This window comes from Helianthus annuus, chromosome 8 (assembly GCF_002127325.2).
Source record: "Helianthus annuus cultivar XRQ/B chromosome 8, HanXRQr2.0-SUNRISE, whole genome shotgun sequence".
Taxonomy (NCBI): Eukaryota; Viridiplantae; Streptophyta; class Magnoliopsida; order Asterales; family Asteraceae; genus Helianthus; species Helianthus annuus.
The window spans coordinates 29,764,570-29,836,658 of record NC_035440.2 but is presented as its reverse complement, the minus strand read 5'-3'; the positions used below and the strand labels follow the sequence as shown (position 1 = coordinate 29,836,658).

Sequence of the window (72,089 nt, the reverse complement as noted above, 5' to 3'; positions counted from 1 at the left end):
TTCCTCAGCTATCACAACATTTATTTCCGGTTCAGGCTCATTTGCTTCATCTGCTAGAGCAGGAAATCTACCATACTTCTGTAACAGATACTTCCCCAAAAACTTCTTTGCAGTCGTTCGAACTTGAGTGACCGCAGTGGAACAATTCGGACCCATTAGCTTCAAATCTAAAAAATGTACCCTTAACCAGCTCAGGATATTTCACATCCAAGATAATTTGCAAAACTGAGGATACAACAAAAACATATCTTTCTTGCGAGCGTCATCCAGGTTCTTCTTCATATTGTCAAAGACAAAAGCTGAGAAATTATAATCCCAGTCTTCTATCAGGGCCATGAATGCACAAGTCCGCACCTGGTTTAACTGATCCAGTCCTCCTTTATTCTCAGCAATACATTGTAAGAACATATGCATTAGCAGTGAAGCGTTTTCTTTAACAATATGGGATAAGTTCCTTCATAGCTCAGCTTCGGCAACACCCCTAGTATAACATTCTTTGAGAATGAAGTGGGATCGGTTGATTTATCACCAAAAACACTGGTGAGTGCATTCTGTTGTAAAAAAAAACATATTGTTATCATTACAACATTAAGAGTTTTACATTTGTTTATATCTCACAATAATAATATTGGCTATCTCGTCATTCAATAGCAAAGAGACCACTTTAATGGTATTTGTCACTCGACCGGATTCTGTGATTGTGGTCGTATTACTATTGGCTATCTCGTCGTCCAATAGTAGCGCTAGACAAGTAATGTACACAAAACCTCACATACCGACAGTACTTTCCTAGTAAGAATACAAAGACTTAATCATTATAATATAACTAGGAAACATTTAGGGTTTTGAAAGCATTTGATAAAAAAAGAATGACTCACATTGCAGATTTAAGGTATCTGTATTAGTCTGCTGGTTTAAAGCTTGTATTCCTAATTAAACACACAATGCACGCGTATTAGTGTATTAACTCAATTCAACTTTAACGATAATCACGAGATCAAAACCCACAACAAATGATAAGTATAGCTGTATACAGGCAGCACCTAAACATCCGATGGATCGGTTTCAATCGATCGGGCAAAGTATCGTACCAGTGATTAGAGTTATTACCCTGATAACGGGCAGAGGTTTGGTACTCCGAGTATTTTGTAGGTATAATACATGAGCAGTATCGAAAGAGAAAGAAAATAATTCTAAGCCAATTGGAATGCAGCATGAACGCTTAATTTATAGCAGGATCAGAAGAGCCTCGCGCCCCGCGATACCTTAGGGGTAGGCTATCGCGACCCGCGAGATCCCCCTAGCTAGGGCATAGTTGGACAGAGTCATCTAGTAGGCTTTACACGTGGACGACACATGTCAAACGCATGTCTGAGGCAGTTTAATAGGGTCTCGCGACCTGCTAGACTATGGGGTGAGGCTGTCACACCCCGCGACAGCCATAAAAGCATAATTTTATTCATTTTTCATGTCGGGTCTCATCGTACGCGTTTAGGGTTTCACTTATGGGTTGTTGTGGGACCTATTTGAGGGCTGTTACATCCTCCCCACCTTGTTTTAAATCTCGTCCTCGAGATTCATTAAAATAGGTAAGGATATTTTCGTTTCATTTCCGACTCTAATTTCCATGTGTATTCTAGTCCTTTTTTCGAATCCCATTTCACTTTGACCAGAACTAACCTCTTGTGTTTAAGATTCTTAATCGTGCTATCTTCAATTTGCAGAGGTTTCTCAACAAACTTCAACTTTTCATTTACCTCTATGTCTTGAAGAGGTACTATTAATGATTCATCAGCTAAACACTTCTTAAGGTTACATACATTAAATGCATCATGTACGCCTGCCATTTCTTCTAGTAGTTGTAGCTGATAAGCGACTTGACCTATTTGCTAGATGACTTTAAATGGTCCAACATACTGGAGTTCGACACTTTCGTCCATAAAGTGCTTCAAATGGGGCAGCATTAATGCTTGTATGATAACTATTGTTATAGGATAATTCTATTAATGGTAAGTGATCGTCTCAACTTCCTCCAAAATCTATTACACATGCCCTTAGCATGTCTTCTAAGGTTTGGATAGTCCTTTCACTTTGTCCATCTGTTTGAGGGTGATAAGCTGTACTTAAGTTTAATCGTGTTCCTATAGCTTTTTGGAAACTTTTCCCAAAATGAGAAGTGAAATGACTATCCCTATCAGACACAATATGTTATTAAACTTGTGTACTCACCTTTACACTTTGTGTATTGACTTTATTTTAACGTATGTGACAGGTGTTTAGGATGCTATGCTATGCTTTGCTTGATGAACGAAGTAGGTGGTCTAGAAACATCATTCAATAAAATTTGAGTTGTCGGAACAATTATTTGTCTTTGAGAACAATGTCTGTAATAACAATTTATGCTTTATATGTTTATGGTATGGGGCATGAACGTTAAATATATTGTCACTAATAGTGTTATGGATACTCTTGGACAATTTGTTTCGCTCAGTGCCTCACCCCGATGTTTCCGCCATCAGTTGGGGTGTGACAGATTGGTATCAGAGCTATAACTATAGGGAATTAGGCAAGACTCGACCTAGTCCGGGTCGATGTCTTAGAAATGATCTAGTCTATAGTCTAAGTACCACTTTCCATCCCCAGACCGATGGTCAGACTGAACGCACGATTCGCACCCTTGAAGACATGCTTCGTTCGTGTGTTATAGATTTTGGTGGTAATTGGGATTCGCATTTACCTTTAGTCGAATTCTCGTACAACAACAGTTATCACTCTAGCATTCAAATGGCACCATTTGAGGCATTATATGGAAGAAAATGTCGATCGCCGTATGGCACGAGATCGGAGATGCGCAAATTACCGGTCCTGATATACTGCGAGAAATGACTGACAAGATCCTCCAGATACGAGACAATCTCTTGAAAGCTCGGAGTCGTAAAGAGTTACGCCGTTAAACGCCGCAAGCCCCTTGAGTTCGAAGTTGGCGATCACGTACTCCTAAAGGTTTCACCTTGGAAAGGGGTGATCCGATTCGGCAAGAAAGGAAAGCTAGCGCCTCGATACGTTGGACCCTTTAAGATTCTGGAAAGAATTGGCAAAGTGCCCTACAGACTCGAGTTACCGGAAGAACTCAGCAACGTACACCCGAATTTCCGCGTTTCGAACCTCAAAAAGTGTCTAGCCGAGCAGAATTTACATGTACCTCTTGAGGATTTACAAGTGGACGAAACATTACACTTCGTGGAAAAGCCAGCCGAGATCATGGACCGAGAGACCAAGAAACTCTGACGCTCACGCGTTCCTATAGTGAAGGTTCAGATCTGTCTTTTCTTGCTTAACTATTGTCTTGTACTCTCATAATTTGATAATCGATACTTTGGCTAACGCTATTTTATACTACGAATGCGATAAACGCAATTAAACGCTATTATTTCTAAACGATGTCACATCGCTATCGCATCGCTAACTCAAATTGCAATGATTGGTATTGTTCTGTGTGTGTGTTATTATGTGCTTTACTTGTGCATGCTTGTATATGTATTGGGATGTTATTCGCAAATGCAAACACAACTCTACCATATCGCAATCTCAACGCAAACTCTAAACGCAGATTTATTAACTTTTATAATGTTATGTGTTAGTTATGCTATTTGTGTAACTATTGGTTAATACTATCGCATCGCTTACTCGCAACCTGCTTAAACGCAACGCGACGCTCAACGCACGAAACAAAAGTCGGAAAACCAACTCGCACGAGCCAACCGATCGAACGAGCATTCGATCGAATGGACATCCGATCAAACGGTCGTCCGACCCACTTAACCTACACCGCTTTTCTCCCTTTCACCTATAAATACCCCTCCTGTCACATCAACTGTTCATTGATGTGACAGCTTCGTCCGACCCACGCATTCTCAAGCTCTTTTCTCTCGATTCCTCGCAATTCTTGTAAGTTTTCTTCCTAAATCTTGTACTTCCATCTTCATTGCACACTTTCTCATCATCTTCTCCATCAAATCTCACATTTTCACCGTGAAATCATCTGATTTGGAGCTGTTCTATGGTGACGTCAACATGGGTTCTCATGAACACTGAAGTGTGACCTCATCTCATCAAGAACGGTTCAGATCTAAGGGATTTCTACATGTTTTTACACTAATTTTGACTAGATCTAAACATTTTCAAACTGTTTCAAACTTTCTTCAACATCTTTCACTTTTCACTCAAAACCGTTAGAATCTGGACTCGTTCAGGCTCTCTGCTCATTCTCTAGTGGAGAACCGGTCTGAGAATGGATTTCTATCGGAGAGACGACCGATTCACGGGTTGAATATGAAACTCCGTCAAGAACAGTTGAGTCTGATCGAACGGGGTGATTCCCGTCTGATCGAACGAGTTGGACTTGATGTAATTTCCGTTGTTTAATACGCCGTCATACCGTCTCGGTTAAACCGCAAGACTTTTTAACTTAACTAATTTTACAAGTTTTCCAAACAGAAGGTTGCTCAATCGAATAGCCGTCCGATCGGACGACCATCCGATCAAACGACTATTCGACCAGGTAACTTGATTTTATAAGCTCAACACTTAAACTCTTGCAAGATTTCAAAGAATATCAGTTTTCAATCGAATAGCCATCCGATCGAACGGCCATCCGTCCGGATGACCCTCCGATCGAATGACTTTATTTATACTAAAACGAAAACTTCAAAAGTTCAAACACTTTACAGATATACTCCCTCAATCGAATGACCAACCGACTGAACGGTCATCCGATCAAACCAACATCCGATCGTTCATCACATATGACGCACTGTTACATTTTGTTCAACGCTTACACTATCGTTCTCTGATCAGGCTAATCTCTCAAGCGCTCCCTTCAATCCAAGACTGTGTTTAATTACTAAACACGCTCTGTGAGTATACTCGATCCCTTTTTGCTTAACGCACTTTTGGGTGTTACATACGTTACCTATATAAAATCATACCGATACACAACGCAAACACTTTCTGTACACTAACCGCTCTGCATGTTATACGTGTTTTCGATGAATGCTTGTATGTTATGTTTACACAGTGATTGTTGCCTGACACCTTAGCAACGATAGAACTATAGTTTGGATTCAGCACCTGTCATGGACAGGGGTTGTTAAGGGTTTTACTTCACATGGTCACAGTGGTGATAATGTGTTACACTATCGTTCTCTGATCAGGCTAATCTCTCAAGCGCTCCCTTCAATCCAAGACTGTGTTTAATTACTAAACACGCTCTGTGAGTATACTCGATCCCTTTTTGCTTAACGCACTTTTGGGTGTTACATACATTACCTATATCAAATCACACCGACACACAACGCAAACACTTTCTATACACTAACCACTCTGCATGTTATACGTGTTTTCGATGAATGCTTGTATGTTATGTTTACACAGTGATTGTTGCCTGACACCTTAGCAATGATAGTACTATAGTTTGGATTCAGCACCTGTCGTGGACAGGGGTTGTTAAGGGTTTTACTTCACATGGTCACAGTGGTGATAATGTGTTACGCATTCTACAACTCGCAGTCATGTCGGTTGCATATTTCATTGTCGATAGCTTACTTGCTTCACATTTCTACGTGTTACATGCTGGTTATGCGTAAATCACTTTTCGCTACTATATGCTATTAAACTTGTGTACTCACCTTTACACTTTGTGTATTGACTTTATTTTAATGTATGTGACAGGTGTTTAGGATGTTATGCTATGCTTTGCTTGATGAACGAAGTAGGTGGTCTAGAAACATCATTCAATAAAATTTGAGTTGTCGGAACAATTATTTGTCTTTGAGAACAATGTCAACTATTTATGCTTTATATGTTTATGGTATGGGACTGAACGTTAGATATATTGTTACTAATAGTGTTATGGATACTCTTGGACAATATGTTTCGCTCAGTGCCTCACCCCGATGTTTCCGCCATTGGTTGGGGTGTGACAGTATATGATCTCAGTGATCATTAATACTAGAGGCAAAGAACTGAAGGAAATTTCGGTAGTATCGGAATACCCCGATGACGTCTATACTTGTATTCACATTTATACATTTACGTTTATACTTATATTCATATTCATATTCAAACATTACACGTTTATACACATTTATCCTTATACATTTATGTTTACTCTTATATTCGTGTTCATATTTATACTCATACAGTTTATGTTTATACTTACATTTATACTCATACACTTATGTTTACACTTATATTCATATTCACATTTATACTCATGCAATTTACGTTTATACTTACATTTGTACTCATGCAATTTACGTTTATACTTACATTTATACTCATACACTTATGTTTACACTTATATTCATATTCACATTTATACCCATGCAATTTACGTTTATACTTACATTTATACTCATACACTTATGTTTACACTTATATTCATATTCATATTTATACTCATGCAATTTATGTTTACACTTATATTTATGCTCATACCCTTATGTTTATACTTAGATTCATATTCATATTCACACTCATGCTTATGCATTTACGTTTATACTTATATGCATTTTTACACATTTATGTTTATACTTATATATATACTCGTACTCATGCTCACACATTTTATGTTTAAACTTATACTCATATTTATACTCATAAATACAACGATACGTTTCATGTTTATACTTATACTTATATTTATACTCATACTCACCCAATACGCTTTATGCTTACACTTGTACTCATATTTATACTCGCCTTCATACACTTTATGACTATACTCGTATTTATGCTCATAGTCATGCGGTTTATGCTCATATTTTTACTCATACTGGTACTCTTATTCATATGTTTTATGTTTATACTTACATGCGTATTCATACTTAAATTATACTATGTTCATGCTCTTATTCATACTCAAAATTTATACATTCGCACTTGTGCGCGAGCGAAACCCGAGGGATTCGCTTACGTGGGTCTCATGCTTATTTGAACGCAAGCATGCTTATATACTACATTTTGGCACGCACGCAATCTTATTTTCAGAATTTATGTATACCTAAATTCATAAGCGACTAGTACAAGCTATGCGGATCATGCGACGATCAGTATAATCGCGGGTGCACACGGGATTATAGTGATAAGCGCATGAGAACCATAGAGTGTACTACTGTGTATGGTAAGACATGGAATGTAACATTGCACCGAATAACAAAACAGACGCAACATGGTCAAAACATGGTGGATACGCCGCTGGTACTTCGTATATATAAGTGTTTTCACCATGTTACCAAAATTTCGTAAAACGTGCCATGAGAAATTCAGTGTTTTGCAGACGTTTTGGACTTGATACAAACTTTAAACAACTCACAAACGCATTATATCCGATTATCCACGACGAGACTTCATTCTTAACACACCACTTTCGTCTGTCCAATACACATATCATCCTTATACTCCCATTTATGGTTGGAGCAATCAAATCACTCTTATACCTCCATCATTCCCCAATCTTGTCATTTTATACAAACCTCGTTTACAATAAATCGGTTTAAACGTTCGAATCCTAACCTACCTCCTTACTTTTAAAACTACATTTCTATTCTTTATTCATGTGTAACCACCCGTAGTTGGTCGTTACCTCCAAAACAGTTTTATGTGAAACGTCAAACCTTCTCGTTCCTCTCAATAAAACAATTTTCTACAAATATGCGATTTGGTACTATCCTTTAAACTTTCCATGCAAACTACCTCACTTTTCATACAAAATTTTCCTTCTTAAATACGACACTATTTTTATACATCTCAAATTGGAATTATTCGAAACTGTTTAAGCTCACCTTGCTTATACCCACACATACACGTTTTTACTTATGTTTAATATTTCAATTCATTTTCAGTCAAACAAACTTCTTTTTACAAACCTATCTTTTCGTTCCTCATACGTTTCAAAGCGTCTCAAACACCAAAGTCTCAATTCTAAACAATCATCTTTTTACCAAAATCCTTTTCAAGTCTTCCTCTTGAATAAATTTTGGGACGAAATTACCTAAAGGAGGGGAGACTGTAACGCTCCGCTTTTTAGTAACTTTCCTAATTTAGAAATCGTGTCTTGTCAATCTATTTTTGGAAGCTTGTCTCTTTCGAAATCGTAATTCGTTGTATCGTCACAAATCCAAGACTTTAATCGTTGTAAAATCCGATATTTGGAACATTCGAATTGCCTTACATTCACGTTATGCACCTTTTATACAAGTTCATACGTTCGATTTTATTAAACATATGACACTTTATTCACAATTTGTGCAAAATGCGTCAAACTTGTAAACTTGTGACTTATATGCTCAATTTACGCAAATTCGATACTTAAACTCGACAAACATACTTGTTTATATGTGTTTTATATTTGGTTTATGATTAAATTACATAACATACCCTTAAGTATGGTTATTTATACTTAAAACACCCTAATTTACACTTAAAACATGCATATATGAAAGTCTAGGGGGCATAATTGTCAAAAATTAAACAAAGACCACCAAGGGGGCGGCTCACCGGCCACGACCTACTCCCTCTACCCGCTCGCGGCCTGCGAGGCGGCTGGATCCGCAGAAAAAGCACAGCAGCTACGGGATTGGGCAGAATGTGTGTTTTTGTTGAGTTTTGTTTGTGTTTTCTCCATTAAATGCATCCAACCACTTAACCTAACTCTTCCCTTATCACAACCCAACCGATGGCGGAATCATCGGGGCATGGCACTGAGCGAAATAGATTGTCCAGAAGTTTCCACAACAACTATCATTACTATTCAGTTTAAATAATACGTCCCATATCGTATCCCAAATAGTAAAACAAATTATTACAGATAACAACTAGTCAAATGTTCTGTTCCGACAACTCAGATTTTAAATATCAATATAAAAATAATATTGTTCAAATGCTTCTAGAGACTCGATCTGCAAGATCTACAGAAATCTATGCTCTAGACGCTTATTCTAAGCTCGCCTTCCTAGCAGATAAGCATCCTAATTGCCTGTCACATACGTTAAAATAAAGTCAATACATAAAATGTAAAGGTGAGCATACAAGTTTGTATCGCATCAGAGAGTTTCCAAAAGTGGAAAGAATGACAATGACAGGGCTATTTATAGGCTTCCAAAAGAGGAAAGGGCTGGCCGACCGGCCAGGCATCCTGATCGGACAGCCTGCTCGATCAGACAGCCCGTCCGATCGGCTGGGCTGTTCGATCGGCTAGGAGCCGGATCGATCAACAGCCTATTTCGAGCGTTCGGTGCGACGATTTCTTATATTTCAATTTCGACTGAGGATGATAGAGTTTCCTATTCAAATTACTTTTAATCCCAACCACTATATCTACATAGAAGCATCTATATCTTGCACTGTCTCTTCTCCACTAACTATCATGATTCGGTTTCGATTGAGTTTGATTGAGTTTCGATTGCGTTTCGATTGTTTCGAGTCTCGATTGATTACCATACATAACATAAAGTAAACATGCACAAGTAACACATAAGGCACACACACACGTATAATACAACCAAAGTTCGCGTAATTCAAGTTTCGAGTTTGATGATGATTCGATTAGCTTGATTATTGATTGATTGACTTTTTCGCATTGTTACTTCCTATAATTCACAGTCGTTTAGCGTTTCGCGTTAATAAACATTCGATTCATTCGATTTTCTTTGATTAACAACACTTACTCCGCATAATACAACTAACGGAAACGCACACCTAGAGTAGACTAACTATAGTCAAAGAAGTCAATCTTGACTTTGACTTTGACATTCGGTAACACGGGGTGTTACTGCCTCCCCTTGTTTAGGGAATTTCGTCCCGAAATTAGGCTGAAAGCTACACAGCACCGTGATTCACGTTAAATTGTACGTTCTTGTGTTCGGTCTCGTACGTTCACGGATTCCTCATGACGCATGGTCATTTCGCAATCGCTTCGAAGTTGAAAATCGGATCTAACAAAACCTTCATTTGAACAGCTGCGGGTACTTCTCCTTCATGTCGCTTTCGAGTTGCCAAGTGAACTCTGCGCCTCGTTTTCCTTCCCATCAGACTTTCACAATAGGAATGCACGAGCACCTGAGTTGCTTAGTTTGGCTATCCATGACTTCGACAGGCTTCTCCACGAAATGTAGCGTTTCGTTGACTTGAAGGTCATCGAGAGGTACAATCAGATCATGGTCAGCCAGGCATTTTTGGAGGTTTGACACGTGGAAAGTCGGGTGGACGTTACTGAGTTCTTCCGGTAGTTCGAGTCTGTAGGCGACTTTTCCGATCCTTTCCAGAATCTTAAAAGGTCCAACATATCGAGGCGCTAGTTTCCCTTTCTTGCCGAATCTGACCACACCCTTCCAAGGTGATACCTTTAGGAGTACGTAGTCACCAACGTCAAATTCAAGGGGCTTGCGTCTTCTATCGGCGTAACTTTTCTGTCTATCCCGGGCTTTCGACAAGTTGTCTCAAATCTGGAGGATTTTGTCAGTCGTTTCTTGTAATAGTTCCAGACCGGTTAATTGCGAGTGACCGATCTCGTGCCATACATTAGGCGATCGACATCTTATTCCATATAAGGCCTCGAATGGTGCCATTTGTATGCTGGCATGGTAACTGTTGTTGTACGAGAATGACTAACGGTAGGTATTTCTTCCAACTACCACCGAAGTCTATGACACACGCGCGGAGCATGTCTTCAAGTGTACGGATCGTTCTTTCAGTCTGTCCGTTGGTTTGAGGATGGAATGCGGTACTTAGGTTAAGCGACGTACCGAGAGCTGCTTGAAACGTTTCCCACAATATGTAAACCGAGCATCACGGTCAGAGATGATGTCGCGAGGCGTACCATGATTACAAATGATCTCATCGGTGTAGATTTGGGCTAGTCGTTCTACCTTGTAGTCTTCTCGTATGGGCAAAAAGTGGGCTGATTTGGTCAAACGATCAACTATAACCCAAATGCTGTCGTGACCTGATGGCGTGGGCGGAAGTTTGGTTATGAAATCCATAGCTATACTCTCCCACTTCCATATCGGAATTGGCGGTTGTTCGAGTAAGCCAGAAGGTCGTTGATGTTCAGCCTTAACTCTCGCACAAGTCAGGCAACTTCCAACATAGAGAGCGATATCCCGTTTCATGCCCGGCCACCAGTACTTGTAGCGAAGGTCCTGGTACATTTTGTCGGCACCGGGATGAATTGAATACCGAGATTTGTGGGCTTCATCCATTAGAATCTTTCTCAAATCGGTCCGCTTAGGGATCCAAATTCGGTCTAGAAAATAGAAGATCCCATTTGATTTGCTTACAAGCTGAGCTCCATCGTGATAAATTCTCTCCTTCTTCAAGGTGCGTTCATTGAAACAAGCATGTTGGGCTTCGCGGATAAGGGTTTCGAGGTCATGTTGGGCTTGAGTATTGCAAATACTGAGCAAATAACTCCGTCTGCTGAGCGCGTCGGCAACAACATTTGCCTTGCCTGGGTGATAACGGATCTCACAGTCATAATCGTTAAGAAGTTCTACCCATCGGCGTTGACGCATGTTAAGTTCTTTTTTATTAAAGATGTGTTGTAAAATCCTGTGATCGGTGAAGATCGTACACTTGGTACCATACAGGTAGTGTCGCCAAATCTTCAATGCAAAAATAACTGCGCCTAGCTCGAGATCATGGGTTGTATAGTTCTTCTCGTGGATTTTGAGCTGACGAGATGCGTAAGCTATAACCTAGTCCCGCTGCATGAGAACGCAACCAAGACCAAGGTTGGAAGCATCGCAATAGACAATGAAATCGTTGTTTCCGTCGGGTAACGTGAGAACAGGAGCATTGCATAGCATATGTTTGAGGGTTTGAAAGGCAGACTCTTGTTCAGTTCCCCAAACAAAAGGCTTGTCTTTATGAGTAAGGGCGGTAAGCGGAACAGCGATTTTAGAGAATCCTTCGATAAATCGTCGATAATAGCCCGCTAGTCCGAGGAAAGAACGGACTTCAAATGGGTTCTTAGGCGTAATCCAGCTCTTAGCTGCTTTGATCTTCGCGGGATCGACATGAATACCTTGACTATTAATGATGTGACCCAAAAACTGAACCTCCTCCAACCAGAATTCACACTTGGAGAACTTGGCATAGAGTTGATTTCCCTGGAGTAGCTCGAGAACCAAACGTAGATGTTGCGCGTGTTCGGCTTTCGATTTGGAATAGATCAAGACATCGTCGATGAACACGATGACGAAACGGTCAAGATAAGGTTTACACACGCGATTCATCAGATCCATGAAAACCGCGGGTGCGTTGGTTAAACCAAAACGCATAACAACGAACTCATAGTGGCCGTAACGAGTGCGGAAAGCGGTCTTGGGGATGTCTTCTTCCTGAATGCGCATTTGATGATAGCCTGAACGTAGATCGATCTTCGAGAAACACTTAGCACCTTGTAGCTGATCGAACAAATCGTCGATGCGAGGTAGGGGGTAACGGTTCTTGATGGTTAACTTATTCAATTCCCGATAGTCGATGCACATCCTGAACGACCCATCCTTCTTTTTAACGAAAAGGACTGGTGCGCCCCAAGGAGAGGTGCTCGGCCGAATAAAGCCTTTCTCAAGCAATTCCTGGAGTTGGTTTGAGAGTTCCCTCATTTCGAATGGCGCGAGTCGATAAGGGGCTTTGGCAACAGGGTTAGCTCCAGGAATGAGGTCGATACGAAAGTCGATATCACGACTTGGCGGTAGTCCAGGAAGATCATCAGGGAACACCTGAGGAAATTCACGGACCACTGGGACATCCTTGACTTCGGCCTTCTTTTTTCTTTTCCTTCTCCGCTACTACAATGTTGGCCAAGTAAGCTCTGTATTCCTTGCGGAGATACTTGCTAGCTTGGACACACGACATGAGCTTGAGGCCTTTCGAAGCAGTTTCACCGTACACACATAGTAAATCACCATTCGCGAGCGAGAATCGAATCATTTTATCGAAGCACACAACTTCAGCATGGTTTTTCGCGTAGAAAGTCCATGCCTACTATGATGTCGAAGCTTCCGAGCTGCATCGGAATAAGGTCGATTGGAAAGATGTGATTGTTGAGCTCGAGAATACAATCACGGAGAACAGAATTAACGGCGACAGTTCTTCCCATAGCGATTTCAACTTCGAATGACGAGGGGAGATAAGAGCGCTTACGACTAAGAAGCTTCTCGAATTCAAATGACACAAAGCTGTTATCGGCTCCAGTATCAAACAAACATGATGCATAAATACCATTCACAAGGAATGTACCATTAACCACATTGTTGTCAGCCTGCGCTTGACGAGCGTTGATATTGAAGGTTCTGGCACGGGCTGCTTGTTGCCGCTGCTGAGGCTGTTGCTGCTGTTGCTGCTGGGGCTCTTGTTTCACAACCCTGTTCGGGCACATGTTTGCAAAGTGGTTAGGGTCACCACATGCAAAGCAGACTCGAGCATTGATCGCAGGTGCTTGAGCTGCGTGTTGGCCTTGCGGGGCTGGGAGTAGAGCTTGATGAGCAGTGGCTTGAACTGGGGCTTGACGAGGACTATAGCGACAATTGGCGGTAAAATGGCCGTACAAATTGCAATGAGCACAGAAACGACAGGCAAGCCCCACCGGATGATGCTATGAGCATGTCGGGCAGAGCGGGTGGGGACCTGTGTAAGCACGCTTTGCTGGCGGCGCTTGAGTGTTTGGTGCTGGTCGTGGGTGAGACTGTTGCTGAGCCAATACGGCTTGCAGAGGAGCAACAGTGGTAGTGACAGCACAGTTCTTGTTGCTGGAGCTGTTGTTGTTGTGCTTCTTCTTGCGGCGTGATGACTTGAATGGTTGAGCGGTGGTGGTGTCGGCGGTTGGTGCGGTAGTAGCTTGATGCAGAGACTTAGAGGGCTTATCCCAGAAGCCAGCTTTTACTCGCTTGTCATTGATCTCGGCGGTAAGCAAGTAAGTTTCCACGATCGATGAGGTTTTCACGGCGTGAACAAAGTCGGCAACACAATCGGGTAGAGCTCGAATGTACTTCTTGATGGCCATGTCTGGCATCTTGACTTGATTGGGACAGATAATGCTAAGCTGCTTGAAACGAGAAGTCAAGGCAGCGTTGTCTCCATCCTTCTGCTTGATGTTCCAAAACTCGTCCTCCAGCTTTTGGCGTTCATGGGGAGGGCAGAATTCGTCCATCATGATAGCTTTCAGCTCTTCCCAAGTCAGCTCATAAGCTGCATCATTCCGCGTTAGTTTCGTTCGGTCGTCCACCAATCTAGAGCTCGGGACTGGAAGACACCGGTTGCGTTTAGGGTACGGAGATTTGCAGGACAGCCGCTTTGGCGCAGAGTGACTTCGATAGAATCGAACCATTGAAACATAGCCGTTGGGCCATCTTCTCCGGTGAATTCTTTTGGTCGGCATGCCTTGACCTGTTTGAAGCTAAAGACAGTCTTGCTGGCATCTTTAGGAGCTTCAGTTCGCGACTCCTCAAAAGATTTGCTGACGTTTTCATACACATCGCTCACAGCTTTTGCCACTTGCTTGGCGATGATTGCAGCAAGACGACGGTCTCTCTTTTCTTGGCGGGTAAGAGGGGTTCGGTGTCCAGATGACGACATGGTCTGCAACAGACATCGTCGTAGGTCTTAGACACATCAAAATCGAATCTCACCTCACACGTCTACTACTTACTAACGCTCAGGAACACGTCGAAACATGTATCACATAAACTCATAAGCACATAGTCACAGATTCACGTAGTCACAGAAGCACATAAGCACGTAAAGCACAGAGACACGTAAACATAGAAGAACATTCCTATTTAATCACAGAGGTAGTCAGAATACAGAAACCTATCATTCAAGTTCGCGTGTCGTTCGTGCATAGTGATCGCGTATAGCATATCGAGTGGTATAGTATAGTCGTATAGCATGCCGAGTATAGCATAATGTCGTTTAGATTCGTAGCGACTTGTTAGCGTATTGAGATAGAATAGCAATGCGAGTCGTGTGTGTCGATTGAAGTGATAGCAAGAATCGAAAAACTCTTCCAAAATTTAAACACATAGACAGGTATGTACATATAAAACATATAAAATCGACGAATTATCAGAGTTAGTAGTTGCGGGCTCAGAATCAAAACACATGAAAATCAAGAAACGGATTGTCTGCGGCTACTAGACATTGACTACCCAAGGCGATTCGACTATTCGCAGTAGACTTGTCGTCACTTTTCGACTTTCGGGATCGCGTTTCTGCCTCGATTCTTGGGCATTCAACACGTATTCCCTAGGTCATACTTGTGAGTTCAGGTCGTTGGAGTCCGTCGAGGCTTTGGTGAGATGAAATAAAAATCAGAACAAGTTGTCAAGGTTAGGGTTTCACCCCTAGCTTAGCAACTTCTTCCTTATTTTAACAAAATTGAGGAGATTATTCATCAAAATATGGATTTCACTCCTGATTTGGTATAATTCTCCTTGTTTGTTTTTTTTTTTTTTAAATAATGAGGAAATCATTGATAAATCGATAAAATCGGCACTGGCCAAGCAATTTAGTCGACAGTTTGCGGTTTTCACACCTAATCCCAACGAAATCGCTTGACCCTATTTGAAAACTCGAGTGCAGTGATGACGAGAAATAGCTGGGTACAGCACATAAGTTCGGTCTGTTGGTTCCTAACTATAGTCTAGGTCTCTAAGACAGCGACCCGGACTAGGTCGTGTCTAGCCTAATTCCCTATAGTTATGGCTCTAATACCAATCTGTCACACCCCAACCGATGGCGGAATCATCGGGGCATGGCACTGAGCGAAACAGATTGTCCAGAAGTTTCCACAACAACTATCATTACTATTCAGTTTAAATAATACGTCCCATACCGTATCCCAAATAGTAAAACAAATTATTACAGATAACAACTAGTCAAATGTTCTGTTCCGACAACTCAGATTTTAAATATAAATATAAAAATAATATTGTTCAAATGCTTCTAGAGACTCGATCTACAAGATCTACAGAAATCTATGCTCTAGACGCTTATTCTAAGCTCGCCTTCCTAGCAGATAAGCATCCTAATTGCCTGTCACATACGTTAAAATAAAGTCAATACATAAAATGTAAAGGTGAGCATACAAGTTTGATATCGCATATAGAGTTCGAAATAGTTTACGCATAACCAGCCCGTACACAGGGGAAAACGAAGCATGTTAACTATCGACATGGATCTATCGATACCAATGACTGCGGGTTGACTGCCTGAGGCAGTTCGCAATACATGATTACCACCGTAATCCATGCAAGTAATTGTCCTTAACAACCCCTGTGTGAACGGGTGCTGAGTCCAAACTATAGTACTATCGTCGTTAAGGCAGGTAGACAGCATTCCACGTGTAAACATAACAACAAGCATTCATTTAGTCACGTAATACATGCAGAACGGTTAGCGTTAAAATAGTTGAGTAGTGTGTTCGATTGTGATTTAGATATGTAACGTATGTAACACCCAAAGTGCTAAAGCGAAAAGGGATCGAGTATACTCACAGCGATTGATGGATTGAAGGGAGCGCTTGAGAGTAGGGTTAGCCTGAATAGTTCGATAGCATAACGATGAGTAACACGTAAAACGAAAACAAGTGTTGGTGGGTCGAACAGCCTGGTCGATCGAACGGTAGGTTCGATCGGACGGGTTGTTCGTTCGGTTTGATAGTCCGTTCAGACAGCCTGTTCGGTCGGCCGGTAGGCTCGATCGGTTAGGCTGTTCGAGTGGATTGTTTCTTCCTCTGAGTAGGATGTGTTTGTGTATGATAGCTTGACCTTTTGAAGTTTTCGTTGTAGTATTTGAGGACATTGAAGTGTTCTTACCTTCCAAGTCGATCGATCGAACGGGCCATTCGATCGGTCGGCTTAACCGATCGGTTAGATACTTTAGTAATAAGTCCTCAGCAGGATATCACCTGATCGGACAGCATGTTCGATCGGGTGGCACTCCAATACGTCGAACGAGTTGAAAATCGATCAAGTGTTGAAGCATAGTATCTCATGATCCGAAGAGTAATTCAACCCAATCCGTAGTTCGATCGAACAGCACTTCGTTCAATACTAGACTTCATGCAATTGCTAAAGTGTGGGGCGATGTTCTAGCCGATCGGCTGGCTTGGTCGATCGGCTGACATGTCTGATCGGTTGGGCTGTTCGTTCGAACAGCCTGTCCGATCGGTCAGCATCCTGACGTGGTCGGCCTGTCGTCTAACACTTGGCTGTTCTGATTGTTTGACGTGATATCGAAGTATTTTGACAACGAGTTGAACCATGGAACCTTCGTTCTTACTTGTTTCCCTTGCTCGGACAGGAATCACCCAAGTCCGGCCGGTGAACGGTTCGGAACGGAGTTTATGTTTTAACCCGAAATCGGTGAACCTCGTAGATAGAATCCGAATCTTGAACTATTCAACTATTAGAATGATTAGTGAGTTGGCTCAAGCTCCGTTTCTATCGGTTTGAAGGCACTGAGTGTAAAAGAGTTGAAAGAAAGTTGGAAAATCCACTTTTCAATCCTTTACAACATGTAAATGTTTAGATTTAGGATAGATCCTTGTTTGTTTTTCTGTAAATCGGTTAGATACAAGTGACTCTTGGTGGATTGAAGCCAAAACATGAAGTTCTTCAAGAACACAGTGATGACATCATCCTAGAATGCTTAGATCTTGATGATTTCATGGTTAGAAATCAAGATTTGAAAGATAGAAAGGTGTAGGAGTGTGTATTGATCAAGAAAGTACAAGATTTAGGATGAAATCATACCGGGATTGAGAGAAATCTGAGAAAAGAAGAGGAGCATGGGCTGGTCGGTCAGAGAGTTTCCAAAAGTGGAAAGAATGACAATGACAGTGCTATTTATAGGCTTCCAAAAGAGGAAAGGGCTGGCCGACCGGCCAGGCATCCTGATCGGACAGCCTGCTCGATCAGACAGCCCGTCCGATCGGCTGGGCTGTTCGATCGGCTAGGAGCCGGATCGATCAACAGCCTGTTTCGAGCGTTCGGTGCGACGATTTCTTATATTTCAATTTCGACTGAGGATGATAGAGTTTCCTATTCAAATTACTTTTAATCCCAACCACTATATCTACATAGAAGCATCTATATCTTGCACTGTCTCTTCTCCACTAACTATCATGATTCGGTTTCGATTGAGTTTGATTGAGTTTCGATTGCGTTTCGATTGTTTCGAGTCTCGATTGATTACCATACATAACATAAAGTAAACATGCACAAGTAACACATAAGGCACACACACACGTATAATACAACCAAAGTTCGCGTAATTCAAGTTTCGAGTTTGATGATGATTCGATTAGCTTGATTATTGATTGATTGACTTTTTCGCATTGTTACTTCCTATAATTCACAGTCGTTTAGCGTTTCGCGTTAATAAACATTCGATTCATTCGATTTTCTTTGATTAACAACACTTACTCCGCATAATACAACTAACGGAAACGCACACCTAGAGTAGACTAACTATAGTCAAAGAAGTCAATCTTGACTTTGACTTTGACATTCGGTAACACGGGGTGTTACATCCCTATAGAACCCAAGCCTCCTCCACACTTTTTCCACTTTACAACTCACTCAACACACTCAAATCACTCCAAAATCCAGCTGAAATCAGTAGCAAAGTCAAAATTGTTTCAACTTACTAAAGAGAGCATAACTTCATCATTCTTCCATCTTTTTCTTTGATTCTTCTTTCTAATCACTTGGAACAACCTTAGGTATGTTTCCATAGGGTTTTCATGGAAAACCAAGGCTAGAAAATCACCATAAAAGGTTCCAAAGTGCAATAAACTTTCTATTTTGATTAAACATTTGTTAAACTTGCTTGAACTTGAGTTATCTCATCACATTCCTATTTCCTTATGCTCATAATCAAGTCTATGATTAGTTAGGTTTAAAAACAATGTTGTGACATGTAAAATCAGAGGTTTAAACCTCATAAACATTCTGTTTTTTTATAGGGTTTTAACCCACAAGTGATGAACAAGCTTAAAGCTTGAAGATTGTGTGATTATAAGGTTAGCTTAGGCTATCCTACTTGAAAATCCACACATTACTTGATGTTTTCTTAGATTAGTTGTAGTATTTCATTCTTTATTATGTATATTCTTGACCCTCCTTGTTGTCTATGACAACATGTGTAGTGGTGAATACCAAAGAGGTACCTAAATGGAAGATTCATCTTCCTACCTCATGCATGACTTGTATGATGATTCTTGTATTATATGATTGGACTTAAAACTATGATATTATATAATACTTATATACTCTCTAAGTAACCAAAACCCTTGATGATAGCCTAGTGGTTATTTGTCAAGTGTTAAGTTACATCATCTAAGACCATGATACTTGTTACGATTCTAATGGGCATTTTGACCCATGAAAACATTCTCTGGGTTTCATAGTGTCAAGAACAAGTATTATGTGTGCTAGGTGATTACTTTTCTTATATGTCTATTTTCATACACTTTAAAACTCCGAATCCTTAAACCCGAATATAAACTTTCCCTTAAACTCCAAACCAAACACATTCATCCTTCTAGTCTCGACAACTTCATCACAATGGATAATCGGAAAGCATATGCAATTTTGTGAGTATACTCGAACCCATTTTACTTTTGAACACTTTTGGGTGCAACATGTATTTTATGCAAACACACAAACACTTGAAACTATTTGAATCACTCTCTATCCACATTTAAACATGGAATGACTTGATGCTTGTTAATCTCATATGCTATGTAAACTCTTCGTGTCTATATGTTCATTAACTTTGTACAAGCCTACCTTAACAACTATAGCGCTATAGGATTAACGCATCGCCCATTAGCCTTGGGGTATTATTAAGTTAAACATGTTAACCTCCCGTTATTCTTTGGGATAGACAAAATTAACGCGTTGTATACTTGGGTTTGAACGTATAGTTTACACCGTTTCAGCGTATTAGTAACTTACATATTGTTATTCATGTTGGATATGAGCACGTGAAACAATTTTATTCTATGTTACACTATGTATCAAACTTGTATACTCGCCAACTTTTTGTTGATCGTATTTTAATACATGTTGCAGGTTGATAGACAAGATAATGCTAAGTGAAGAAACAAGATTTAGATGTACTTAGAAACACACTTAGATTAATTTATTTTGTCCATGTATGTGTGAAACAATGTTGTTCATGTTTGATTCTTGTATGACATTTTTAGCAATTTATGAAATTTAATTTAAATTATATTGTCACATAGTGTTATGATGTTTTGAGCAATTTGTTCGTCTCATCCCGATGTTTCCGCCATCGGTTGGGGTGTGACAGCAAGTATGTTAGCAAAAGCCATGACCATCTACGTCTGAATTGAAAACAAACATGCTGGAAAAAAGAACCGGCAAACGAGCATGCTGGTGCGCCGCCGCCTTTCATGGTTTGTAAAGCAGAACCTGCAAACAAGCCTGCGAGGGGAGTCGGTCGTTAGGGGACCACCAGAGGACGTAGGAATTCTGCCATTCTTAGAGAGAGAGAAAGATGAGAGAGAGAGGTAGAAGGGATAAGACCATGCGTAGTGGAAGACGCCTCACCCTTGGGCGTTTTACGCCATGTGGCAGTCCAGTCAGCAATGGGGCATTATGGGGCGTTTTTGTAAAATGGGTGTAGTGGGGATGTAGGCATTATGTTAAAAGGGGTGTAATATAATTTAAATAAAAAAAAACCTTCAAAAATTGTTATTGACCAACCAAAAAGAGATGCACAGTGATTGGCCAAAGAATTGGAACTTCGGCGTGGAAAAAAAGACGCCTCTTGCAATTTTTTTGGTGAAAAACGCCCAGGGGGCGGTTAAAGGGGCGTTGTTGGAGTAAAAAAAACTCCCAAATTCTTGTCCACTATGGGTGGTCTAAACGTTTGGTTGTGTGGTGTTAGGAGAGAGAGAGATAGAGAAGATGGAGAAGGTGTGAATGTAGGCCCATCTGTATTTTTTGTTTATTTATTTTAATATTTTGAGTAAATTACTTTTTGAGTACTTTTGTTTTAGTGGTTTTAACCATATAAGTTCAAAATCAAAATGTTTAACGTCCTGAGTCCTTGGACGCTTTTTTTTTATAACCTTTTGAGTCCTATTGAGTCGAATCTTTTAACTTTTTGAGTCCAATTTTTAAAATGAACAAAATTGGACTCAAAACCTTATAAAGTGAGCGGTTAGAGACTCAAGGCGTTAAACTTTTTGATTTTGGACTAATGTGGTTAAAACCACTAAAATACAGAGACTCAAAAAGTAATTTACTCTAATATTTTTATGTTCAGGGGTAATCTAGTAATTTTACATGCATTTAATTGAGAAATCTAACTTAAGTCAGTAATAAGGATAACCTGAGTGTGAAAATTGCAACCACTAAGATCAACTCTGTAATTACTGAAGCACTGGAACCACGTCTGCAATACTTGCAAACCACATGAACCAACCAAGTATTTAACTCTATTTTATATTTATATGTTATGCATTTCATGATTTTTTTTTATCCTAGATAATCTGTTCAGGGTTACACAATATCAACCAGAAAATCAAGAAACCTGTGCATGAACCTGAACATAAAGTTAAAAGACAGTCCACATAGATTCATCAAATTCAAACTCCTAAATCAACAAGTCTTTTTAGTCAAATGTTCGATCGCGAAATTAGAGATGCTTGGAAAGAATGCACTCAACGACACCTTGCGCTATGGGATGATAAGTTTCACGCGCTTCTGCAAAAACCCGTTGAGCAAATATCCTTTCTTCTTCTTTCCCCTGCACGAGTGCTGTGTATAACGGGCGAAGGTACTTCATTCGCCCTACTTCCTTTAATGTTTTCTCCACGACATTATAGTATTCATTGCATCTTGAACCAATTGCTAGTTGCAGGAATGCTACTTTCACCTCATAATCTTTTGATTCTGATAGCCTGTATCGGCAGTCCAGAGCTGTAACCTGCACCATCAAAATCTTATGATCAAAGAATCATGTAAAAAGAAACATAATAAATATCTTATAGAGCAATTTCATCAAAATTACGCAATGCTGAACACCATCTATCATACAAAGATCTTAGTTTTAAAAAGCGGGAATCGCTCGGTCCAGAAAACCGAGGCGGGAGGCGAAATCTTCATGTACGCGAGGCGTTTCTCTATGTACAACCAAATAAGCCATTTAATTAAAAGTAAAACCATTCATACTCTCTTCATCCGTTTGGTCATTTTACATATCAGCCGCAGACTATATTTGACCCATTTTGACCAGCATGTACATGTATAGAGATGCACAAATCGGGTTTTTTAGAACCTAAAACCGGGTAAAAACCGGGTCTGGGTTTGGTTAACAAAGTCAAGAACTTGGTAGGGTAGGAACCAGTTCCGGGTACTTCTAGTTTTTGACCGCTTTGGCCGGGTTTTTTCGGGGAGCCAATTTGGGTCCGGTTTTTGACCGGGTAGAGATGGAACCAGGTCCGGTGGTTCCACGTCGGGTCCAGTTCGGTTCCTTTTTCTACACACGGGTCTGGAACTGGTATGTACCCGCGGGTCAGATAGTGTGTAGGCACCGGTTCCGGATCGGGTCCAGAACCGGGTTTTGTGTGCACCTCTATACATGAAGTGTCGTCTTAAGGCCAGGTCCTCAATCTCATGCGCGCTTTTTAAAAAACCAAGACAGATGATGACAGCTGGCAACAAATGTATCTTATTTTATATAAAAAAATACAACAAAAGAACTAGACCTGTGAAGCTTCGACAGATTTTGGGAGATTTTCCAAATAAAGTTCCCATTCCTGTCCATGCCAGCTGGCGACTTCTTCCTCACTTGGCATCCTACCTTGTTTAAACTCTTGTGCAAGTGAAACAATCTTTGTATAAATATTAGAAACCGGCTCCATTGCATCAGGAGGGATACCAGTACCCTCGGTCCATGTTTTTAAATCAATATCATTCTCTATTCCAGGAACATTTGCTTTCAAGAAATCAAGAAACGTGTGCGTATCAATTGATTGGAACTTAAATGCAGTGATGTATTTCTTAAGGAACTCGTCAAAAGCTGCCCTTCCAATCTAAGCATCACATACAAATAAAAAAACAACAATATATAAGTATATAACATCATGAAAAGTATCAAAACTGAGATACACATACAATAGTTCAACTTGCATACAATAATACGAAAATAGAACTAACTCGTTAAATCATATAATTAGGCCTGTATACAAACCAAACGTTAATGAGCTGTTCGTGAACTTGTTCGACAGGAAGTTCGTTTATTTAATAAATGAACGAACATGAACACAATTATTTGTTCATTTAACTAAACGAACGAACATGAACACACGTTTTGTTCGTTCATTTATGTTCGCTTATTTACATTTGTTTATGTTCGTTCGTTTATGTTCGTTTCAATTTAAATACATAAGTAGGTATATTTATATAAATATTAAACATAAAGGGAACTTTCTACAACTTATATAAATATAACTAATCGGTAATTGGGCTTTCTGGTAATAAAATTCAGTTTTCCAATGGAATTCATCGTAATTAATCATTAATTTATATAAAAAAATTACTTTATGTTTGTTTATGTTTAGTCAATTATGTTCATTTGTGTCCATTTATATTTCTTCAATTATGTTCATTTGTGTTGTTTATTGTTTGTTAATTTATGTTCGTTTAAGTTTGTTAGGTTCTTTATGTTAGTTTATGTTCATGAAGTGTTCATTTAGGTTTCAAACGAACAAACATAAACGAACATGACCATTTTCTTAATAAACGAACATGAACAAAAACATGTGTTCGATCATATGTTCGTGTTCGGTTAAGGTTAAACATACAAACACGAACATACCTCTGTTCGTGTTCGTTTGGTTCATTTACAGGCCTAATCATATATATAGACACTGGTTACCTAAAATAGAAAGTTTGGGACAAAGTTAGTTCCATTTCTTTACAATTAGCCCTAGGAGTGGCAAAATGGGTGGGTTGGGTAGGTTTGGGTAATGGGTTAGAATGGGTATGGGTTAGGATGGGTTTATTAAAATATGGGTTAGAATGGGTTTAGGTCAAGATGGGTTTTTATCAAGATGGATTTAGGCAGGATAAAAATTTCTAAAAAATCATAAAAATTATAAAAAATCAAAAAAAAATAAAAAATCAAAAAAAATTCTAAAAAATCAAAAAATAATAAAAAATAATAAAAAATCCAAAAAATTCTAAAAAATTCAAAAAAATCAAAAAATAATAAAAAATCAAAAATATTTTAAAAAATTAAAAAAAAATCTAAAATATCAAAAAAATTCAAAAAAATCAACAAAATAATAAAAAATCCAAAAAAAATCATGAAGTGTCCATTTAGGTTTCAAAAGAACAAACATAAACCAACATGACCATTTTCTTAGTAAGCGAACACGAACATGACCATTTTCCTAATAAACAAACATGAACAAAAACATGTGTTCGATCATATGTTCGTGTTCGGTTAAGGTAAAACACACAAACACGAACATGCCTCTGTTCGTGTTCGTTTGGTTCATTTACAGGCCTATTCATATATAGACATTGGTTACCTAAAATAGAAAATGTGAGACAAAGTTAGTTCCATTTCGTTACAATTAGCCCTATGCAATAATATGATTACCTGTCGCTCGATGCGCCATAGAAACTGAAACCCTTTTTCGTATGGAACTTGAGAATAAACATCATCAGGGTCTACACCTTCTTGATTAGTCAACAGCTTTGTGAACTCCATGTTATCTTTGAATCTCTCCATTTCATCAACTAAACCTTTCCAACCGATTCCAATGTTTAAAGCCGCTATGTCTTCCCCTTGCACAGCCTCAACTATTCTCCTTTCTGCATACGTTGTAAATCCCTACAACAACAATACTCAACTAATTATTCCTCTCACATCTTAACTGAAATTTCCTAACATTGATTTACATGTAAACAAGTGTAACTAGGGCTGCAAACGAACCGAACGTTCAGCAGACAGTTCGTGAACTGTTCGGCGGGAAGTTCGTTTGTGTCCGTTGGTTTAACAAATGAACGAACACAAACAAGAACTTTCGTTCGTTTAGTTAAATGAACAAACATGAATAGAAACAGCGTTCATTCATTTATGTTCGTAAACATTCGGTAACATGTTCGTCTATGTTCGTTCCAATATGCGCGTTTGTGTTTGAAAGTTCATTAGGGTTTATATTTTTTATATCTTATTAATATACTTCAAAATTCCCACTAATACAATATTCAATAAATATTAGTGTCCTGTATACAACATACCTTTTAGCATATGTTCGTTGGTGTTCATCTATGTTCATTTTTGTTCATGAACGTTTGTTTGTCTTTGTTACCTAAAGCTAACAAACGAACACGAACATAAAATCGCGTACAGTAAGTGTTCATGAACAGTTCGTGAACACATTATTTCCTTAACAAACGAACACGAACAAGGCGTTGTTTGTGATTGTTCAGTTCGTTTGCAGCCCTACCGTAACACATCAAAAGATTTCAAAGATCAAAGTTACCTCATTCAACCAAAAGTGATCGTTAGTCTTGTTAGTGATCAAATTCCCAGTCCAGCTATGAGCAAGCTCATGAGCGACAACCTGGGCCCCACTGGCATCACCCTTAATAACAGTTGGAGTCAAAAACACCATCCTAGGATTCTCCATCCCACCATAAGGAAAACTGGGAGGCAAAACAAGCAAATCAAACCTCTCCCAATCATACTCCCCAAACAACCTCTCCCCAATCCGAATCATATCCTCCGTACCCGCAAACTCCTTCGCTGCACTATCCAAAACCGAGCCCACCGCCTCGGCAAACACCTTACTCCTAGGTCCAACTTCCCTACACCCAATCTCCCCAACCGCAAACGCAAACAAGTAAGGCGGAATCGGCTGTTCCATCACAAACTCCTCCACAATTCTCCCTTCAGCACACCACAACAACTCATCACACGCCAGCATTCCCTCCCCCTTAACCGGAGGGCGCCTTTCGACATGTTTCGCACTCATTACACCCGATAACTGATGCGGAACATTCAGCTTGGCATTATATCGAACACGTGATGTGGGTGTATCCTGACACGGGAAAATCGACCTCGCATGGATAGACTGACACTGGGTATACACAAAAGGGTACTTCTTATTGAACGTTTGAGGTGGGGTAAGCCATTGGAGTGCAGAACTTGAAGGTGACGTCACGAAAGTGATCAAGATTTTGGAACAATTTGTAACCGAAACAGTCAAAGGTTGGCCCTTTATGGGGTCAACGTCAGGGGATAGGGAAAAGGGGATCTGGGTGTTGTTTGTTGGGTCGATTACTGAGGTTATGGTGAGTGATCGAGTGTCGAGAAGAAGGTCGCCGGTGTGGGGGTGGGATAGGGTGAGTATGGCGGAGGATAAGATGGTGGAGGAGGAGAAATCGAAGTAGAGTGAGAGGGAGATGTGGGTGGTTAGTGGGTGGGTTGAATCGGTGAATGAGTGTGGATCGATTGGTGCCATTGTTGGGGTTTTAGGGTTTTCAGGTTAGTTGAAGATGAAATTGAGAGGAATGAGGGGTTTCTTATATTTTGATTTGAGGGTAGCGATTGGTTTTTGGTGGAGTATTTGATTCGCGAGTGGGAATTGCACTTTATTAATTTTATTTAGTTTTTTAATCGTTTTTTTAAGTCATTATAAATTGTACAATTAGCCTAATCTTCTTAAATTATTGATTCTATATTTGAAATGGGCCACCTCAACGTCCATATTCACTTCGGCAAGAATAACAAACCAATGAACCCCATTGTCACAGAGCTGGGTTGTCGCACCCACACGGAATGGAGATGTCTTTGTTGTCGCGTCATGTTACCACTTGTTGTATGCTTTTGCCAAAGCCACACCGTGTGGCCTTTGCGTATGTTGGTAACAATTATGTAAAAGCATATGTCGATTCTCTTTGAGTAAGAGTGTTAGGTTGCTTCTGTCTTAGTTTTTTGTGATAGATAATAGATCAAACAATTTGACGATGATAAAACCAAGATTAGGTATGCCGCCCATAACATTAAATAAGAATACGATACCCTGTAGTTTGTTTGTAGACATCATCAACGAGGAGGGGCCATCTCTAGGGCTTTATCTCAATATTAAGAAAACAGAGGTTTATTGGCCGACATGCGACGGCCAGAAAGTTCAGGACGGGCTTTTCCCGAGAGGGATCGGTAGACCAGAGAAGGGGGTTAAGCTCCTTGGTGGAGCTGTTAGTCAGGATCCTAGCTTTATTGGAGAGTTGGCAGGGCGGCGGGCCTCGGGGGCGGTTGACCTTATGAAACTTTTACCCTGCCTGAGGGATCCCCAATATGAACTCCTTCTGCTAAGGTCGTGCATGGGTGTTGCTAAGTTGCTTTTTTGGGCTCCGGACTTGTCAACCTCATTTGATGAAGGATGCGGTATCTCGGTTCGATGAGGGCCTTAGAAAGGCTATAGAAGACATAGTAGTGGGTGGCGGCCCCTTCTTTGGTGACCTCTAGTGGCGTCTAGCATCTTTGCCAATGCGTCTAGGTGGTTTGGGCCTCTTCTCAGCCCGAGATGTTGGGGCTTATGCCTTTGTGGCGTCTAGAGCTCAGTTTTGGGAACTACAGGATCATATCCTTCGAAACGGTGGGGTTGTCGGGCTTGACCCATACTATCAACAAGCGCTCGAACGCTTAAATGTCTCTCTCCCAGACTTGGATATTGGCGGTTTCTCTAACAAGGACACCGCCCCCTCGAAGCCACAAAAAACTTTGGCGAATGCACTTTTTAGCAAAATCGCTCAAAGCCTGGAGAAGCTTTTGATTTGTCACCCCGCCAGAAGGCGGTGTTTGAGTGTCTGAAGGGTCCCCATGCTCAGGAATTTTTGACCGTTATCCCGATTGAGGGGTTAGGACAATGCATGTCGGCAGTAGAATACAGAACCATTCTCAAATACCGGCTAATGATCCCTATGTACCCAGAAGATGAAACCTGCCCGATATGTCGTAAAGCTTGTATGGATAAATATGGGGAGCACACAGTTCACTGTAAAGAGCTCTCTGGGTTTAAATATCGGCATGACTGGGTGCGAGATGTTTTGGGGGACATCTTAAGAAGAGCTGTGATTTCTGCTAAGAAAGAGGCCCCTGTGAATTTCCTCACAGACCCTATGGAAGGGAGATCTACTCTGCGACCAGCGGATCTGCTCGTCTTTGGCTGGGCTGGGGGAAACATGCTTGTGTAGACCTCACGGGGGTTTCCCCTTTGGTTCGTTTAAGGGAAAATGGGTTTGTAGCTGGACTAGCAGCAAGAAAGGCAGAATCAAAGAAAGTGGATAAGCACGCTAAAGCTTGCGCAGAGAACCAACATGTCTTTATCCCTTTTGCCTTTGATACTTTTGGCTCCCTAGCGCCAGAAGCTATCAACTTCTTGACGAGGGTTCAACAGGTTATCCACAGCAATTGTTCGATCCTAAGGGGCAGGGGTTTGTGTTCGGGAGGTTGGGGTTTGCAATTCAGAAAGGGTTGGCGGTGCAGCTTGTTGCCCGTCTACCTTCTGTTTTGATGTAACTTAACAAGTTTTCTGGTTATATCAATCGTTTATTTAATATATATATATATATATATATATATATATATATATATATATATATATATATATATATATATATATATATATATATATATATATATATATATATATATATATATATATATACCTAATAATAATGACATTAAGGAAACCAATAAATACGGTCAATAGTAACTTAGAATTTTTCTTTTTAATCTTACACTGTAAATGTTATAGACCTTTGACCCTTTTAACTTTATATTTTGAGTAAATTACGTTTTTGACCTCTATGGTTATATCACTTTTATTATATTAGCCCAAAATAAAAATTTATAACATATATGACCCCATGGTCTCTATAACTAACCATTTTGGCCCTTAAGTCTAACCATTTTAGCCCTCATGGTCTCTATAACTAACCATTTTGGCCCCCATGATCTCTAGACTTAGGGGCCAAAATGGTTAGTTATAGAAACCATGGGAACAGATATGTTAAAAATTCTTATTTTTGGCTAATATAGTAAAAGTAATATAAACACATAGCCCAAAAACGTAATTTACTCTTATATTTTATTTGATGTCTCTTTATAACTTTATTCATTATTTTATTTAAGTTGAATACACAATTGTATTTAGTTTTGGCTTCGATAAATATGAAAGTTAGGTCATATATTATACATTGTTAGTTTCTCGTTAAAAAATCACATTTAAAATTCTAAATTGTTAGTTGGAATTTTCTTTTAAAAAGTTAGGTCATATATTATACATTCCCTTTCGTAAAACTATTCTGCTTTTAAATTTCTAAATTGTTAGCTGAAATTTTCTTTTTAAAAACTAGGTCATTTAAAAAAAAAATTAGGTCATATTTTAAAAAAGAGTGAATTACAAGTTTTGTCTTTTATCTTTATAACAAATTTCAGACTGCGTCCTTTGCCTTTAAAATTGACGAGTTTTATACTTAATGTTTTAAAATCTTGCATGGTTTGTCCTTTAACCCTAACCAAGTTAATTTTTAACAATTAAATGGGGAGCAAATTGGTCTTTTATCCTATGTATTTAAAAAATCATTTTAATTATTAAAACAAAAAAGACATATATACATATATCCCCCCCCCCCTCTCTCCACATTTCAATTATTAAAACAAAAAGTTGTTAATTTCAGCTAACAATTTAGAAATTTAAAAATCACATATAAAATTCTAAATTGTTAGCTGGAATTTTCTTTTAAATAGTTAGGTCATATATTATACATTCCCTTTCGTAAAACTACCGAGCTTTTAAATTTTTAAATTGTTAGCTGAAATTTTCTTTTTAAAAACTAGGTCATTTTAAAAAAAAAATTAGGTCATATTTTAAAAAAGAGTGAATTACAAGTTTTGTCTTTTATCTTTATACCAAATTTCAGTCGGTGTCCTTTGCCTTTAAAATTGACGAGTTTTATACTTAATGTTTTAAAATCTTGCATGGTTTGTCCTTTAACCCTAACCAAGTTAATTTTTAACGATTAAATAGGGAGCAAATTGGTCTTTTATCCTATGTATTTAAAAAGTCATTTTAATTATTAAAACAAAAAAGACATATATACATATATCTCCCCCCCCCTCTCCACATTTCAATTATTAAAACAAAAAATTGTTAATTTCAGCTAACAATTTAGAAATTTAAAATCACATTTAAAATTCTAAATTGTTAGTTGGTATTTTCTTTTAAATAGTTAGGTCACATATTATACATTCCCTTTCGTAAAACTACTGAGCTTTTAAATTTCTAAATTGTTAGCTGAAATTTTCTTTTTAAAAACTAGGTCATTTAAAAAAAATAGGTCATATTTTAAAAAAGAGTGAATTACAAGTTTTGTCTTTTATCTTTATACCAAATTTTACGCGGTGTCCTTTGCCTTTAAAATTGACGAGTTTTATACTTAATGTTTTAAAATCTTGCATGGTTTGTCCTTTAACCCTAACCCAGTTAATTTTTAACGATTAAATGGGGAGCAAATTGGTCGTTTATCCTATGTATTTAAAAAAATCATTTTAATTATTAAAACAAAAAAGACATATATACACAGGGGCGGACCCACCCTTAACGGGTCGAGGTCCCGGGACCCCTAATCTTTTTTCAAAAAGTAGTAGAGATGATATAGAAATTTTTTAAAGGACCCCATAAAAATATATTTATGAAACCCATAGTATCAAACTCAAGCTTGTTGGAGTGTTAAACTTCTTCCCGTTTAAACCAAAATTCATTGGTTCGAAACCCTTCACCTCCTTTTTTTCTTAATTTCCCAGTTTCCACTATTAATTAGCTTTAAACTTTTAATTCGTCCTACTTACCAACTAGAAATGGTCCATGTATATCCCACCGGAAAGTGTACAAACAATTAAGCATAGTGTAAACAATTATATTAGGAAGGTTTACAAAAAAAAAAAAAAAAACATATTGTTTAACATGAACAAGACTTATGTTTATTCGTGTTGTACCGCCACAACGTTAGATTTACTAGTTTTTTTCTTTTAAATTTAAAATAATGCGTCTCATGTTTTAGGAGTATATTATTTGCGTAGGCTACAAAATATGTGATTATTGCTAATGTTATTTTTTTGTCGTTGAACTTTCGGATCCAATGTCTACAATAGTATTGACATTACTCCATTTTTTTCTAAATTAATTAACAAAAATAAACAGGAACAATAACAAAATCGTGAAAAATAAGTTACAAATAATGTTTTTAAAATCAAACTTATTTGAATCATAAGGCACTTCTGATGGTATTATAGGTTTAAGAACTAATTGGTCGCCGCCCCTGACCTGAACGACAACCAACCTGAAAATTCTAACGTTACGGTGTGAAAAATCTGGACACCGAAAAAAGTGGACCCCATTAAAAAAAATCCTGGGTCCGCCACTGTATATACATATATCTCCCCCCCCCCCCCCTCCACAAGCTTGTGACCACTGACCACACCTTCAAGTTCAACAACCCATCTGAGTTTTTCCGTTTTAAACTCCAAAATACAAGAACATCCGCCTCTATCTCGTTATGGTTAAAGGACAAACCGTACAAGATTTTGAAAACGTTAAGTATAAAACTTATCAATTTTAAAGGCAAATGACACCGCTTAAAATTTTATATAAAGATAAAGGACAAAACTTATAATTCATAATTAGCTCATATATTAGACATTCCCTTTTTGTAAACCGAAAAAGGAATTACAATATCGGATGAAACCCTGATCTTTTAAAAAACTTATCAACTGATTTTACGACTATAATATAAACCGAAAAAGGAATTACAATATCGGATGAAACCGTGATGTTTGAAAAAACTTATCGACTGTTTATACGACTATAATATATATTGTTGGGAAATGTACGTTTTTACGACTATGATATATTTTGTTGGGAAATGTAAAATATTATAACTATTAGTTTGTTATTAGAAAAATGACGTTTAACTTTTAGAATTTTAGTTAGAATTTTCTTTTGAAAAGTTAGGTCATATATTATACATTCCCTTTTCGCAACTTACAATATGAAACCATGATCTTTTAAAACTTAATCATGATATTTATGACTAAGATATATTTTGCAATCTACATGCTATAACTTATTTTCTAAATAGACGTGAATGATTAAAAGAAATTTGTTGCTCAAAAAATTGTTTGTGCTTTTTTTAAGAAAACAAATCCTTTGTTTATATGTTATAATGACATTTCAATCGTAAAATTTATAGACTAGATAATTGTATCACATAACTTAAATAAGACATTATTGTTATATGCAATCCAACTAGGGATGGCAATCGAACCCGAACCCGATGGGTAAACCCGAAACCCGACACATTTGGGACGGGTTTGGGGTCGGTTAATCGGGTTTGGGATGGGTTTGGGAATAGTTTTTATTTTTTTCGCGGGTTTGGGACGGGTTTGGGATTTAGTGATATACCCGTTTACCCGACCCAATTACCCGATAAAGTGTACCCGTTTACCCGATTGTATACCCGATATAATTTCTTTTATATTATTAATATGTATATATATAATACATCCATTTTTACACATATAGGTATTATATTCCGTATACATTATTTGATATATATTTTAATAATAACAATACAAATGTAACTGGTTAGTAGTTACCCGATAGATACCCAATGGGTTATGAGATGAGTATATCCAACGAGTAATCTTTTTAAATTAACGGGTTTACCCGAAACCCGCGGGTATACCCGATACCCGATGGGTATTTACCCGCTAGAAACCCGACGGGTTTTGGGACGGGTTTGGGACAAGCTTATCTAATCGGGTTTGGGTTTGGGATTACCTAAACCCGTCCCAAACCCGACCCATTGCCATCCCTAATATCCAACAATTGTTTCCTTTTGCATATAGGGGGTGTTTTGTGTTGCGTTTTCAAAATAGATTACGCATTTTCTACATATATTTTGCGTTTTCAAAACTGCGTTTTGGAGGCAGATAATCACTTTTTCATCCAAACACTTTTTTAGGGGGTGTTTGGGATTGCTTTTTCAACCTGATTATCTGATTATTGTGTTTTGAAATCGCAAAAAATCTATTTTGAGTGTTTGGTAAAAAATTAATAAAAAGTGATTTTTTACGTTTTGTAGAGTTCAAAACGTGATAATCCATAAGTAGGTTATCCCTTACTGCAGGAGAACGTGATTCCACAAAATATAGCGCCATAACTGCCGCCAAAATTCTCCAGGAAGTTGACCTCTTCATCACAATCCTTTGATCGATCTTGCAGTTCGCTTCATCAAGAGAAGAGGTATGCTTCTTTATCATGATCTCCAATCATCCTCTTTACTTTCGATCACCACAACTATTTGTTAACTGTTTCTTTTCTTCAAATTAATAGTATAAATTCACTCTTTTTTTCTAACTATTTCTTCTCTTCTTGGTCGTGATATTCCAGCCATTCGTTTCCCACACAACAGATTGAAAGCGGTGCGTTAGGGTTTCTCGTCTCTTAATTTTCTCCTGTTATTACCTCTAGCATCTGCCGTTTTCCCTACGTAAGGTATTCATCTTATAAATTGTTTTTGTTTTCGGTTTGGTGCAATTGGTTTGATTTAATGAAATTGTTGTTGATTGTTCGTCGTTTGGACCAGGATAGGTTTAAGAGGCTGAGTTAACTTAGGGTTTGTTGTCGATTAATATAACAGATAGGTTACAATTAATGATTAATTGCATACAGTCTGTGAAGTTTAGTGTAGTTTACTGATAAGGGAAGTAGACATATCCCTTCATCACCCTGATCACATATGCTCCATGCATAAAAACATAGATAAACTAATATGACCACCTCAAGATGTTGCTGCTTGGTAAAAGCCAACCACCGCTCTTGTTTTAGAAGCTGAAAGGACATTTTCGGTACCGATTCGGTACCGACTTTTGAGATTTTCGGTGCCGGTACTTTCGGTTCCGGTACCGGTCGGTACCGAGCTGATCCCTACCTATAACGGCATAGCTGTTGTTGAGGTTGTTGGCTATTAGGCTTATCAAATACCATTATGAAACATTCCAACGACCCTACCATAGCAAGATTAGTGTTTGATGACATTAAGATAAAGGTTGTATTAGAGTTCTTTAAAGATTGCAGGACTATGAGTTATGATGGCAGTTTGTTGCTTGTTCTAGGATACATATGAAGTTCGAAACAACTCCAGTAATTCCAACCATTGATTTTGAACTTGTCAAGTGGACACTTAAAACACTGGCACACAATGAAAAAGTCAAAAAAAATTAAGATCATAGATTGTAACTGTAGATCAAAAAGTGCACATATAGGAAGTGTTAAGTAATATATTAGCAATGACTTACTTGAGCTTCTTTCTCATGGTGGCAAGATCACATACATGAGCCAAAAAACTGCCATTGAAATCCACTATATCTTCCTAAAAAAATTAAGCAAACAACTCTAACCATTAGAATTATAAACTAAAAGATCCCCTAAATGGTTAAACAAGTTGGCCTCACCAGTTTCACAATTAAAGCTTTCTATGTTGCTGGGCCAACTATTTGGGCTTATTACTCAGCTATGTGGCTGGGCCAGTAAACAATTAGCTGCAGTCAAAAGGTCCATGAAGTCAGATGTATTGAGTTTTGATTAGGATATAACTAGTAACCACACCATCTAGATCATTCTACTAATTACTAAATACTTGTTTAATACCACTTATTTAATGAGCTACGATGATCTTTTAGAAAAATACAAAACCTTTTTGATATTTAACATTTAATATTTAACTAATGTGCTCAACTAATAACATATAGTAATTTTCCAAAACCCTGTCATAACTATCATTAAGTCATGATGATACCCATGGAACCCATCATTCCGTCTCTAAAAGTGAAAGCCAGTAAAAACACACATCACTTCTTCAATTGAAAAGTAGGAAAATCATAGTTTGGTAATTAAGTTTCAAATCAAGGGCAAACGTTATACTGTAGATAACATCCTACAGCAATTGTTATATAGGAAATTGGTCTGTACATATCAAATACCATCTTTTAACTAGGTTTGTAACTGTTTAATGCATCATGTGTAAATTGCATTTAATGCATCATAGTAATCTCTTTTCTTTTTTCATTCATTTGCATATATTTATGCCATAGGTCTCTCTTCAATTAGCATTTCAACTCAAACCAAATTACTATCCGTCCGTACAATTAGCTAGGTTTCTGATTTTATTCATGTCGTCCACAACTTAACTTAAACAGGGAATGGATTTGAACCATGAAAATGCCACAAGTAAGCTTTCATCTACCAAGGCTAGTGCTCGAAAAACTGTTTGGGATTCTAGTACCCACATGATATTTGATGAGTTGTGTCTCGAGGAAGTAAAAAATGGTAATAGACCTGCGAGCCACTTCAATAAGGTTGGGTGGACGAACCTAGCAAATAATCTAAAAACTCGAACAGGAAAAGATTACACCAAACTGCAACTTAAAAACCATTGGGATTCAATGAAGAGGGATTGGAAGTTATACGATCGTTTGATGAGAATTGAATATGGGCTTGGATGGGATCCTGTGAAAAAGATGATAAACGCAACGAGTGAGTGGTGGGATGAAAAAATACAGGTAATGTTTGATCAAGTAGTTTCTTCACAATCTCATCGTAGTTTAGGTACTAACTTTTGTTTACTTCAATTTAAAGGCGGATCCAGAACTTGCAAAATTCAAGGACAAAAATTTAGAGATGTATCAAGAGTTTTACGAGCCATTGTTTCGAGATTGTGTTGCCACTGGGGATAAGTCTAAAACCCCTCATCAATTGCAAAATGAAATTAGTCAAAGTGATGTTCAAGACGATATTGGTGTTATGGATGTAGAAGGGAAGGCAGATAGCGATGAAGGGAATTTAGGTGATGATGCGGAAATATTATTTCCAGAAAGCAATTTGGTCAAGAGGAGGAAAATACAAAACAATGCTCATGGTCGTTCAAGCAGGGGAAAAAGTACAATAGCTTCCTCACTTGAAGCTAAACTTGACACGGTTATTGAAGCACTATCCTCACGAAGCACACCAAGTAATCAAATACCTACTCTATCAGAGTGTATGGATATTGTTTCAAACTTCCCGAGTTTTGAGCCAAGTTCGATAAATTATAACAAGGCACTACGAATCTTGATGAAAAAGGAGGCAAGGGAAAGCTTTATGTACCCGCCAACTACCATCGACAAGATTAGCTTTCTCTACTCACTTATAGACGAGTGATGGCTTGTTATATTTCTATTTAATTAATATTATTCTTTGGTCTTTGGATGTTCGTTTGTAGACATTTCTATGTGTGCCTTGTTTGAATAAATGACATTGTGTTTTTTACAAGAACTTTCAATACTATGTTTCAGCTATGTTTCATTTTGAATTATTTTAACTATTTATGTCTTTTTATTATGTACTTCAATAGGATGGAGATACCAAACCATGGTAAATATGTGAATTCCGATAGTGAAGACGAGAACAATGACTCAAATGAGGAAGATTGGTTAGATGATGAGAAACGGTTTTTACTACTATGCAGTTTAGTCGTCAAAGGGGTGATGGTAGTACATAATATGATGAATATCCCACATATCCCTTGTCGCACTTCCTGTCGTACAGGAAATATTTTTATTCAAGAAATACTCAATGGTCATCCTAGGCGTTGTTATGAAGATTTCAGGGTACATGATGTTTTCAAGAGCTTATGTTCGGATCTTAGAATGCACTACAACCTAAAGGAGACACGTAATGTATCTATTGAAGAGTCTGTTGGTATTTTTTTGTTGATATTAGCACATGGATGTGGAAATAGACTAGCTCAAGAAATTTTCAATCATTCAGGGGAAACTATTCATAGACATTTCCATCGTGTTTTAAGAGCGGTGCTTAAGCTTAGCGGAGACATCATCATGCCTAAAGCAAACTACAATAATGAAGTACCTCCACAACTCTTAAACAACTCTCGGTATTACCCCATGTTCAAGGTGTGTTCTATTTTTTTTACTTCAAATTTAAGAATTAATACTTTGTCTATAGTATTGTGAATTAGTAATTAGTGTTTTTGTATCTATAGGATTGCATTGGTGCTATTGATGGGACACATGTTAAGGCATCAGTTCGAGAGCATGAACAAGCAAAATATATTGGTAGAAAAGGATATGCAACCCAAAATATCATGGCAGCATGTGATTTTAATATGTGTTTTACATTTGCATGGGCGGGATGGGAAGGCACTGCACATGACACAAGAATATTTTTAGAAGCATTACGTAAGCCAGAGGTGAAATTTCCTCGTCCAACGGGTGGTTAGTATTATTTTATATATGTTTTATGCTATATTTTTACTTAACTCATTGCATTGAAGTACAAGGTCAATTTATACAGATAAGTACTATGTTGTTGATGCCGGGTACCCAAATACCAGAGGCTATCTTGCTCCTTATAAAGGAAATGATGTTCGTTATCATATACCTGATTTTCGTCGAGGTTAAACAGCTGCCCAACGCGCTCCGAAAGGACTAAAAGAGACATTTAACTACTATCACTCATCTTTAAGAAATGTGATCGAACGGACATTTGGAGTATGGAAGGCAAAGTGGGCAATATTAAAAGATATGCATGTTAATTACTCTTATGAAACACAGGTCGACATTGTGATAGCATCCATGGCAATTCACAACTACATTAGAATGAAAGGTCATTTTGATGAAGCATTTAACAAAGCACAACAAGAAACTTATCGTCCAACTCGAGATGTTGAAAGTGATATATCTATCAGAATTAATGGAACACAAGAAGACATAACTACACGTCGTAGGCAAGACGATCTGTATATGAGTTTGGTAAGAGAGAGAATTCCAAAAGATATTATGCAATCCAATTGAATGTTTATCTGTTGCAGTTGCGGTACTAATGCAAAATAGTGAATAATTTGTTTACTTACTTTGTACCGAAATCATATGGCGTAGCGATTGAACTGGAGTTTGTTGTTTTTGGCTTCTTGATATTATTTGTTTGATTTGATGGTTAATGTCTTTTTTTGTCATTTAACTTATTTATTTTTTAAAATATATATATATTTGCCAAACACTCAATAGTTGATTATCTGATTATTGTGATATCAAACAGCATAATCAAATCCAAACACTATCTTTCTGCAGCACGTTTTGTTACAGCTGATTATCTGATTCTGATTATTCAAAACACATAATCTATTTTGAAAAAGCAATCACAAACACCCCCTAAATGCAATTTACACATGATGCATTAAACAGTTACAAACCTAGTTAAAAGATGGTATTTGATATGTACAGACCAATTTCCTATATAACAATTGCTGTAGGATGTTATCTACACTATAACGTTTGCCCTTGATTTGAAACTTAATTACCAAACTATGATTTTCCTACTTTTCAATTGAAGAAGTGATGTGTGTTTTTACTGGCTTTCACTTTTAGAGACGGAATGATGGGTTCCATGGGTATCATCATGACTTAATGATAGTTATGACAGGGTTTTGGAAAATTACTATATGTTATTAGTTGAGCACATTAGTTAAATATTAAATGTTAAATATCAAAAAGGTTTTGTATTTTTCTAAAAGATCATCGTAGCTCATTAAATAAGTGGTATTAAACAAGTATTTAGTAATTAGTAGAATGATCTAGATTGTGTGGTTACTAGTTATATCCTAATCAAAACTCAATACATCTGACTTCATGGACCTTTTGACTGCAGCTAATTGTTTACTGGCCCAGCCACATAGCTGAGTAATAAGCCCAAATAGTTGGCCCAGCAACATAGAAAGCTTTAATTGTGAAACTGGTGAGGCCAACTTGTTTAACCATTTAGGGGATCTTTTAGTTTATAATTCTAATGGTTAGAGTTGTTTGCTTAATTTTTTTAGGAAGCTATAGTGGATTTCAATGGCAGTTTTTTGGCTCATGTATGTGATCTTGCCACCATGAGAAAGAAGCTCAAGTAAGTCATTGCTAATATATTACTTAACACTTCCTATATGTGCACTTTTTGATCTACAGTTACAATCTATGATCTTAATTTTTTTTGACTTTTTCATTGTGTGCCAGTGTTTTAGGTGTCCACTTGACAAGTTCAAAATCAATGGTTGGAATTACTGGAGTTGTTTCGAACTTCATATGTATCCTAGAACAAGCAACAAACTGCCATCATAACTCATAGTCCTGCAATCTTTGAAGAACTCTAATACAACCTTTCTCTTAATGTCATCAAACACTAATCTTGCTATGGTAGGGTCGTTGGAATGTTTCATAATGGTATTTGATAAGCCTAATAGCCAACAACCTCAACAACAGCTATGCCGTTATAGGTAGGGATCAGCTCGGTACCGACCGGTACCGAAACCGAAAGTACCGGCACCGAAAATCTCAAAAGTCGGTACCGAATCGGTACCGAAAATGTCCTTTCAGCTTCTGAAACAAGAGCGGTGGTTGGCTTTTACCAAGCAGCAACATCTTGAGGTGGTCATATTAGTTTATCTACGTTTTTATGCATGGAGCATATGTGATCAGGGTGATGAAGGGATATGTCTACTTCCCTTATCAGTAAACTACACTAAACTTGACAGACTGTATGCAATTAATCATTAATTGTAACCTATCTGTTATATTAATCGACAACAAACCCTAAGTTAACTCAGCCTCTTAAACCTATCCTGGTCCAAACGACGAACAATCAACAACAATTTCATTAAATCAAACCAATTGCACCAAACCGAAAACAAAAACAATTTATAAGATGAATACCTTACGTAGGGAAAACGGCAGATGCTAGAGGTAATAACAGGAGAAAATTAAGAGACGAGAAACCCTAACGCACCGCTTTCAATCTGTTGTGTGGGAAACGAATGGCTGGAATATCACGACCAAGAAGAGAAGAAATAGTTAGAAAAAAAGAGTGAATTTATACTATTAATTTGAAGAAAAGAAACAGTTAACAAATAGTTGTGGTGATCGAAAGTAAAGAGGATGATTGGAGATCATGATAAAGAAGCATACCTCTTCTCTTGATGAAGCGAACTGCAAGATCGATCAAAGGATTGTGATGAAGAGGTCAACTTCCTAGAGAATTTTGGCGGCAGTTATGGCGCTATATTTTGTGGAATCACGTTCTCCTGCAGTAAGGGATAACCTACTTATGGATTATCACGTTTTGAACTCTACAAAACGTAAAAAATCACTTTTTATTAATTTTTTACCAAACACTCAAAATAGATTTTTTGCGATTTCAAAACACAATAATCAGATAATCAGGTTGAAAAAGCAATCCCAAACACCCCCTTAATGCATCATAGTAATCTCTCTTCTTTTTTCATTCATTTGCATATATTTATGCCATAGGTCTCTCTTCAATTAGCATTTCAACTCAAACCAAATTACTATCCGTCCGTACAATTAGCTAGGTTTCTGATTTTATTCATGTCGTCCACAACTTAACTTAAACAGGGAATGGATTTGAACCATGAAAATGCCACAAGTAAGCTTTCATCTACCAAGGCTAGTGCTCGAAAAACTGTTTGGGATTCTAGTACCCACATGATATTTGATGAGTTGTGTCTCGAGGAAGTAAAAAATGGTATTAGACCTGCGAGCCACTTCAATAAGGTTGGGTGGACGAACCTAGCAAATAATCTAAAAACTCGAACAGGAAAAGATTACACCAAACTGCAACTTAAAAACCATTGGGATTCAATGAAGAGGGATTGGAAGTTATACGATCGTTTGATGAGAATTGAATCTGGGCTTGGATGGGATCCTGTGAAAAAGACGATAAACTCAACGAGTGAGTAGTGGGATGAAAAAATACAGGTAATATTTGATTAAGTAGTTTCTTCACAATCTCATCGTAGTTTAGGTACTATGTTTCAGCTATGTTTCATTTTGAATAAATGACATTGTGTTTTTTACAAGAACTTTCAATACTATGTTTCAGCTATGTTTCATTTTGAATAAATGACATTGTGTTTTTTACAAGAACTTTCAATACTATGTTTCAGCTATGTTTCATTTTGAATTATTTTAACTATTTATGTCTTTTTATTATGTACTTCAATAGGATGGAGATACCAAACTATGGTAAATATGTGAATTCCGATAGTGAAGACGAGAACAACGACTCAAATGAGGAAGATTGGTTAGATGATGAGAAACGGTTTTTACTACTATGCGGTTTAGTCGTCAAAGGGGTGATGGTAGTACATAATATGATGAATATCCCACGTATCCCTTGTCGCACTTCCTGTCGTACAGGAAATATTTTTATTCAAGAAATACTCAATGGTCATCCTAGGCGTTGTTTTGAAGATTTCAGGGTACATGTTGATGTTTACAAGAGCTTATGTTCGGATCTTAGAATGCACTACAACCTAAAGGAGACACGTAATGTATCTATTGAAGAGTTTGTTGGTATTTTTTTGTTGATATTAGCACATGGATGTGGAAATAGACTAGCTCAAGAAATTTTCAATCATTCAGGGGAAACTATTCATAGACATTTCCATCATGTTTTAAGAGCGGTGCTTAAGCTTAGCGGAGACATCATCATGCCTAAAGCAAACTACAATAATGAAGTACCTCCACAACTCTTAAACAACTCTCGGTATTACCCCATGTTCAAGGTGTGTTCTATTTTTTTTACTTCAAATTTAAGAATTAATACTTTGTCTATAGTATTGTGAATTAGTAATTAGTGTTTTTGTATCTATAGGATTGCATTGGTGCTATTGATGGGACACATGTTAAGGCATCAGTTCGAGAGCATGAACAAGCAAAATATATTGGTAGAAAAGGATATGCAACCCAAAATATCATGGCAGCATGTGATTTTAATATGTGTTTTACATTTGCATGGGCGGGATGGGAAGGCACTGCACATGACACAAGAATATTTTTAGAAGCATTACGTAAGCCAGAGGTGAAATTTCCTCGTCCAACGGGTGGTTAGTATTATTTTATATATGTTTTATGCTATATTTTTACTTAACTCATTGCATTGAAGTACAAGGTCAATTTATACAGATAAGTACTATGTTGTTGATGCCGGGTACCCAAATACCAGAGGCTATCTTGCTCCTTATAAAGGAAATGATGTTCGTTATCATATACCTGATTTTCGTCGAGGTCAAACAGCTGCCCAACGCGCTCCGAAAGGACTAAAAGAGACATTTAACTACTATCACTCATCTTTAAGAAATGTGATCGAACGGACATTTGGAGTATGGAAGGCAAGGTGGGCAATATTAAAAGATATGCATGTTAATTACTCTTATGAAACACAGGTCGACATTGTGATAGCATCCATGGCAATTCACAACTACATTAGAATGAAAGGTCATTTTGATGAAGCATTTAACAAAGCACAACAAGAAATTTATCGTCCAACTCGAGATGTTGAAAATGATACATCTATCAGAATTAATGGAACACAAGAAGACATAACTACACGTCGTAGGCAAGACGATCTATATATGAGTTTGTAAGAGAGAGAATTGCAAAAGATATTATGCAATCCAATTGAATGTTTATCTGTTGCAGTTGCGGTACTAATGCAAAATAGTGAATAATTTGTTTACTTACTTTGTACCGAAATCATATGGCGTAGCGATTGAACTGGAGTTTGTTGTTTTTGGCTTCTTGATATTATTTGTTTGATTTGATGGTTAATGTCTTTTTTTGTCATTTCACTTATTTATTTTTTAAAATATATATATATTTGCCAAACACTCAATAGTTGATTATCTGATTATTGTGATATCAAACAGCATAATCAAATCTAAACACTATCTTTCTGCAGCACGTTTTGTTACAGCTGATTATCTGATTCTGATTATTCAAAACGCATAATCTATTTTGAAAAAGCAATCCCAAACACCCCCTTAGATTATTTAGGTTATACAAACGCAATAATCAAATAATCACTTCAAAACGTAATCACAAACACCCTCATAATAATGCAACTTTTGTGATCAAATACATCATTTTTCTTTCGTTCACAATGTAGGCGATGAAGTTTCACAAGATGTTCCATAATACGACATGTACATGTCATATTACCTTTATTTTTGTGAAGTCTAATGGTCAATAAAGTTCCTCAAATAGATATTGGGATAGTTAACTTCACAATGAACATGTCCACGTCTACTACTCGATCCTTAATTTTACATGTCACAATTTCTGTAAGGGAATTGAAATATTGAACAGAACCTTTTAGATCTGTTTTGTATCTTTACATCAAAAAGCTGTTAATTTGCATGAACATGAACAATCATGATGTCAACTCATACTTTTTTTTTTTAAATTCACTAATGCTGCTATTGCGCGCATGAGCATATATAAAGTCTAAAAAATTAACATTATTCTCTAACTTTCCTCATATATAATCTTATCTCTAAATAATAAGAATAGGTTCCAAACATAATTGAGTTGTACCAATTCATTGGTTTGAAGTATTACATTCTTAGATGGATTCATTTATAAAAAACTTAAAAGGTATCACAAGTTTCTTTAAATTATGCTTTTTTTTTCTCTAACTCGTTCCAAATAAAAAAGTAAATGAAATAATCATGTATAATGTGTTGTGTTGTGTTGTGTTATACATGATTTTGGAAGTCGGTAATAAACATCACTTATACTTGTTGCAATTAGATGCATTATATCGCACCTTGATCATTTATTCAAGATCATTTTCAGGAAAAAAACATGCTAACATCTAAAACATAACACATAATTGTTGATAGTAATTTTAATGGCACAAAGTTACATATTGAAAGTTTTAGTGTTATAGCCATAGTTATCAAAAGCGACCTAGGCGTGTGCCTAGGCGCTCAGGTGAGGAGAGGCGCAAACAAAACGCCTCTTGGCAGTCCAGTCGCGCCCTGGCAAGCTTTCGACCATATTCCGGTCAAATTTTGGTCGGATTCTACAAATTTCGGCCACATTCCGGTTTTAACAGCTCTGAACGTCTAAAATTGGTCTGAAACATTCAAAAGAGGCCTGAAATAGCCTAAATTGAAGTTGTCGGAGTTGCAGGTTGTTAGTGAGGGAAAGGAGGAGAACAAGCAGGTTGTTAGTAAGGGAGGAGGGAAAGGAGGAGAACAAAAATGTAAAGGGAAAGGGTAAGAGTAAACTTTTATATTTAAATTAGGTGAGTCTTGCATTTGTGTTTTGTGGATTACTATACACTTTCAGCTTTTGTTTTTTTATACTGTAACATTTGTCACAAATGCAGTTTGCTTTATAATTTCTATATAATTTGGTTTAACTTTTTTTATTTCTAAATATCTTTTCTTTATTGATTATGTAAAATAAACATTGTTTTCTTATCTGAATTCTGATTTGTTTTGTATTCTCTTTTGTTTTACATGTTGTTTACTATTGTCATTTTTTTAATTAGTTACACATTAATCTTGTATTGTTGTAGATAAGAATCATATTGGTTACAAACTATTGTTTATACAACCTAAAACATGCCTAAACCCATATAAATGTTTTACAATAGCTTTTTTTTATTTTATTTGAAGAATAATATTATATATTATTTTTCTAATACATAATATATTTTTTCATTTAAGTACGTTTTTTTCCTAGACCCTCGCGTTTTTTTTGCGCTTTGCGGGCCTAGGCCACAAGCGAGGCCATACGCCTTGAGAGCGCTTGGCACCTTTGATAACTATGGTTATAGCTAGTAACTAGTATATACCAATGGGGTGGTAGTCCATTGGCAAACACAAAACCTCCTGGGTTTAAGAGTGGAAGGTCTTAGGTTCAAGTCTCACAGACGACAGAAGTTAAAAAAAAAGCCGTTCAAAAAGTTAGCAACAAGTATACAAGCGTATGTGGCTAATTAATTTATACTGAACAAAACTTAGATGCATAATCTTCTGGAATAATAATTGGACCCGTTGCTGAATGGATTAATGTATAGGTCTGGGGTCCCCTACTTCACCATCAATTCTTTAGATACGGGAAAGATGCCACACCACGTGTATCTACATCAATTCTTTCATCTGTTGGACTCGAGTTAGATTTAGAGAAGTCAAGGCTTCTAAAACACCCTGATCTCTTTTTCAGTTTGCTCCGCCCCACATACCTAGACCCACTAAGACAGCTGCCCGTCAAGCCCAATTTTTTAAACGATTCGACAACGATCCTTGTCACCTTCCTAGATAATGAAACCTGCGGCATCTGAAGTTCCCAATGTACGTCCTGCCTGTTGCATCGAAACTCATCGTTCAACATACTATTATTGCTTTTTTTTTTTGGAACCAACCTAGTATTTTCTAGTATCTTGGAGTGCCAAAAGGCAACCCATTGTTTCTCGTTCAAGTTGTGAGCCTGAATACAGGCCTATGACTGGCATTAACGTTGCTAAAATTATCTGGCTTACGCATTTGTTCCATGATTTAAATTCCGTAACAAATTTTGTGTCCATAACATCTTGTTATTTTGTAAATTAGATTGTGCATTGTGCTGAACATTGCATTTGGTTTGCAATTCTTTTCAAATGTATCCTGAGTTTGATTCTATTCGTCATCATTGTTCTTAAAACCCAATAAATTAATCAGATTTACAGGTAATATATATCAGCAAAAATGATTGAAATAGTAACACATGATCATTGTTACTTACAGTTAAGTTTTTACATATAAATATAGAGGGATCATAGAAATGATTTGCAATACACTTGAACTAGTAGCTACAGACTAAAGGTGGATTTTGTTGGCCCGAACTGGATCTTGATCTCTAGATGAGCGTGATAACTTTGAATAACAATAACTTGTAATAACCGAATGAATGTAATGTATGTACAAATCGAATGAGTAAGTTAAGTTACAAATGAATCTACATGAACCTATTTATAGTTTTCTACGGGTACGAGTGAATGGTTGCGTCTCTTCGTGAAAGGACACGTCTCTTGGATGTATGGTTGTGATTGAATCTTGAAGAGGTATGTCGAATCTAATCCACTTGATCAACAGTCGCGTCTTTTCCCTTTTGCCTTGGTACCCGATTGGAAATGGTGTGTGTGTGGAGACACACCTTTTCGGTTATGATGGTAGTTTCCATCTTCCATGTTGTCAACTTTGGTCCTTGTACTTTATAACCGCTTAAGTAATATATATATATTATACCTATCTAACTAACTATGGGATGTTAAGAGATTAACTGGTTTCATTCACCCCCTTAATCTCGAACATCCATGACTTGCTTCAAATCTTGAATTCCGAGCAGTTCCCTCATTGTAGCAAACTTGATCCTTGCTAGTGCCTACGTTAGTATATCTGCTCGTTGTAGTTCTCCACTTATGTGTTCCACAGTGATATCTTCGTTTTCCACACATTCTCTTATGAAGTGATAGCGTGTGTCAATGTGCTTGCTTCTTCCGTGAAAGACTGGATTTCTCATGAGTGCTATTGCTGAAACATTATCTACTCTGAGTGTTATCTTTTCTTCCTTCCAGCCTGTAATTTCACTTAACAATCTTTTAAGCCATAGTGCTTGACATGCTGCTGCAGTGGCTGCCATGAATTCTGATTCGCATGATGATAGTGCCACTGTTTGTTGCTTCTGTGTACACCAGGTTATAGGTGATTCTCCAAAGTAGAATACCAGACCAGTTGTTCCTTTTCCTTTGTCTGTATTTCCAAAACTACTGTCGCTATAACCTGTGATCTTACATCCTCCTTGTCGTTTGTAGATGATTCCATGCTCTTTTGTTCCTTTGATGTAACGTAGTATTTGTTTTACTGCCTTCAGGTGTTGTTCCTTTGGTTCTTGCATGAATCTACTCAGTAGACTGACTGGGTAACATAGATCTGGTCTTGTATGCAATAAGTACCTGAGAGAACCTATCAGGCTTCTGTAATGTGTTGCATCTACTAGATCTCCTTCTTCAGTCTTTGTCAATTGAGTTCCTGGAGTCATGGGTGTCTTTGTGTCATTGCAGGATAACATATCGGCGTCTTTGAGTATCTTGTTGATATATCCTGTCTGCTTGATGCCAATCTCACCCCCCTGTTTGAATTACTTCTATTCCCAGATAGTATGCTAGCAATCCTAGATCGCTCATATCAAATTTGTTCTTCATTTGAGATTTGAAGATGTCTATCTCCTTTTTTGATGTTCATGTGACTATCAAGTCATCAACATAGACTCCAACTATTAGCGTAGAAGCTTCACTTGTTCTTGTATAGATTGCGTTCTCTAAAGTGCACTTCTTGAAGTTAAGTGACTTTAGGGTTTGATCTAACTTCGTATTCCAAGCTCTTGGTGCTTGTCTCAATCCATACAGTGCTTTTGATAGTCTGTAAACCTTTCCTTCATCTCCTGGCTTTATGAATCCTTCTGGTTGCGATACATAGACTTCCTCCTTGAGGTCTCCGTGCAAGAATGCAGATTTCACATCTAGATGATGTACCTCCCAACCTTGATATGCTTCTAAAGCCAACATTAGTCGTAGTGTTTCCATACGTGCTACTGGTGCAAAGACTTCGTCAAAGTCTATTCCGTGTTGCTGAACGTAACCTTTTGCGACTAGCCTTGCTTTGTGTCTGACAATGTTTCCGTTTGCATCTTTCTTTGTCTTGAATACCCACTTTAAACCTATTGCCTTGTGATCCCTTGGCAATTCCGTCAAGCTCCAAGTGTTATTCTTGTTTATCGAGTCTAACTCAGCCTTCATTGCTTCAATCCATTTTTTGTCACTAGATGCTTCCTTGTAATTCCTTGGTTCTTCTTCAGCGAGTAATAATTCATGTGGATCTATTTGAATTTCTTCTGTTTCTTCATATAGGTCTTCGAGGCTTTTTAGTCTTACTGGAGTGTTGCTAATACTTTCTGTTGTACTTTCAGAGGTAGATGGACTTCCACTTGATAAACTGCTTGAACTTCCTGCTGAGTTCTGATTGTACGAATATGCTGGCGGGGTTACATAGGAGTCTTGTTCTTCTGTCTGATCTACTCCTGAATCGTCATGTTGTGGCCCGCTACTGCCTGGACTACTTGGCTCATTTTCTTTTAATTCTGGTGGTATATTATCATCTTGAATGATAAAGTTTGTCCATTCGGGATTCCCTGAATCTACCGTTTCCATATAACTATTCCAGTTCCATGGTTGGCCTTCCATGAACTTTACATCTCTACTGACACATATCTTGTTCTTTGCTGGATCATATAATCTGTATGCTTTTGATCCTTCTTCTATTCCAAGGTAAACCATAGGTGCACTTCTGTCATCTAACTTCTTTTGTTGAAGTGGCAGTACCTTAGCGTAAGCAGTGCAGCCAAAGACCTTCAAGTGTTCTAAATTTGGCTTCCTTCCTTTCAATGCTTCATATGGCGTCTTGTTCACCAGGGCTTTTGTTGGAACCCTGTTTAGTACGTATATCGTGTGTCGTATTGCTTCACCCCAAAAGTTCTGTGGCATGTTCATTGCCTTTAGCATACTGCGAGTAGTGGATAACATCGTCCTGTTTCGCCTTTCTACTACTCCATTTTGCTGTGGGGAATATGGTGCTGTAAGCTGTCTTGCTATGCTGTTGGTTTTGCAATACTTGTTGAATTCAGCCGATGTGAATTCACCTCCTCTATCCGTCCTTAGCATTTTTAACTTGGTCTGCGCTTCCTTTTCCACCTTTTCTTTGAACTCTTTAAATGTTTCGAATGCTTAATCCTTGGAAGTTAGTAATTATGCCCACATGTAGCGAGTACAGTCGTCTACAAGTAAGAATATATACTTCTTCCCAGCATGAGTTGGTGGAGTTATAGGACCACACAAGTCTCCATAGACTAAGTCCAGAGGTTTTAAAGATCTGAACTTTGCCTGATTTGGAAATGGTGCCCTACTATGCTTTCCTAATAAGCATGCGTCACAGACTTGACTAGCATGACTTATTTGGGGAACTCCATGTACCAAGTTCTTACGAGTCATTTCCTTAATAGCATCGAAGTGTAAATGGCCTAACCTTGTGTGCCATAACCATGCTATGTCTTCGGTCTTTGATAGTAAGCAGATTGGTTTTCCAGTTTTCAGTTTGACTTTGTACAGCCTGTTCTTCAATCTCTTGACTCGCATTAGTAGCTTTCTATTTCGATCTCGGATAGTAAGTAGATCTCCGTCCATAATCACTTTGCAACCGATTTCTGTAAGTTGTCCGAGGCTCAATATATTGCTTTTCAGACTTGGAATGTAGTATACTTGTGAAACGATCTTTTGTTCTTGGTTCAGACATTCCAGTAGTATTGAACCTTTGCCTTTAATTTCTACGTGTGACCCATCACCAAAACGTACTTGTCCTGTCACTGTTTCATCTAATTCTTTGAAGTGACTTCGCACTCCTGTCATGTGGTTGCTGGCCCCGTTGTCTAAGTACCATAGATTTTCACCTTCTGAGGCGTAACTTGTTGGTTTTATACGTTCTTTGTTTAGCAGAGCCCTTTCTTGAACATTTTCTTCTTGTATTGCCATTAGCAATACGGGTGCTTCGTCTTCCTCGACGAGGTTTGAATGTTCTTGTGTTTCGTCTTTCTCAGAACAGTCCTTCTTGAAGTGTCCAAACTTCTGACACTTAAAACATTGGATCTTACTTAGGTCGGTTCTTGCAAACTTTCTCCAATTTCTAGAACTTCCATTTCTAGGTCTAGATATGGATCCTTCTTTTCTGGGACTTTGCCTGTTTCCGTTGTTTCGCCAATTTCCACGCGTCTGGTTAAATCTACCACGACCGCGGTTTCCAGATTGTCTTCCTCTGGTGTTATCCTGATGTGTGAACATAAGCCTATCTTGGCTTTCTCCTTGATTTCCTTTCTTTAACTTGAGTCGTTCTTCATACGTCTTTAGTCTTCCGACCGCTTCTTCTAGCGTCATGGTTTCTAGATCGGAGTATTGTTCCATAGAGGCAACGATTTGAGTAAACTTATCTGGTACGCCATTTAGGAGTTTGCGTACTAGACGTGGTTGACTCAATGTTGTTCCTACTTCAGTTGTCCGGGTGACGATACTATTAATCTTTGCGGTAAACGAATCAATAGTGTCGTCATCCTTCATTTGCAACAATTCAAATTCTGATAATAGCGCGTGCATACGCGCCTTTTGTACCCGATCAACACCAACGTGTCTAACCTTTAGATTATCCCAAATCTCTTTTGCAATTTTACAACTTGCAACTTGCAATACAACGTCTTCTGGTATTGCTTGAAACAGATATGCAATTGCAGACTTATCTTTCTTAGTGTCTACCGTTGCATTCTCTGCCGGTTCAATCGTTTCCCACAAACCGTTCGCTTCAAGAATCGTCTTGATACGAATAGCCCAAACCGTATAGTTTGTTGGTTTCAGAATCGGACACTGAAACTGGGAAAGAGAATTTCCATCTTCTGTATTATTATCGGACTTTGTCCGGTTGATCCTGACATATCTTCCTGCCGAATAATCTTCACTTCTAATAAACTTTCTTTTGGTTTCAATAGATCTCAACAACCCGATTACCCGAATCGTGTAATAACCAAACAACCAAAACAATCTAATTCGCACTAAAAAACCCTAGATTCCTAACCCTTTGGTTCAACCGATTATACTAGAACCGAAACTAAAAATTCTGAAATGAAACTTTTGCGAATTAAAACGAAATTGAAACCTGATCGCGAATTCCCTGCGATGCCTTGCGATTCCCACGCTTAGAGCCTGATGCTCTGATACCAATTTGTTGGCCCGAACTGGATCTTGATCTCTAGATGAGCGTGATAACTTTGAATAACAATAACTTGTAATAACCGAATGAATGTAATGTATGTACAAATCGAACGAGTAAGTTAAGTTACAAATGAATCTACATGAACCTATTTATAGTTTTCTACGGGTACGAGTGAATGGTTGCGTCTCTTCGTGAAAGGACACGTCTCTTGGATGTATGGTTGTGATTGAATCTTGAAGAGGTATGTCGAATCTAATCCACTTGATTAACAGTCGCGTCTTTTCCCTTTTGCCTTGGTACCCGATCGGAAATGGTGTGTGTGTGGAGACACACCTTTTCGGTTATGATGGTAGTTTCCATCTTCCATGTTGTCAACTTTGGTCCTTGTACTTTATAACCGCTTAAGTAATATATATATATTATACCTATCTAACTAACTATGGGATGTTAAGAGATTAACTGGTTTCAGATTTCACATACAACAAAAACATCAACAATACATGGTAAGCTATCAACGAAATGCATATATAACTAACTACTTCCAGGGTACATCAGCATATTTGGAAAACTATCCTTTCATTGATGGTTTTACACGGAACCCGCCAGCTACAACCTCGGTTTTGTGGTGTAAAGCATACGTTTCTTGGGCTTAAAGAGATAATGAGAATCATAGATAGAGCGAAACATATCCACAAAAAGAGGAAATTGCAATAATGCAAACACAATGACCGGCACAGTAGCAAACGCAGCAATGAGGATCGGTACCCATTTCAACCCACTGTGATATAGCACAAAGAAACTAGCACTAAAAGTCACCAACATTGCTGCTACAGAGATGAAAAGTGTTAGTATACCTATCATCAGCTTTTTGGGTAATGAATACATGATATTACCTTGATCATGACGAGATGTGAGGATAGACAAGAACACTATGAGTGAAGTTGATGAATGAAAATAGGAAATCCATGTTCTTGGTTGTAGCCACCTGGAACCGTAAAGGCTACAGCAAGCGCTACGGTGATGATAAGTGTGGCAACAACCATACAGTCTTTCATCCATTTCAACCCTTTGGAAACAAGATCTTGGTTTTCTTTGGAGAATAACTCATATGGTGTTTGACCATCTTTGTTCTTCGCTTCCCTCAAAGAAGGTGGCATCATCTTCTCTACTTCCTACAAATGTACACAAAAGTTAAAGACTACCATAACATTGTTGGTTGATGAAACACTAGAACTAGTATTTCATATATTGGGCAAACAATTAACTTTGCAGTTTGGGGACATTAATTTTTTGATATACCTTGAACCACAATAATTCTCGTTGCATTAGCAAAGATGCTCTAGACGTCTTAGCTGCCATCTCCTTTGAAGTCTTCCCAACTAAGTGAAGCATATTATTGCCTGACTTGTCCTTAAAGGTGCATATATCATTCTTAGAGCCACCTATCTCGTACAGCAGGTTGTAGATACCTTGATGACGGTGCATAACAGCTATCTGAAATATAGTGAGACCATCCTCATGTTCAAAAAGCATAAGATCAGGATAGGTTTGAAGCAATCAACTATAAATCTAGTGTTGCCCATTTTCGTAGCAACACGTAATATTCCAGAAGAATCTAGTATGGTTTTATGAGCCGAGAAAGAAGGAGGCCTTCTTAGCATATCCTCAACTTCATCAATATCCATTGTTTGTGTAGCATGTCCCCAAAACGATTTTTAGTATTTTCAGTGCATCTGTGTCCTCTTCAGCCGTAAATTGTATACGAAGAAATCTAAATGCTGAAACAAGTGCCGAATAAAGAACAAATCTTAACTTCTCCATAATAAGAAAAACCTGAATGCTACTACTGAGAGATGTCTATCTAGAAACATAATTAATGCTTACTTGATTCTATGATCCTCCTGATTAAATGCTTTTCTACTCTATTAATTGCATCAGGCTTCCGAGCCAAAATTCCGAGCCAAAACTTCAAGTACAGCCATATTCCGAGCAAGTTCTGGACAGTCGCTGAGGATTTGGAGGGCAACATCTATAAAACATAAATGACAATCACTTAATGACATATAAGTAAGAAAACAAATGTAAAAGAGAATCATAAACAACAGATATAATTAAATAATACCAATGAAGCCCAAATTTAATTATAAAAACTTAATTTGTTTTCTTAAATCTTGAAGTCGCTTTTATTTCTTTAGAATACTGAAAAATTCATACACTTGAACATAAATTTCTTGTAATTTAATTTATAGTCTTAAGGATAGTAAATATTCAGACAATCTAATGATTTAAAATGTATTTGTGGCTTATTACTAGGGTTTTCTATATTTTCGGGTTTGGCTCATTGCTACATTTCAAGTGAAGCACCTTTTGTGATCATGTGATGATAGTGCAATGCAATGCATAGCTTATTGACAAGAATTGCTTACCAAAGAAATCACGCTCGACACAATGTAATAGTGTAAAATCCATGTCACTTTCTGTCCAATGATCGCCACTCATCTTCTGAGAACGATTGTATAGATACCTCACTGTGCTGTGTCTCCCTGTGAAAGCACTGACAGACAATGGCAATAGTCCAGCAGAACCACGGATGTTCAACAGGTTGGGATTCTTTTCCATCATAATCATAGCCATTTCCATATCCCCGAATGCAGTTGCTATCCAAAAGGCAGTGTTGGAATGTTTATTTTTAAGTTCCAAATCATCTATTGTCATCATATCTACTAGATTCTTCACAAAATCTAAGTTCTTCTTGGTCCATTGATTTTGATCTGCTATTGCTGCCACATGTAGTGCTGTGCCACTATTCTTAGGGAGACCAAACCGTACCAAATCTGGGCGTTTCTCAAAGATGAGCTTTGCAGCTTCCCAGTCACTCGTAATCGATGCTTCATATAGTGGAACAGCCAAGTTTAAGTAGTCTTCTCTATTTCCTTCAAAGTAATTACAAAAACATACCGTTAAGTTATTGTCCATCGTTAGCTATCTCAAGATAACTGCGCACAATACATTCTTTTATAAGAGAATCCACATTGCTCCATCTTAGGGGCACTCAATGGAAGCAAATTTAGAGTCAAATGAAAGGTTAATGCATAGTGAGATGGCCCATAAAAAAGAAACCTCACTTAGTTAACTAATTAATTCAATATCCCCTCAATTACTTCATTTGTTTTCCTCGGTGCCAGTTTAAGATTACTTATATTTAATTGTTAAGATACTACAGATCTTGTGTTTGTTGATGATGATTTAACATGGGTTGCTGCTGAAATAGCTTGGGGCATCTGAACTGGCTAATTCTACTAGATCAAACACACCGGAGTAATATAATTGAAAGGGTGCTGCTAATTCCACCATCACTACTCCTAGCTAGCGTACCATCTCGTGGAGAAAATCAATTGCTTGATGAAGATGATATTGTAAGAGATGGAAGAGGATATCAGCTTGAGTGAAGATGAGGGGGAGGATGTGGTAATCGGTATTGGTGTTGATGAGAGCTCAGAGCTTCTAGTTTACCCATAGATAGAATATTGGAAACACTTGAGTAACGTTCTTTTGATTTCTTTCCATTTTTCACTTTACATTAGTTTCTTACTCAGATTACATAGACTTGTTTAATGCTATTGCATACCCCAGAGTAGTTCAAGTAGCCTGGGTAAATGGGTAAACCCCGCCGCAAAACCCCCTACCCGCTACAGCCGTTGGTAACAGCTAGTTTTTTTAAGAAAAAGTTTAACCTTATTTCTAAAACACTATGTATATCATAATTTTTACCCCATTTTTTACAATCACTCTTCTCTACTCTACATCTCTGTACATTTTTTTAAATATTTACATAATGGATGTTCCATCCGCTTCTAGTACTCATGGGTTGCCTTCGGGGTTATCAAATTCTAATATATTTTTTTGCGAGTCATCCAAATGTGATAGTGGTATAGGGTTTTGTCCAAAGTGGTTGCCGCAAGCGAGCTTCACAATACAGCAAAATCAAAGAAAAAATACGTGTCCGCGATCGCGAATTGGTTAATGAATTTCTAATGAACGATTACTTCGTCGAAAACTCGAAGTACGGCATAGATACATTTAGAGTGAGATTTGGCTTACCAAAGGAATTATTTTTTAAAATCCTCGAGGATATTAAAGCAGATACGAGGTTAAAATGGTTTTATGAAGATTACAACGAGAGGCTAAAAAAAGTTTCACGCCAGTTTAGAAATGCATATCAGTTATCCATGCTCATGTTCAGTAAAGATGAAAATCAACATGAACATGCACCCATTTGTGTTCGTTCAGCTCATTTACAAGCCTTAATTATATTTAGTTTAACATTATTTTAAAAAAAATTGAGATAAAAGAGAGAGATATTTTAGGCATTTTTTAATTATAAATTTCCAGTACTAATAACTCTTTGTTCAATTCTGAATGTGCTCTTTTATCTATGATATAGTCTCCTGTATGGCTGTATTTAGAAAACTACCATTGTGATCAAGGGCGGATCTATGCCCGAGCAACAGTGAGCCTAGGTTACCCCTCAACTTCGTGTACGAAGTGCAAATATTTTTTTCACGGTGAAATATTAGACTTGATTTCAAGCTTCAAGTTTTTCCTATCATTTTCTTATGAAAAAGAAAATTTGTTTAGAAAGATATTAAAAAAGAGATAACTCATTCTTTATATATTGAGAACTTAGATAGATCTCCTTCAATTGCTACTTCTAAGGGCCTTATTTTTCCTACTCATACACGACATCTAAAATCAAAGGAGCCTATTTAATCAAAGGAACCTATTGTTTGTACTCACACGGGGTCTCTACGAGTTACAAGTCTCTTAGGGACGGCCCTAGCTTTATAACCCGATGTTAGAGATATAAACTTAATTATGTTAATGTTTATTATGCAACTTATTATTTCGATATGTATTATGACTTATGAACATAGAGATAAGCGGGTTGGATGTTCAAACGGTTTATGGCAGTTATTCCCGCCATAAACAACCGCCAAATCTCACATATATATATGTAATTTCCGGCAGTAAGATCCGGTATCAAGACAGTTTCATTATCAACCGAAATTGTCCATCATATCTTTTGTTCCTGTCCTTGTTAATCAACTGCACTTTATCAAAACAATATGTCTGTGAATCCAAATCAAAACTATGCTTCCGCTGAAGTGAAATCGGGTTTCCAACATAGTGGTATCAGAGCCAAGTCTGATAAACGTGCAGAAATCAAACCCAATTCAACCATTCTACCGTGCCAACACTGCACTGATGAACAAAATGAAAAAGTCCAACGAATCCCTCGCATAAAACTCTGCTACTATTGTCATTCTCCAGGCCATCAAATTTACAATTGCAAAGTCAAAGAAAACGATGAAGTGACACAATTGTTGAAGCAGGCGATAAATTCTGGAACGAAAAGACAAGAAGGAGATGTACACTGCCAGAATGAGATGATCGTTACAGGCACTGAAGGCGGATTATGGTCCGACATCTGGTATGTAAATCCAACGTTTGATCATCATTTTAGTGGTAATCTGAATGTATTCAAGAGAGCGAAACATGTGATGGGTGTAGAAACAAGAACTGGAATGAATAATTTTATGTTCATTAGAGGGGTAGGAAATGTAGAAATAAAAACTGGGAACGATACGATGAGAATACATAGCGTATTCTACTCACCGGATCTTGAACGTAATGTTCTAAGTCTTGATCAATTAACCCTTCAAGGGTTTACCGTCAAGAAATCCGGTGATATGTGCAGGATTTACCCCATGTTCTCATCCCCGGTTGCAAATACTGTAAGTGATGTGAGTGGGTTGTCAAAGGAAGAAGAATTAGGATTGTATGAAAAACGAAAGTTACAATCTCTATGTTCTGTAGATGATGAATTCAAAGAACACTACTTGAATTCATATTTTGAAACACTAAATGTTTCAAATGAAAACGAGAATGACTGAACTCGTATGATCATTAGAGCACTCGAATTTCATGAATTTACTGATTGTAAAGCGCTGCTCGACATGATTGATGATCGGGAATTCATATTCAAATATAAATATGATCTCGAATTGAAGTTTGAAGAGATGGTGGGTTGGTTCTTAAAAGAAAAGATGGGCATAACATCAAGATCAATTCCTCCTCTGTTAACTGATGGGAGAAAGATAGACTTACTCGGGTTGTATGTGATGGTTGAGAGGGATGGAGGCTACCGAAGTGTGACTGTGGATAACTTATGGCCGACAATAGCAAAAGATTTAGGCTTTGAATATCAAGATGGTGACTTTATAAGAGTCATATATGCCATGTATTTGGATGTCTTGATTTACTATTATAAGTTTAAATCTACTGAAGAAAGGGTGCAGATTAAAGAAATGATGGAAGAAGGTGAAACCTCAAAGGCAGGCAAGGATAAAGGAAGAAGTAAGAGTGCAGATCCAACACCGGAGGATGCTGCTTCGAAGCACTTTGCTCTCTATGCCGGAAATAGCTGGGAAGGTTCATGGAATCTGCATAAGAAGCGTCGCCGTTTTGATTTCAATGAAGCAAGGAAAGCCGTGGATGAAGCGAATCGGAGTGTTCAAGCATATGCCTCCAAACATAATCAAGTTTAGGGGGTTGTGTTAGAGATATAAACTTAATTATGTTAATGTTTATTATGCAACTTATTATTTCGATATGTATTATGACTTATGAACATAGAGATAAGCGGGTTGGATGTTCAAACGGTTTATGGCAGTTATTCCCGCCATAAACAACCGCCAAATCTCACATATATATATGTAATTTCCGGCAGTAAGATCCGGTATCAAGACAGTTTCATTATCAACCGAAATTGTCCATCATATCTTTTGTTCCTGTCCTTGTTAATCAACTGCATGTTATCAAAACAATATGTCTGTGAATCCAAATCAAAACGATGCTTCCGCTGAAGTGAAATCAGGTTTCCAACACCCGAAGAGGACGAATCGATTAAGTATTTGCTTAACTTAATATATTATTGTGATTTTTTTTCGTTATAGTACGAACGTACCATAAAAAAAAATTGGGACACTTCTGATTTTTTGGCCTAGATCCGCCATTGATTGTGATTCTCACTGTTGATCTGATATGATCAATATAGCAATTGTAAAAACAAGTATTTAAATTACTTGATAGTTTTCATTCAGACTTTTATCAAAAACTTTGCTACTAGATAATAATAACGTCAAATATTAAGTTTGTTTTCATGTTGTCAAATGCAACTAAAGTTTATGCGAGGGTATTTTAGTTTAGCGGTAAACATGAATATATGGTTGAAGAAGATATATATTACCAAATAGATAAGGAAGGCCATTAGAGGTATCCGCAAGGTCAATTGTATGCCGATGCTTCCTCATGATATTTTCCCTTAAACCCGTCTCATCGTCAGATTCTGAGCGTCGTATCATTCTGGAAAAATCTTTTACTACGAAAGGTGATTGTGGTATCGGTGTGAGTCGTCCCATTGGAAGTGCAGTTGATTCTCGATGTGATCTTAATGCGTTTATGTAAGCACCCAACCTTGTTTCAAGAGCTTCAGTTCATATAGACTTGAAACTGTCTGTGTAGGTCCACCTTCAACAAATTTGTTACGTTAAGTGACATCAAAACTTTATGGCAAATTGGATTTAAATAATCGCAACTCACTGTTATTGGCCAATAATAATTCTAACTCATTTAATCACCAATAATAATCCGAACTATTCACTTTTGTTTGTAAAATACTTCCAGTTAAAAAAACACTAACTAGGTTAAAAATTTGCTGATGTGGCTAGCCACGTCACCTGCCACATCAGTTGCCACGTCATAAAAAATGCCACGTGGACTGCCACGTCATCAAAAATGTCACATCAACTGCCACGTCATATGACACATCAGCTAAAAGGGCCACATCAGATGCCACATCAGCAAATTTTTAACCTAGTTAGTGTTTTTTTAACTGGGAGTATTTTACAAACAAAAGTGAATAGTTCATATTATTATTGGTGATTAAATGAGTTGGGATTATTATTGGCCAATAACAGTGAGTTGGGATTATTTAAATCCAATTTGCCAAACTTTATTATAAGGCTTATTTACGAAAATGGGCAAAGACTAATCCCAATTACGAAAATGGCCATCTCATGCCTTGTTGGAAGAGCGCATCACAGATCCCGAGGCAGCTATTGCGTCTGCACATATATAGAGAGAGAGTGCATCACAGATCCCGATTCCCGAGGCAGCTCCGGCGAATCCGTTCATCTTCAGACTTCAGTGTCTTTCTTCCCGGTGCCGTATATCATCTTCTCCGGTGAACATTTTTCTTTTCCGGTTGACCTGTATCTTAAATTTCGGCGAAGCTGTGTCTTCTCCGACAAAACTATACTATTCCGGCGAAGATTCCGATGAAGCTTGTGAAGAACCTTGTTCAACCTTTTAAATCCTGTCAATGTTAATATTTGTTTCAGAGAACTTACATATGACTCTGTTTTAGTCCTTTTACCTACTCCGGCAAGTAGTTGTCTTCTCCGACGAGCTGCAGGTTTCTTCTCCGGTGAGATTCCAATAAATGTGAAAAAAAACGAAACAACGCCTCCAATGCGTCTGCTGGTCCTTCAAACGAGCCAGCCAAGCGCCTCGGGATGCAGCGGAGCCAGACACATCCCCTAACTTTTTAGCCGGATGCGCTTGCGGCGGACTCCTCCGGTAAAATTGTACATGTGTCACGCTGCTATTGGCGGACGCATGAAAGGTCGGATGCCCTGTTCCACCAACGCATAATGCGGCCATTTTCGTAAGGCAACTTGGTCTTTGGCCAATTTCTTAATTTTCTCTTATTATAGTCGGTCATAACAATTACACAATGTGACTTAATATACAACCATATCTAGTGAATCCATAATTTCCATGAGGACAAAAAACAGCTCGGGTCAAAGAATACACCAACTTGAAATACTTAATTATAACTTAAAAGGTTATACTTTAAACATGATAAAACAACATGACAATTTTTTAAAGAATTTTTCATAGCTCTTGAATAATAATAACAAACAAATTACTGTCATACAGACTTACAAAACATCTATATCTATATCTATACTATATAATAAAAGAAACCTGTTTGGGTACACTTGTCATTCTCTCATTTAATTGATTAAAATTATTATTAATAATAATAATAATAATAATAATAATATTTAATCTAATCTAATACAAATAATAATAATATTTAATCTAATCTAATACAAATTCTTATTATTAACTAGTATTAAGCCCCTGCGTTGCAGCGGTTGTCATAAAACTGTGTTAAGTAGTAGTAATACTATACCATTGTCAGCGACCACCAACAAACGGAAAAGCTCGCAAAAACAAAATAAATAAAAACGGGAAAAAAATAACTCCAAGCGAAAAGCAGACATAAAATCTTTGAATCACGCACGCTCGTTGCTGAGAAATTAAACCGAAACATAAAACATAGAAAAAAATAACTAAGTCCATCCAAGACCCGCGTGTTGGACGAACTTGTCAAACGCAGAAAAATAGATGTGACACGACGGGCCAGTCAAACGAGAAAAAATATACGAAAAAATGTTGAACCCCGCACACACGTGATGGTGCGTTAACTCACAAAATTTAGAACGAAACGAAAAACTTGGGAAAGATTCAAAAAATAAGAAGTCGTACAAAGGGTATCAAATAGACTCTGATTGACCTCATTCAACCGGCATTAGAGCCGTCTTATCGAACTCTACGACATTAATTAATATGTATGAGTTGATGGGTTACATTTATATTAACTCATTTATGTCAATATGGTAGGTAAATGTCTCTGTCTTTGTTTTGCATTTACAGGAAATATCTATACTATATAATTTAAATTGTTCAACCCGTGTGTTACACGGGGAACTAACCTAGTAATTAGTTATACCAAACAAATAATTAACATAAACATTTTATATATATAACTTTCAGCTTTCATTATAGGTTTTAAATAATTAATATATACAGATCTAACTTGAACAAAAATACTAATCAAAATCTAATATTAATAAAAGAATCATGTTAATGCCACATGTCATTCTCTACTTAAAATTATATATTAATGTCATGTGGCATTTTCTCCTTTAATATTATTATTAATGCTTATTATTATTATATCATATTAATATACAATTTATTAGTTTATACACAACAACAACAAATAAATACATATTGTTATTATATCATATTAATATATCCAATTTATTAATCTATACATAAGTATAGATAATGCATAATACATAAAAATATTTATTTTATACTATTGTAGTATTTTATTTATATATTTTTATTTTCATATTTAACATTAATTTTTATTTTTTAAATCATTGTTGATCAAACCAAATTTGGTTATATACTTGTAGACCTAAATTGTCTAATCTAACCAATAATTTGTTTACGAATAATTACACACAGGTATCTCTTAATTTAGCAATATGATTATTTTATTAATAATATATTAGATTAATATCCAATTATTATTAATATATAACACATGTGGTGTCCGATAAAAAAAAATTATTACGAATATAAATCTTTATTCAACGAATTTTATACCGCCATACCAATAAACCTAAAAGAACGAATATGATACATAGTTTAAAATTAAATTATATTATATTTTATATAATTTAGATTATATTTTAAATTATTTTTGTAATTTAATATCAACAATGATTAAGTTAAATAGAAGATATTTACATAGCCTTTTAAGTTCACATTTGAGCGATGATATAAATTAATGGGGTGGCTTTTATCTGGATTAAAAAACACAATAAGTTAAATAAGTAAAAAGACAAAAATGCCCTTTATTAAACTGATTTTTTTATGAAGTTAATGGGCTGGATGAAAATAGAAAAAAAAAATGCAAAACTCAAGAACGAAGGAGAATAATTGTTATTGTTATTATTATTTGTTTGTAATTATTATATTATTATAATTATAAATATTGTTATCTAAGTCACTAGGTTATAGTCTATGTGTCACACGAGTTTACGTAACATATTGTCTTTGTTCAACTCGTGTAATACGCGGGTCTATAAACTAGTAATTAATATATACAGATCCAAATTGAACAAAAATACTAATCAAACAAAATATTTCAGTATATATATATATATATATAGTGTAAGTATCTATAGAAAACCCACTTTAATTTAGAAAACCCGGGAAACTCAAAGCTCCCGATGTTTTTTTTTTCTTGAAAAAATTTACACATGTTATATACATGTTTTTAAGGGTTTTGGGCAAAAAAAATCAAAAAAGCGCCGAGTAGATATTTTTAGAAAAAATAAACAAGTTTTGGTGTAACACATGTTACAAATATGTCAGATGAATGTAACATGTGTTACACCAAAACTTGTTTATTTTTTTTAAATATCTAGTCGGCGCTTTTTTGATTTTTTTTGCCCAAAACCCTTAAAAACATGTATATAACATGTGTAAATTTTTTCAAGAAAAAAAAACATCGGGAGCTTTGAGTTTCCCGGGTTTTCTAAATTAAAGTGGGTTTTCTATACATCCTTCCCCTATATATATATATATATATATATATATATATATATATATATATATATATATATATATATATATATATATATATATATATATATATATATATATATATATGTGTGCTGGATCAAATACAAAGGCAAAGTAATATGCGAATGATAGGAAAGAATATGGAACATAGGTTTACTAATTCAGTGGTTGAGACTTGAGATAAGTGCTTCTAAAATTCTAAAATCAAGTAACAAAAAACAAGAGCTAAAATGACAAAAAAGGACTTCCAGCCGATTACTTAGGCCCACATCCGGCAACTGCACTTACTGTAGCAGCCCACAGGCCCTGTCCCTGTTAGGCCTGTATCCGCTAAATGATATCTACAAGTCAGTTCAGAACTATTGCATTTAACTTAGGCTTTACATGCACAAAGCATTCATAGTTATTTAAAAATACTAATTAATTTAATAATTAACTGACTTATATATTCAGTAATTTAAATGTTGTTTAGTTAAACAATGCCAAAAAGTAGTTAAATATTAAAGGAACTAAAAAAAGAAAGCTAAAATTAAATTTATCTTGTTTACACTTCAAGAATAAGAATACTGATGAAGTATGACCCATATTAAATCATAATAAACATCGATACAAAATGATATGTACCATGGATATAAGTAATTAGGTGTAGAGTACATACTTGTTCGAGACTGTTATAATATCTTAGAGCAACGACCCGATCATTATAGAGGGAGAAGCCCCACAGTGACTAGGGTGTTCCAAAGGGCATTGCTCAAGTGGGGTCGCAATGGTAATTGGTCATCCTTAGTAACTTGTAACACCCCAACCCGAATAGGGTTAGCGTGTCACTAGAAACAGTGATCAGAAACATAAGATGTAGTTCCATTAATATTAAAGTCAGGGTTACATGCCATTTGATAGTTCATAGCCCCTAGGCCCAAAATACATATTTGTTTTATATAAGTGACAAACATCTTTGGTTAGCATCCTAGGCTATATTCTTCACTCTTCACCCCGCCCAAAATAACCTGTGATGATATAATATACAGAATGAGCCAAATGCCCATACGGATAGCATGGCATGAGATAGGCGGCGGAAGAATTTCCGACAGCGAATTACTTGACTCGATGGATGGAGGTAGAGCCCTCCAACTCAAGCACGAAATCAATGTTGAGTCAGTCTCAAGTAACAACAGTAACAATAAAAGTAACAGTAATGTCACACCCCAACCGATGGCGGAATCATCGGGGCGCGACACTGAAGAAGTTTCCATAACAATTATCATTACTATTCAATTTAAAATAACATGTCCCATACCATGTCTCAAACAGTAAACAAATTATTACAGACCAAATCTAGGCAATTAATTATGTTCCGAAAACTCATATTTAAATATAGCAATTGTTTATCTGCTTCTAGAGACCCTTGATTCAATTACTACAGACAACTATTTGTTGGACTCTAGAGCTTTACTCTAGCCTCGCTTTCCTAGCAGATAAGCATCCTAAACACCTCTCACATATGTTAAAATAAAGTCAATACACATAGTGTAAAGGCGAGTATACAAGTTTGATAGCATATAAAGTTCGAAATAGTTTACGCATAACCATCACGTACACAGAGGAAAACGAAGCATGTTAATTATCAACACGGATCTATCGATACCAATGACTGCGGGTTGACTGTCCGAGGCAGTTCGTAATACATGATCACCACTGTAATCTATGCAAATAATTGTCCTTAACAACCCCCGCATGAGCGGGTGCTGAGTCCAAACTATAGTATTATCGTCGTTAAGGCATGTAGACAACATTCCATGGGTAAACATAACAAACAAGCATTCATTAAGTCACATATAACATGCGGTAACGGTTAGCGTTTAAAATATTGCGTAGTGTGTTCGATGTGATTTCGTATAAGTAACGTATGTATAACAACCCTCGGTAAAACAGACATCCTCATAATAATTCCGATACCCTAATATATCTTTAAATGTATCTATGTGTCTTTATATGTACCCCGTATGTGAAAACCGAGCCCCAAAATAGATTATATTATATAAAACAAATAAAAACAATAATCTTTAAAGTTGAGGCGGGCCGCGTAGGGCCTCACCTCAAGTTAACGCGGGCCGCGAGAATGTTTAAACCAGACTTTTCCTAAAACACAAGTTGATGCGGGCCGCGTACATGGTGGGTTATGTCCATGCGGGCCGCGAGTGTCCGGAATTGTGGCGTGACCCGGTGCGGCCACGTGTCCAACTCGTGTCAACCCTAGATGATGACCGGAACAAGCTATACGTTGACTTTGGGTCAACGCGGGCCGCGTAAGGCCTGGCCAAACTCCACGCGGGCCGCGTGGGAACGCGATTTCACAACTATAAATAGAGGGCAACGGCCTTCAGTCAGTTTCGCTCAAATTTCTTTCTTTCTCTCTAGCTTTTAAATAGCGGGCATTATACCCGAGTTCCATATCCCCCAAAATAGCGAGGTTCTGCTACGATGTAAGTATTATAACCCCTGGAGACGTATTAGATACGCTGCCCGATTGATCTAGGGTTCCGTAACGGCTGTCGTGGTTCTGCCCGACGTAGTCGTTGGAATGCCGTCTCGGGGAGGGTATTACTAATGTTAAAATGGGTTATTATACTAACACACGTGCATTTGTGTAATTTATAGATTATCTCCAGGAAACCCTTACGAAAAACCTAAAACAGCAATGTGAGTTGATTCACTTTTTGTAAATCTTTTTGTTAAATGTTTTTACAAAACCTTAAATACCTTTCCATGCGAATGACAGTTATTGAGTATTTGTAAAGAATACAATTATAGTGGGTATGTTGGGGTTTTGTATACAAAATTGGTTACTGGCGTGGTAACATCCCATAAGTTGAGTATGACCGTACCACTGATGTTAATTGTGATGTCTTGGATACAAATGTAATTGCGGATGTGCCCTCAATACTGCAAATTGGTTTTTACTTAAACTTGATTAAACTGGGATTCACTCACCAGTATTTCCCACTGACAAAATGTTTTTAAAACGCGTTTCAGGTAACAAAATGTGAAAGCCAAATAGAAGCCAGCTGGACAGCACTGAAGGCTTGGAAAAGTGGCAATAAAGTTACCTAAGAATAAAATGGATGTTTTATTAAATACATAGGATTTATTCCTATGAAACGTGTGTATTAAAAAAACTTGGGTTTTTACCCATATGTTTAATATTATAAACATGGTGGTTTACTCTGATTAAAATATTTCCTAACTACGGTCCTGATGAAAATTTCCGCTGCCAATTTGGATAAATAAATGTGATACCACCGAAACTGGCTCACGGCCGCCCGTTCCCGGGAGATAGGGATCGGGGGCTGTGACAGAAGGTGGTATCAGAGCTATGCCACTGATTCAGCCACAGAAGTGTTCTGCTGACATCAAAATTCAAAGTGTTAGGAAATAAACTAAGGAAATACGTGTATAATTGTATTTCTTGCTATGTGTTATCTGACTATTTGTTAGTTTACAGTATGAGTGACCAAGGACCTTCTGACGCCTATCGTCAACTGTCTGGTTCGCCTAGGAGCGAAGGCACCTCCTCTTCTCAGCCTGCCCTCTCAGGGTATTCTGCTGACACAGAAGAAGGGATCTTTGTGTTTAAGGCTCAGTCTGAAGAGCCATTTCCTCAGAAAAAGAGGGGATGGTTCAGTAGGGGAGCGCACGAGCGTAGGAAAAGAATGAAAAAGTTGCAGGAACAGCGAGTGTTAGCCGCAGCAAAAAGAGAAACTGATGCTTATAATCAGGATATGCTCAATAGGGGTATCGCTAATATCCATATTTTAGCAACCACTGCTGCCGACCCAAACCTGGAACAAATGCTAGCACCCCAACCACAAAATCCTGATCAACCCATGGAAATAGAAGACCAGATAGAAATGCCTGATTTCAACCCGGAGGAGATACCTAGGGTACCTGCACCTGATCCTCTAGACCCAAACAACTACGACCCCTGGTGGGACGATGTTAGGGACTACGTGCAACAAAACCCAATTCAGGAAAATGTGCCAATGCCCAACTTAGGAGCTTATCCAGGGTTAGATCCTCAAGATCCCTACAACATTAGTTACGCATATGTTAGGGAAATTTTATAAAATCCATACCCGTACCAGGCCCCTATGCCTCCGTATCAGGAACCCGTACCTCAGTTTCCAAACCCAGTCCTAGAACCTGCACCCCCAATGAGTGCAGAAAATGTCCAGGAACTTAGGACTTTTGGGGAAGAAATTTTAGAAAGCAGTGATCGTATGCGACAGGTGGGAGAACGCCTCGTATGGAAATACGATGAGCGTAATATGGATTTTTGGATGAATCCATATCAGTGAAGGTGATGGTAGAAACAGTAATAATAATAATAATAAAATAATATATGTGTGTATGTGTTAGAAAAAAAAAAAAAAAAAAACTACGGATGCATACTATTAGTATTGTAGCTTTACATTTCAGTCGGTACTGTAATTTTTATTTCTGTACTGGTGTGTATTAATGCATACTATATAAAAAGAGTAAAAGTCGCAATGCTCGACGCTTTTGGTTAAAAAGTGTGTGTCATGTGATTGGCTATATATAAATATTATTTGTGATATTAATATTTGGTAAATGTCTAAAATTCAGATGGCCGACGCGGGAAATCACGAAAATCTGAATAACGATAACCAGAGTAACATTAACGTGGTTAATGAGAATTCGGACAATAATAACAACGGAAACCAAATGGATAATAGTGCCGTTCAGCATATTGTGGCACAGGGAATTATAGATGCGATGCCATTTATTATTCAAACAGTTCATGAAGCGAATAATAAAAGTAAGCATAGCAGTAAGCGACCAACTGAACCCGAAAACAGCGTGAACAATGGACCCATACTTCAAGCGCCCGTTCCCAAAAGAAGAAGAACCATGCCACATGGTTGTTCTTACAAGGAATTCTGGTCCTGCAAACCAATAGAATTCTCGGGCAATGAAGGACCAATTGCAGCTTTACGCTGGATAGAGAAAACTGAGGCAGTTCTGAAAATAAGCAAGTGTGCTGAAGAAGATAAAATAATGTTTGCTTCAAATCTGTTTAAAAATGCAGCCTTAGAATGGTGGAACACTATCCTCCAATCCAGAGGAAGTGATAGGATTTATAATATGGAATGGGAGGAATTTAGGAATATGGTAGAAAGGAAATTCTGCCCTCCCAATGAAAAAGAACAGATAGCAAATAAGTTTCTGAATCTAAGAATGACCGGGGTAGATAGTAAGGGTTACACTACCACATTCTTTGAATATGCTAGGATAGTACCTACCCTTGCATCACCTGAACCAGTGTTAATCTCCCGTTACATTTGGGGATTAATTGGGGAGATTAGACATGTAGTCAAGGCAGCTAGACCCCAAACCATAGAGGAAGCTGTAGAACTAGCCAATACCTTGACAGATGAGTTAATCCGTACTAGAGAAGAAGACCAGAGGAGAAACCTATCCCAAAGGCTTACTCAAGAATTCCGTTCTGGGAATTCCAATCGTAGGAATGTAGGTTCTACCTCTGCACCCTACTGCAAAGCCTGCAGAAAGAAGCATTCTGGAAGATGCTCTACTTACTGTAATTTTTGCAAGGCCCCAGGACACAAGGAAGAGAATTGCAAGAAGAAATCTAGTAATGGAATGTGTTTCAATTGTGGGGAAAAAGGTCACATTAGGACAAACTGTCCGAAATTGGCTCCAGCTGCAAACAACAAAAATCCTAAAAATGCCAGAGCATTCGTGCTAACTACAGAAGAAGCCAGGATGATTCCAGACGTAATTGCTGGTACGTTTTTAGTTAATGATATTTTTGCTAAAGTATTATTTGACTCTGGTGCAAACCAAAGTTTTATTAATACTTCGTTTTGCAAACTCCTAAATCAATCATTAACTAAACTACCACAAGAATGTCTAGTGGAAACCGCAAATGGAGAAACTGTTAAGATTTCTGAAATCTTGCAGGGAGCAAGAATAGAAATTTTTAATCAAAAATTTATGGCAAACCTTTACCCAATGAATCTGGCTGGATTTGATGTTGTGTTAGGAATGGATTGGTTAATAGCCAATAAAGCAAGTATTTTATGTGATCAAAAGACAATTCAATTAAAATCACCAAGAGGTGAAAAGATCTCAATTAAAGGAGATAAACCTTTTAGATCCACTAAATTCATCTCTGTGATGAAAACTGCAAGTTGTATAAGAAAAGGATCTATAGTGTATTTGATTTCTATAATCACTAACACTAAAGGAAAGGAATTAAAAGATATCCCAGTAGTGTCCCAATTTTCAGATGTTTTTCCAGAAGAATTGCCAGGACTACCGCCAGACAGGGAAGTTGAATTCAGAATTCATCTGTTACCAGGAACAGCGCCGATTGCCAAAGCACCTTACCGTTTGGCACCCGCTGAAATGCAAGAACTGAAGAAACAACTAGACGAGTTGTTGGAAAAGGGATTCATACAGCCAAGCTCATCGCCATGGGGAGCGCCGATTTTATTTGTTAAAAAGAAGGACGGATCAATGCGTATGTGCATTGACTACCGTGAATTGAACAAAGTCACGATTAAGAATCGGTACCCATTACCGAGGATCGATGATTTGTTTGATCAACTTCAAGGAGCTCGATTTTTCTCTAAAATCGATTTAAGATCAGGATATCATCAATTAAAGGTACAGGAAGAGGACATTCCTAAAACCGCATTCAGAACAAGGTATGGTCATTATGAATTTACTGTCATGCCATTTGGTTTAACCAATGCCCCAGCCGCATTTATGGACATGATGAACCGAATATGTAAGCCATATTTGGATAAATTCATAATTATCTTCATAGATGATATTCTAATTTACTCTAAAAGTAAAGAAGAGCATGAAAAACACTTGCACTTACTTTTAAGTTTATTGAGAAAAGAGAAGCTTTATGCTAAGTTTTCAAAGTGTGAATTTTGGTTAGAACAAGTACAATTTCTCGGACATTTAGTTAACCATGAAGGAATTCATGTAGATCCAACGAAAATCGAGGCAATTACCAAATGGAAAACCCCAGAATCACCAACTGAAGTTAGAAGTTTCTTAGGATTGGCCGGTTATTATAGAAGATTTATTCGAGATTTTTCTAGAATCGCCATTCCTTTAACTAAGTTAACCTGTAAATCTGTTAAGTTTGAATGGGGACCAAAACAAGAAGAAGCCTTTAGAATCCTTAAGCAAAGATTAACCCATACACCCATACTAGCATTACCAGAAGGAACTGAAGACTTTGTAGTCTTTTGTGACGCCTCTAAGTTAGGTTATGGATGCGTATTGATGCAACGTCAAAAGGTTATAGCTTATGCATCTAGACAGCTTAAGAGTCATGAAGGAAATTATTCGACCCATGATTTGGAATTAGGAGCCATAATTTTTGCCCTTAAGATTTGGAGACATTATCTTTATGGTAGTAAGTTTACCATATTCACAGATCATAAGAGTTTAAGATATGTCTTCGGGCAAAAAGAGTTGAATATGAGACAGAGACGCTGGATGGAATTACTTAGTGACTATGATTGTGATATCCAGTATCATGCAGGAAAAGCCAATGTGGTGGCTGATGCTTTAAGTCGAAAATATCACGAAAAGCCAAAAAGGGTACGTTCTCTTAAATTAAATCTACAAGTAGATTTAAACAAACAAATTAGAAAAGCACAAGAATCAGTAATCAAGGAAGATACTGAAAAATTAAAAGGAATGATTAAGGAATTAGAACAAGGAACAGATGGAATTTGGAGGTTCCATAAAAAGAGAATGTGGATACCTAAATTAGGAAATTTACGTTACCGTGTATTAGAAGAAGCCCATAAATCTAAATATACGATGCATCCAGGAAGTGATAAAATGTACCAGGATTTAAGGAAAAATTTCTGGTGGATAGGGATGAAAAAGGATGTAGCAGCTTATGTTTCTAAATGTTTAACTTGCTTACAAGTTAAAGCTGAACATCAGAAACCCTCAAGATTGTTACAACAATTAGAAATACCAGTTTGGAAATGGGAGTTGATAACAATGGATTTTGTTACCAAATTGCCTAAAACAAGAAAAGGTAATGATACAATCTGGGTGATTGTAGATAGGTTAACCAAGTCAGCTCATTTCTTACCAATGAAGGAAACCTTTAGTATGGAACAATTAGCCAAATTGTATGTAAATGAAATTGTTTCTTTACATGGCATTCCTTTATCAATTGTTTCTGATAGAGATAGTCGTTTTACCTCTCATTTTTGGTCAAGTTTCCAAAAAGCAATGGGAACCAGATTAAAGCTAAGCACAGCTTATCATCCTCAAACGGACGGACAAAGCGAAAGGACAATTCAGACAATGGAGGACATGCTTAGAGCTTGTGTAATTGATTTTGGAGGTAACTGGGACGAACACTTACCTTTGATAGAATTTTCTTATAATAACAGTTATCACACAAGTATCAATGTTGCACCATTCGAAGCACTTTATGGACGAAAGTGCAGAACCCCAGTCTGTTGGGCAGAAATTGGGGAAAAACAATTATCTGGACCCGAGATAGTACAAGAAACAACTGATAAAATTATTCAAGTCAAGGAACGACTGAAAATAGCACGTGATCGCCAAAAGAGCTATGCTGATAACAGACGCAAACCATTAGAATTCCAAGTGGGAGATAAAGTGTTATTGAAAGTCTCTCCCTGGAAAGGAGTGGTAAGATTCATCAAGAGAGGAAAGCTTAGTCCCAGGTATATTGGACCTTTCAAAATTCTTAAAAGAATAGGACCTGTAGCCTATCAGCTACAACTGCCAGAGGAAATGGCAGGAATACATGATGTGTTTCATGTATCCAATCTCAAAAAGTGTTTAGCTGATGAATCACTCATAGTACCTCTTAAGGATATAGAGGTTAATGAGCAACTCAAGTTTGTAGAGAAGCCTCTACAAATTGAAGATAGGAAAGTTAAGAATCTCAAGCATAAGAGATTAGTTCTGGTCAAAGTAAAGTGGGACTCCAAAAGAGGACCCGAGTACACGTGGGAGCTTGAATCCGAAATGAAAAAGAAATATCCACACTTGTTCCAGTAGATCTCGAGGACGAGCTCTAAAACAAGGTGGGGAGGATATAACAACCCTCGGTAAAACAGACATCCTCATAATAATTCCGATACCCTAATATATCTTTAAATGTATCTATGTGTCTTTATATGTACCCCGTATGTGAAAACCGAGCCCCAAAATAGATTATATTATATAAAACAAATAAAAACAATAATCTTTAAAGTTGAGGCGGGCCGCGTAGGGCCTCACCTCAAGTTAACGCGGGCCGCGAGAATGTTTAAACCAGACTTTTCCTAAAACACAAGTTGATGCGGGCCGCGTACATGGTGGGTTATGTCCATGCGGGCCGCGAGTGTCCGGAATTGTGGCGTGACCCGGTGCGGCCACGTGTCCAACTCGTGTCAACCCTAGATGATGACCGGAACAAGCTATACGTTGACTTTGGGTCAACGCGGGCCGCGTAAGGCCTGGCCAAACTCCACGCGGGCCGCGTGGGAACGCGATTTCACAACTATAAATAGAGGGCAACGGCCTTCAGTCAGT

General features: G+C 37.5%; 6 protein-coding genes across 6 annotated transcripts; 3 read left to right on the top strand and 3 right to left on the bottom strand.

Moving 5' to 3' along the window:
- Positions 1–21,529: 21,529 nt before the first annotated feature.
- On the bottom strand, positions 21,530–26,818 carry LOC110894763 (leucine aminopeptidase). The gene is made up of 4 exons (XM_022141999.2): positions 25,601–26,818; positions 24,712–24,945; positions 22,811–23,137; positions 21,530–22,029 (listed from the first exon to the last, which is right to left on the bottom strand). Exons 1-4 carry the CDS (start codon positions 26,579–26,581, stop codon positions 21,739–21,741), a joined length of 1,833 nt encoding a protein of 610 aa, XP_021997691.1. The 5' UTR covers positions 26,582–26,818; the 3' UTR covers positions 21,530–21,738.
- An 8,611-nt stretch (positions 26,819–35,429) lies between these two features.
- Positions 35,430–36,393, top strand: LOC110894762 (L10-interacting MYB domain-containing protein-like). The gene is made up of 2 exons (XM_022141998.2): positions 35,430–35,748; positions 35,825–36,393. Exons 1-2 carry the CDS (start codon positions 35,476–35,478, stop codon positions 36,383–36,385), a joined length of 834 nt encoding a protein of 277 aa, XP_021997690.2. The 5' UTR covers positions 35,430–35,475; the 3' UTR covers positions 36,386–36,393.
- Positions 36,394–36,579: 186 nt separating this feature from the next.
- On the top strand, positions 36,580–37,644 carry LOC110892772. The gene is made up of 3 exons (XM_022139920.2): positions 36,580–37,137; positions 37,227–37,458; positions 37,538–37,644. Exons 1-3 carry the CDS (start codon positions 36,580–36,582, stop codon positions 37,642–37,644), a joined length of 897 nt encoding a protein of 298 aa, XP_021995612.2.
- Positions 37,645–37,818: 174 nt separating this feature from the next.
- LOC110892771 lies at positions 37,819–42,668 on the top strand. Its single transcript, XM_022139919.1, has 7 exons — positions 37,819–37,995; positions 39,060–39,133; positions 39,241–39,311; positions 39,425–39,500; positions 41,246–41,807; positions 41,897–42,128; positions 42,208–42,668. Exons 1-7 carry the CDS (start codon positions 37,819–37,821, stop codon positions 42,666–42,668), a joined length of 1,653 nt encoding a protein of 550 aa, XP_021995611.1.
- Positions 42,669–46,455: 3,787 nt separating this feature from the next.
- Positions 46,456–47,112, bottom strand: LOC118480938 (secreted RxLR effector protein 161-like). Its single transcript, XM_035975948.1, has one exon. The coding sequence runs from the start codon at positions 47,110–47,112 to the stop codon at positions 46,456–46,458; it is 657 nt and encodes a 218-aa protein (XP_035831841.1).
- A 4,696-nt stretch (positions 47,113–51,808) lies between these two features.
- On the bottom strand, positions 51,809–53,855 carry LOC110892769. Its single transcript, XM_022139918.1, has 4 exons — positions 53,306–53,855; positions 52,856–52,908; positions 52,179–52,373; positions 51,809–52,051 (listed from the first exon to the last, which is right to left on the bottom strand). The coding sequence occupies exons 1-4, from the start codon at positions 53,853–53,855 to the stop codon at positions 51,809–51,811; spliced, it is 1,041 nt and encodes a 346-aa protein (XP_021995610.1).
- Positions 53,856–72,089: the final 18,234 nt, after the last annotated feature.

What these genes read in the sequence shown, in the direction of transcription:
- LOC118480938 (XM_035975948.1), bottom strand. Translation starts at nt 47,112, where the DNA reads ATGACTCCAGGAACTCAATTGACAAAGACTGAAGAAGGAGATCTAGTA.
- LOC110894763 (XM_022141999.2), bottom strand. Translation starts at nt 26,581, where the DNA reads ATGGCACCAATCGATCCACACTCATTCACCGATTCAACCCACCCACTA. An exon ending in ATCACTTTTGGTTGAATGAG is followed by an intron (nt 24,946 to 25,600) that starts GTAACTTTGATC and finishes TTGTTGTTGTAG; the next exon opens with GGATTTACAACGTATGCAGA. An exon ending in AATCTGTCGAAGCTTCACAG is followed by an intron (nt 22,030 to 22,810) that starts GTCTAGTTCTTT and finishes TTGATGGTGCAG; the next exon opens with GTTACAGCTCTGGACTGCCG.
- LOC110892772 (XM_022139920.2), top strand. Translation starts at nt 36,580, where the DNA reads ATGGAGATACCAAACCATGGTAAATATGTGAATTCCGATAGTGAAGAC. An exon ending in GGTATTACCCCATGTTCAAG is followed by an intron (nt 37,138 to 37,226) that starts GTGTGTTCTATT and finishes TTGTATCTATAG; the next exon opens with GATTGCATTGGTGCTATTGA. An exon ending in ATTTCCTCGTCCAACGGGTG is followed by an intron (nt 37,459 to 37,537) that starts GTTAGTATTATT and finishes CAATTTATACAG; the next exon opens with ATAAGTACTATGTTGTTGAT.
- LOC110892771 (XM_022139919.1), top strand. Translation starts at nt 37,819, where the DNA reads ATGGCAATTCACAACTACATTAGAATGAAAGGTCATTTTGATGAAGCA. An exon ending in ACCATGAGAAAGAAGCTCAA is followed by an intron (nt 39,134 to 39,240) that starts GTAAGTCATTGC and finishes ATTGTGTGCCAG; the next exon opens with TGTTTTAGGTGTCCACTTGA. An exon ending in CAACAGCTATGCCGTTATAG is followed by an intron (nt 39,501 to 41,245) that starts GTAGGGATCAGC and finishes GTACTTCAATAG; the next exon opens with GATGGAGATACCAAACTATG.
- LOC110894762 (XM_022141998.2), top strand. Translation starts at nt 35,476, where the DNA reads ATGATATTTGATGAGTTGTGTCTCGAGGAAGTAAAAAATGGTAATAGA. An exon ending in GGTGGGATGAAAAAATACAG is followed by an intron (nt 35,749 to 35,824) that starts GTAATGTTTGAT and finishes TTCAATTTAAAG; the next exon opens with GCGGATCCAGAACTTGCAAA.
- LOC110892769 (XM_022139918.1), bottom strand. Translation starts at nt 53,855, where the DNA reads ATGGACAATAACTTAACGGTATGTTTTTGTAATTACTTTGAAGGAAAT. An exon ending in TGTCGAGCGTGATTTCTTTG is followed by an intron (nt 52,909 to 53,305) that starts GTAAGCAATTCT and finishes TATGTTTTATAG; the next exon opens with ATGTTGCCCTCCAAATCCTC. An exon ending in AACTTGCTCGGAATATGGCT is followed by an intron (nt 52,374 to 52,855) that starts GTACTTGAAGTT and finishes ACTATATTTCAG; the next exon opens with ATAGCTGTTATGCACCGTCA.